We start from the raw sequence: 72,089 nt of genomic DNA, 5'->3' as shown, positions 1-72,089 counted from the left end.
TCACATGTATATTCAAAGCTATCTATCCGAGTTAGAGTCACTAAATTATTTTTATTTGGAGATACAGAGCTCCAAATTAAGATCCGTTAATTTTCCCTAAAACTAGATTCAGATATCTTCTTACCATAAAATTTTCATATTTTTTGTCTTAGCCAATAAGTACAGTTTATTTTTTAAAGTTTCCCCTATTTCACTGCTTGACAGTTCTGACCTCTCTTCACTAAAAATTAATTATCTCACTGTACAAAATTTGGATGGTACTTATGTTTACTTAAATTGAAAATAGACACATTCAGGGTTCTAAACATATAAATTATAGCCTGTAATGATTTTTTTAAAATTTTTAACAATTTTCCAAAGTCAGAACAGAGGATTCCAAACTCATTCTGACCCTGTCTCACTAAACTTAAAATATCTCAAAATTTATAAGTCTTTTTCTTGCTCTGTTTCTTTTATGTAAAAATAGACTCATTAATATTTCATTTCATATCTTATTCACTCTCTAATTCAATTTCCAAAATTTTTGGTGATTTTTCAAAGTCACACAATTGCTACTATCCAAAACTATTTTGTTGCTAATTCTACTTTTTCATAATTTCACTTTCTCACTTTTAATCACTATTCAATTCAAAATTGACCTTTCCCTTTTCAATTCAATATTCAATTCAATTCCACACATATATTCATTATTCAATTACACTTAATTGTTACATGATCTCATGTGTTTTCACTTAGTAAATTTCCCGATGAACACTTCGGAATAATAATAATTACACGGTGGAATCAACACTTAGCAACCACCTTTATATTCAAGGTTATCCGGTGGAATCAGCACTTAGCAACCACCTTACTTACATGGATATCCGGTGGAATTAGCACTTAGCAACCATCTTTAGATTCGAGGATATCTGGTGGAATCAGCACTTAGCAACCACCTACTTACATGGATATCTGGTGGAATCAGCACTTAGCAACAACCTTTATTTATATGGATATCCAGTCTAATCCGAGTGTTCAACCAGGAACCTTTACTTCACAACGTTTTACCAACTTATCCAAATTCAACCACAACTCGTAATCTACATCAAATAATTATTCTATATTCAATCATAATTCATAAAAGTATTAAAATATAAATAAATAAATAAATAAAAACAATGTATTATTCACATACAAACTTACTTTGGTGCAACAATATAAAAATTTAGCAATTCAGTCTTTAATCTTTTCTTTTCTCCGATCAAGCTCGATTCCACTTCTTTCTTGATCTATAATAATGCATTTGACTTATTTAATACTCAAATTTATCAAAACAGTCCTTGACTCAAACTTTGGCAAAATTACAATTTTGCCCCTAAATTTTTGCATATTTATACTTTTGCCCCAAAGCTTGTAAATTAAACTCCATCCCTTATTCTTATGTATTATGACATGCTGAACATTTTTCCCTCATATGGCAACATCAAATTCCCACTCTAACACTTACTTATGAACATTAGGTATTTTTACCGATTATGTTGTTTTACTCGTTTTCACTTAAAATCGCTTAGAAAAAGTTGTTTAACATAATTTCAAGCTTCATATTCTACCATAGAACATTAAAATAAACACATTTCACATATGGGTATTTTTTCAAATATAAACCCTAGGTTGAATTATTGTTAGAATAAGCTAAACCAAGTTACCAGGACTCTAAAAACGTAAAGAACATTAAAAACGAGGCTTGGAATCATTTACTATGGAGCTTGGAAGCTTGAAAACCCTAACTATAGCTTTTCCATTTTGAAATTCGACCAAGGCTTGAAGATGGACAAATTTTTTGCTATTTTGGTCTTTTTAATTCTTTTAATTACTAAATGACCAAAATGCCCCCAACTTAAAAATATCCTATTTCACTTATCTCATGTCCATTTTTTGTCCAAAAAGTTAACCAATGATCTAATTTCCATTTAAGGACCTCTAATTTAAAATTTCATAACAATTGGACACTTTTAACATGTAGAACTCAACTTTTGCACTTTTTACAATTTAATTCTTTTTACCAAATTGAGTGCCCAAACGTCAAAATTTTCGAACGAAATTTTCACAAAATCATTCCATGAAATCGTAGATCATAAAAATATAATAAAAATAATTTTTTTCCTCATCGAATTTGTGGTCCCGAAACCACTGTTCCGACTAGGCCCAAAATCAGGCTGTTACACATATTGAGTTTGGCATAAATTAAAATTTTCTGACTATTTGTATTATGTAAAAGAAGAAGAAGAAAACTTTCAATCGTTAAATATATATTAATATATACAATATTTTAGATTGATATGATAAAGCTATCGGATTGATTCAAAAATTTACATGCATGATAAGTACAAATATATTGATAAATTTAATAGTTGGATTGTTAAAATATTAATCATATAAAAATTATTGGCTGATATAAAGCCATTTAAATTTTATAGCAGTGTAATTGGATCTCTCTCCTTAGTAAAATAATAAGTTTTTATTTTGTAGTGATAACATGTGAATTAAATAAAAAATATTGTGAGTAATTTTTATTATTAGGATGTGAGCTCTGTTTTGTATGCTCATGATATGGTTTCCTTTGTCTTGCATCAACTGATTTATTATCTCTTGTATTTATTTATTGCTTCTTCTTTTTGTTCTTGTTTGTAATAATTTTATTAATATGCTGTTAATTTAGTAAGAAGACGATAAAAGAAACTTGGTAGCAGAAGACAAGGTTAAATTAATTTATAAAACCAACACATGAATCAGATGGAATATATAAAATAGATTAAAGCCAAAGAAGGTAAGGACAGAATGGTGTTTGCAACGTTGATCATTCTAATTATGAAGTGGAGAAGTTCTTATTTATGGTGTTGACAACGTGGATCATTGATTTCATTTCGGTTTAGTAATACTACCGGAGAAATCAAGCTGGTATTTAAAATGTTTTGCACAATAAATTATTTTCATGTCTCTGGGTTTTCCGAGTATAAAGTTTGTGTTTTGTTAATAAAAATGAAGCAACAATTCTACTAGCTTTCATCTACATTTCGCCCCCAGAAATTATAGTAAAGGAAAGCAGAAACAATGAGAGGAACATTGATGTTGACTTGGATTCTGATCATCTGCCTCTCCCAAGTAGCAGCGCAGAGCCAAAGGCAATACTACTCGGAGACCCGACCACATATTCCCAGGCCAATTAAGGTCACCAATCTTCACTTCTTTATGCACGAAAATTTGGGCGGTACAAACGCATCAGCAGTCATCGTAGCCCAATCTAACATCACAAGCAACGACAATAATTCATCGGTGCCATTTGGCACCCTATTTGCCGTTGATGATCCCCTCAGGATAGGTCCTGAGCCAGACTCCGAGGTGATTGGAAATGCTCAGGGACTTTCACTTCTGGCCGGAACAAATCCAAGAACCTCGACGACATACTTTGATTTTGGATTTACTACCGGTAAGTATAACGGCAGCTCTATAAGCATGTTTTCAAGGACAGATCTTGAGCTTGCGGTGGTTGGAGGAAGAGGACGATTAAGGATGGCAACAGGGTTTGCACTACTTAATCCTTACCTCATAAATGCCACCACTGTCATTATTGAATTTGATGTGACTCTATTTCATCACTAAGATGTTATTTACAGACTCAATTCTCTTGGGTTGTGAAAGAGTCATTCGGTTCTGCTCACCTTATTGATTAGAAAAAGACTTAATACTTGATCATTGTACTTTATCATCATATTTGAAATAAAGATTAAATCCTTGGATAAAAAAATGACACATCTCTATTCCGTATTTATATTCATCTCTAATACAGGTTGGTTTATGCAAAAATGGGGGAAGTTTGTTGACAACCAAACAAAAATCATACGGTCTGAAAGTCAAATATTACAATGAAGTTACAAGTTTTCTAAGACAACAAAAAATATCACTTCCAACAAGGGACAAAACATGCAATTCAAAAAGCTGTTCGAATATGAGGAGAAACTTCATATATAGAACAATTAAGTTCCCAACAGAAAATTTTAAAGAAAAGTAAAACATTATCACATGATTTTTAAAAGTAAATTTAAAAATAAAGTAAATTGAAAAAGAAAGAGTGAATGATAAAGGTTTTTGTAAAAACTTTGAAAATCTCAAAATTAAAACTTTACAGTATTCATTTTTCTTTAAAATTTTCATTTTACATTATACCACATGAGATATGGTGTCTAATTTAAAGGTTAAATTAATTATTTTAGTTATAGAATGGCATTATTGATATAGCCTCAATAGTTTAATAATTATTAGAAAAAACACGTCAGTGACCAAATAAAAATATAAATAATTATATATAGAAATAAAAGAAATTAATATAAGCAAATATTTATATAAACAAATATTTATATTTATGTAAAACACCAGATTTAAATAAAACAAATTAAATAAATATATTTATATTTATTTAAAACGTTATATTTGAAAACAATTAAATAAACAAGATTCTGGAAAACCAAAAATCGAATAAGGGAATTGAGTTTTACTAGATGTTGAAGCCAGTTTTCACAGTTTTCTTAACACAGATTCGGTCGCTCCTATGGTACTTGGAGAAATGTTGGTCGTCTGTCTCCCAGGATACAACAACAAAATGATCGCGGTAGTAGTACCTTTGCATTGATCAACAAACAAACTTTGTCTTTTTCTATCACCAAAACGTTTGAAAATTTGGAAAGGAAAAAGAAAAGAATTTTTTAGAGTGAAAAATTTATTATGTCTCTCTGTGTGAAGTATTTTACAGTATTCTTTAGGCTTTTATAGGCATTCAATATGGAGTAATTTAAAAAATTTCCATGAATAAAAATACAAATCTTTCCATTAAAGGAGCCTTTAAATCAATTTGAAAATCAATCTGATTGAAATAAAACCAAATCGAGATTTTTTTTCTTTTAATACAGATTCTGTATAATATTTGCTGAGGAAAATAAAATACGTATTTGGGCTAAAATATATATTTTCACGTCGCCCATGTTGTGCAAGTGTAAACCCCAACCTAACCCAAATGGATTTCAATTCACACCCTCCCTTCATGCGAGGCAAAATTTCAAGTTTAGTCATTCGAAAATACTTAAGTAGGTTCTCATATATATACATATCTCACACTTGGTATTTAACCAATGTGGGATCTAAGCTTTTCTTTTCCTCAACAAATATTCACAAGAAACTTACTTTAAGCATCAATTTTTCATTCATCACTCAACCATTTTGAGCATATGATATACCGTTGTAAAGGTTTCATGGAGTAGAATATAAAACCATAATTTTATGATTCAACTCTCCACCTTTACCAATCGAGAATATGGCTCAAAGTTTCCAAAAATTACATTTTTCCAACAATAATGTAATTAGAATGTTTTAAAGTTTGGAGTCCAATTATGAATGAAAGTAATAGTTTGGATGTGTGATGTAATTAACTCTTTTAAAACTATAAATATTTTGTTGGGACAAATATTTTTTTGAGAAAATTTAAGTTGTTTGAAATTTCTTGAGATAAAAAAATAATCATGAAAGACTATTATTAGGTTTGTAAAAATATGTGATTTTATTTTAATAATATAAAATATAAAGAGTTTATTTTAATTTTAATAAAATAATAAGTTTTTATTTAAAATTTTATTTTGTAATGGAAACATGTGAATTAAATAAAAAATTCTGAGTAATATTGGAAAACGTATATTCTATGTTATAATTGAAGATAAAATTTGAAATTATGTATATTGTTATTTCAATTTTTTTATTAAATTGGATGTTATGGGTTAAATAAACATTAAAATAGTTGAAAAATTGACAACAACAACAAAAAGAAGTTGGAAATACTTAGGGCTTACGCTGTTAGCCAGAATAAATCCAAGAACCTCGATGACGTACTATTATTTTGGGCTTACAAGTGGTAAGTATAACCGCAGCACTATAAGCATGTTTTCAAGAACACATCCTGAGCTTGCGGTGGTTGGAGGAAGAGGACAATTCAGGACGGCAACAGGGTTTGCACTACTTAATCCTTCTCATATAAATGCTACAACTGTCATTATTGAATTTAATGTGATTGTAAATCATCACTAAAATGTTATATCATAAACTCAATTCTTTAGGGTTGTGAAAGAGTCATTCGATTCTACTCACCTTGATTAGAATAAGAGTATGAGAATATATATATTGGGATAAATCCAATTAAGTAACGAATAAGTAAAATAACAAAAAAATTGAAAAGATTGAATACAAATATATTTTTGTGAAAAAACTCTTCTGAATAGGATAAAAAACTACGGGTAAAAATAATTTCACTAGAATGGGAAAAAACGAGTAGTACAAAAGATGGATATAAAACTAAATTCCAAAACCCGAAATAAGAACCCTCAAAATGTAAACACAAAACTCTCTGAAAACTTGTAAAAACTAATACCTAAATGTGTAATGGGCTACCTTTCTAGGGTGAAAAAGAGCCTATTTATAGGCTAATTTTGTAGGTCTAATAATATTAAAATAACCAACATTAATCAGAGCTTAAGTGGAAAACTAATATTAAAATAACCTACACTAATTAATGTTTAAGCGGGAAACTAAAGATAGAGTTTAATTGGGAGAAGAAAAGCAAAAAAAAAGAGGTATAACTCCACAAATCTCCACCTTGACTCGTATTTCCACAATGCCTTCTTTGACAAAGCCCGCCACGGGCTTATCTCAAACTATGCAAGATATTAACTGAGTCGAAGTTATGCTTAGAAGTTGGAAAACTTCTAGCCTTCGACTTGTGCATTGCCAAATCAAAATTGACCCGAGTTTGATTTCCACGAACGTAGTGCCCTATCTTTTCAAAACATGCACCAAAAAAAGAACCTCTTAAACGAAACGGTTATATATTTTTCCCTCCCATGACCAAGCTGTCCCTGCTTCAAACGAGTCGACTTTGACTCCTTAACAGACGATGGACATCTTATTTCACAGGTCATCGTTGATCCTTCCAGAATATGTAGACTGTCATTCTTTTTACCTTTCATCAAAATGAGAGCCCCATGAGATGCTTTAATGACGCTTGACTCGATGTTAATTTTACAACCATTCGAGTCCGAATTTCCAAAGGAGATGAGATTTTTCTTTTAGTCAAGCATATGCCTGACATCTGACAGTGTCCTGATTGTCTTGTCGTACATCCTGATCTGAACAGTACCAACACCGGTTACTTTACTAGGTGAGTCATTCCCCATGCACACAACTCTACCTTCAACTCAATTGTATGTGGGGAACTAATCTATGTTGGGACACATGTGGAAAGAACACCCCAAATCCAAGATCCACTCGGGTGTAAGCTCGGAGCTTTCACTTGTTGACATCAACAAGAAATCATCACCCTTGACATTGGCTAAATTAGCACCAACAAAATCTTCCTTATTGCTCTCAACAACCCTTTTATTTCGCAATTTGTAACAACCTACCTTGAAGTGGCCTAACTTCTTACAATAGCAACATCACTTGTCTTGCTTCCTTGATGTTATCAAAACTGAGGTTTGCCTACTTGACTTGTTATCCAAACCAAACTCATTGTCGAGTTTGTCTTTGCTCAACAGATTATCATTTACATCCTCAGATGAGAGATTATCTCTATCGTAAATGTAACACCTCTTACCCGTATTCATCATCGAAACAAAGTAAGAAGTGTTATCAAACGATCTGGAATATTTTTTTTTTACAAAAATTTTGACATAATTTCTTTTCATAAACATTCAATTCCTCCTGCAAATTCTCGAAACACAATTTCAAACAACTTCAATATTTCAACCAAATACTATTATATGTTCAGACACAATTTATCCATCCACAACATTCTAATTACTTTGTTAATAGTTTAAGGAAACAATTTATCAATTAATATACACCAACATTTTAAACCAAACAATATTTTATACATATATATAAATTTATACCACATTACATTAAGTCATCTATACATGCCATTTTTCAAAGTATTGGTTGCAAAATACCCAAAAGATGATGATGATAATATGGATGATGTTCTGACCCCGTCCAATTCCCGAGCTGATTAATATCACTATAAAACAGGAGAAAAATAAAGAAGAGTAACCTTATAGCTTAGTAAGTATGTATGTAATTGATAAATAAATTTCTAGCATGATACCATATATGTTAGAGTTTTGTGACCCAAATTCTAAGAGATTGCTTGCAAGTCAAGTTAAACAAAAATATTTTTTCTTTCTAGAAGATTTAGTATTTATTAGTATAATATATTTAGCATTTATTAGTATAGTTTATTTGACTTACTAATTTAGCCTATAAATAGGCACTTTTACAATCTTAGAAAAATATACCCATTAGATTAGAACTCATAACACATTCAGAGAATTTTGTGTTTACGTTTTGAGGGTTCTTTGTTTTTCAGGTTTTCGGGGTTTAGTTTTATCTCCATCTTTTGAACTCTCTATTCTTTTGCCATTATAGTAAAATTATCTTTGCCCATGCTTTTTTATCCTCTTTGGAGGGGTTTTTCCACGTTAAATTTGTGTGTTCATCTTCCCAATTTCTTCTGTTATTTTTACTTGTTCGTTACTTAATCGGGATGATCCTAACAAGTGGTATCAGAGCTAGTTCAATTTTCATAGAGTAGCCCATTCAGAGATGGAAGCAACAAGATTTGAAATTGAGAAGTTCGATGGTGAGACAAATTTCAATCTGTGGCAAGTTCGGATGACGGCAATTCTAGTTCAAAACGGCTTGAAAAAGGTTGTTACAGGAAAAAAGCCTGAAAATCTAAATCAAACAGAATGGGAAGAGCTTGATGAAAAGGCCTTGTCTGCAATCCAGTTGTGCCTCGCGAATATAGTATTGCAGGAGGTATTGGTGGAGAAGACCTTATTCACCTTGTGGAAAAGGTTAGAAACTCTTTATGCGACTAAGTCTCTGGCTAACCGTTTAGTGTTGAAACAACGTCTATTTACGTTTCGCATGAACGAAGGTGAGCTTCTTAGAGATCACATCTGTCAATTTATTACTCTTTAAATGATTTAAAGAACGTTGAGGTTCATATTGACGATGAAGATCAAGCTATGCTATTATTGTGCTCTTTACCCTCTTCATACAAGTCTTTCAGGGAGACCTTGATTTATGGCAGAGACAAAATCTCGTTCGAAGATGTGAAGGGTCATTTGTTGAGTAGAGACAAACTCGACAATGAGTTTGGTTTGAATAGCAAAGCAAATAGACAAGCTTCCGTTTTGGTAGCATCAAAGAAACGAGACAAAAGGTGTCGCTAGATAGACAAGCTTCCTTTTTGGTAGCATCAAAGAAACGAGACAAAAGGTGTCACTATTGTAAAAAGTTAGGTCACGTCAAAGCAGATTGTTATAAACTGTGAAATAAAAGAGCTGCTGAGAGTAACGAGGAAGATGTAGTTGGTGCTAATTTGGTGATGATTTCTTGTTAGTGTCAACGAGCGATAACTCCAAGCTCACGTCCGAGTGGATCCTAGATTCGGGATGTTCTTTCCACATGTGTCCCAATAGAGAATGGTTCTCTACATACAATTCGGTTGAAGGTGGAGTTGTGCGCATGGGAAACGATTCATCTAGTAAGGTAATTGGTATTGGTACTGTTAAAATTAGGATATACGATGGGATGATTAGGACACTCTCAGATGTCAGGTATGTACCTGATTTACGAAAGAATCTCATCTCCTTGAGTATTTTAGACTTGAAAGGATGTAGAATCAACATCGGGTCGAGCGACATTAAAGTATCTCGTGGAGCTCTCATTTTGTTAAAAGGTAAAAGAACTGGCAGTCTTTATATTCTGGAAGGTTCTACAGTGACCAGTGAAATCAGACGTCCCTTGTCCGTTACGAATTCAAAATCAACTCGTTTGGAGTAGAGGTAACTTGGTCATAGGAGGGAAAAAGGTATGACTGTTTCGTTGAAGAAAGGTTCTCTTTTGGATGCAAGTTTTGAAAAGTTAGGGCACTGTATTCGTGAAAATCAGACCCGTGTTAGTATTGATTTGGCAGTGCATAAGTCGAAGGCTAGAAGTTTTCCAGCTTCTAAGCATAGATTCGACTCAGTTAATTCCCTACATAGTTCAAGATAGGCCCATGGCAAGTTTTGGCAAAGATGGCGTTGAAAGAATTCGTGTCAAGGTGGAGATTGTTAGAGTTGTGTGACCCAAATTCTAATAGATTGCTTGCAAGTCAAGTTAAACAAAAATATTTTTTCTTTCTAGAAGATTTAGTATTTATTAGTATAATATATTTAGCATTTATTAGTATAGTTTATTTGACTTACTAATTTAGCCTATAAATAGGCTCTTTTACAATCTTAGAAAAATATACCCATTAGATTAGAGCTCATAACACATTCAGAGAATTTTGTGTTTACGTTTTGAGGGTTCTTTGTTTTTTGGATTTTCGGGGTTTAGTTTTATCTCCATCTTTTGTACTCTTCATTCTTTTGCCATTATAGTAAAATTATCTTTGCCCGTGCTTTTTTATCCTCTTTGGAAGGGTTTTTCCACGCTAAATTTGTGTGTTTATCTTCTCAATTTTTTCTACTATTTTTACTTGTTCGTTACTTAATCGGGACGATCCTAACAATATATAATATAATTTTTATCACACATAAATCTATTATCTATTCAATTTCCAGCAAACTATTTCTCTGCATCACAGCCACTAAATTATTTTTATCCGGAGCTACAGAACTCCAAATTAAGATCCATAAATTTTCCCTAAAACTAGACTCATATACCTTCTTACCATAAAAGTTTCAGAATTTTTGGTTTAGCAAATTAGTAAATTTTATTCTCTAAATATTCCCCTGTTTCACTGCTTGACACTTCTGACCTCTCTTCACTAAAAGTCAGTTATCTCTTAGTACAGAGTTCAAATGATGTTCCACTTATCTTTTGAAAATAGATTCAATAAGAAATTTAAGAATGTAAATTTCAAAACATAACTATTTTTGTACAATTTTTAGTGATTTTCCAAAATCAGAACAGAGGATTTCAAAATCATTCAGACCTTGTCTCACTAAAATTCCAATATCTTAAAATATATAACTCCTTTGGCCATTCTTTCTATTTTATGTAAAAATAGACTGATCAATTTTTAATTTCATGTCTTATTCAACCACTAACTCAATTTCTATAATTTTTGGTGATTTTTCAAACTAACATCACTGTCACTGTCTAAATCTATTCTATTCCAACATCCCTCATTCACATAGCACTATAACCATTTATTTTATAACAAAATACAAGACTTCATCACTTCAGTCACTCTTTCGCAACTTACCACGTTCCAATCACATACTCATATCTCATTGAACATGTCGGTATAACAGCAAATATTTGGGGTTTTTCACAGAGTACTACCCATGTTACTTTTATCATTCGATACACGTAGTAACCTTCACATAGTACTACACACATGATCAAGTTTTATGGTTCACGTAGTAGCCTTCACATAGTACTACACACGTGACCAAAGCTTTTCAGTACACATAGTAGCCTTCACTTAGTACTACACATGTGACCATCATTTATCGATTCACGTAGTAGCCTTCACACAGTACTACACACGTGACCAAAGCTTCTCGGTACACATTGTAGCCTTCACTTAGTACTACACATGTGACCATCATTTATCAATACACATAGTAGCCTTCACACAGTACTACACACGTGTTCATCGATAGCTTATTCAAATCTTTACCATTCCGACAGTTCCACAAAGATTCTTACTTTCCAATACTTTACAATTTCTCCATAGCACATTATAATATCAATCTTTCCACTCAACTCCATAACCAATTTAATAATTCGATTTAAATCACTTCAACAATTACTTGCAGTTGGTATATCCATAAACCAAGCTAATTTTAAACAAATCAACTATCAATTTCAAATTTTTAACTTTAACATAACTATTTCATATCCAACCCTTTCGCATATATTGTCATGAAATATAAAAAAATAATTATAATAATGTATTAATTACATACAACTTACCTCGATACAAAATGTAAAGATTTTGGAATTTAATCCTCAATCTTCTCTTTTCCCCGATTAAGGTTGACTTCTCGTCTTTCTTGACCTATAACAGCAAATTGAGCTTGTTTAAGATTCACATTTATTAAAACAAGCTTCGACTCAACTTTTGTCAAATTTATGATTTTGTCCCTAAACTTTTGCATAATTACATTTTTGTCCCCAAGCTCGAAAATTAAATTTCACTCCTTATTCTTATGTTTTACAACATGCTGAACACTTTTTTCTTCTATGGAAAGATCAAATTCTCACTCTAACATGTACTTATGAACATTAAATATTTTTACCGATTATGTCGATTTACCCGTTTTCACTTAAAATCGCTTAGAAAAAGTTGTTTAACATAATTCCTAGCTTCATATTCTACCATAAAACAACAAAATAAACACATTTCACCTATGGGTATTTTTCCAAATGTGAACCCTAACATGAATTAATGGTAGAAATAGCTAAACCGAACTACGAGGATCTCAAAAATGCGAAGAACATTAAAAACGGGGCTAAGATGCACTTACTATGAGCTTGAGAAAGTGAAGAAACCCTAGCTATGGTGTATTCCAAAATTTGGCAGCAACTAATGAAGATGAGCACCATTTTTCCATCTTTTTCCCATTTTAATTCTTTTTTATTACCAAATGACTAAAATTCCCTTACTTAAAAAAATCTATTTCACTAATCCTATGCCCATTTTTGTCCATCAATTAACTAATGGTCTAATTACCACATAAGGACCTCCAATTTAAAATTTCATAACAATTGGACACCTCTAACATGTAGAACTCAACTTTTGCGCTTTTTACAATTTAGTCCTTTTGACTAAATTGAGTGCCCAAACGTCGAAATTTTTGAACGGATTTTTTTACAAAATTTTTCCGTGAAATTGTACACCATAAAAATATAATGATAATAATATTTTCCCTCGTCAAATTTATGGTCTCGAAACCAATGTTCTGACTAGGCCTAGAATCGGACTGTTACAGTAATTCAAGGTCTCCTTGAAAAACTTGTATAAAAGGGGTAAAAAGCATAATAATAGGATAGTCTGACTTTCATCATCAATCTGAACCTCAACATTCTTTAAATAATTCAAAAGAGTAACAAATTGACTAATGTGATCTCTAATGTGGTCACCTTCGTTCATGCGGAATGTGTACAACCGCTATTTCAGCACTAATTGGTTAGCCAAAGACTTAGTCACGTTGAAGGTTTCTAACATTTTTCATAAGGTGAATGTCATTTTCTCCATCAAAACCTCTTGCAACACAGTATTTGTTAGACATAATTGAACCGTGGATGAGCATTTTTATCTAACCTATCTCATTATGATTTATCCATGTCTGCAGGCTTCTTCTTTGTAAGGACCTTCTCAAGACCGCCTTGAATCAGAATTGCTATCATCCAAACTTGTCATAGATTGAAATTTGTATGTCATCAAACTTATTAATGTCAAACCTTGTTGTTGTCATATCTGAATGGGTTGATTGCAAAAATTAAACTAGCTCTGATACCAATTTATTAGGGATAAGCCCGGTTAAACAATGAATAAGTAAAATAATGAAGAAAATGAAAAGATCGAACACGAATATTTTACGTGGAAAAACCCCCTCGAAGAGGATAAAAAACTACGAGTAAAGATAATTTCACTAAAATAGCAAAAGACGAAGAGTACAAAAGATGAAGATAAAACTAAACCTCGAAACCCGAAATAAAAATCCTCAAAACGTAAACACAAAATTCTTTGAAAGCTTGTAAAAGCTAATACCTAAATGTGTAATGGGTTATCTTTCTAAGGTGGAAAAGGGGCATATTTATAGGTTAAATTTGTAGGTCAAATAATATTAAAATAATCAACACTAATCAGAGTTTAAGTGGGATACTAAAAACAAAGTTTAACTGGGAGAACAAAAACCGAAAAATACGAGGCATATCTCCATAGCATATATATGTTGATCTAATTAAACATTGAAATTCTCATACTTGATCATTTGTACTTTATTATCATTTTTGAAATAAAGAGTAAATCATTAGCTAGAAAAATGATACATCTCTCTTCTGTATTTATCCTCATCTCTAATAGAGGTTGGTTTATGCAAAAATTTGGAAAGTTTGTTGACAACAAAACAAATATTCAAAGTCAAATATTACAATGAAACTACAAGTTTTATCAGGGTAAAAGTGAGAACAAAATGGAATAGAACATGGTGCCAAAGCATGCAATTCAAGGAATTGTTCGAACATGAGGTGAAACTTCAGATACAAAAAAATTAAGTTCCCAAAAGAAAATTTTAAAGAAAAATAAAACATTGACACATTTTTAAAAGCAAAACTAAAAATAAAGTAAAACTGAAAAACAGAGTGAACAATATAACTTCTGTAAAAGCTTTGAAAACCTCAAAATCAAGATTTTTGCAACATCTATTTTCACAACATTCATTTTTCTTTAAAATTTTCATTTTAAATTATACCACATGAGATATGGCATCTAATTTAATGGTTAAATCATCGTTAGTTTAAGGATGTAATTAGAATATTTTAAAGTTCGAGGGACTAATTTTGACTAGAAATAATAGCTTAGGGATGTCTAGGGCAATTAACTCTCTTAAAAGTATAATTTTTCTGTTTGGACAAATATTTTTGAAAGAAAATTTAAATTGTTGAAATTTCTTGAGAGAAAAAATAATGATGAAAGATTATTAGTAGGTTTGTAAAAATATCTCATGTTATTTTAATAGTATAAAATATAAAGAGTTTATTTTTAATTTAATAAAATAATATTTTAGTTTAATTTTTTATTTTATAATGAAACTATGTGAATTAAATAAAAATATTTTGAGTAATTTTGAAAAACTTATATTCTATGTTATAATTGAATATAAAATTTGAAATTCATATATATTATTATTTAAACGTTGTCTTATATGTTAAAAAAAGCTTTTAAGAAAATACGAAAAATTCAATTAAGCTTTTGTATTAAGTCCGCACTCAATTAAGTCACAGTTGTTAATTAAAATAAGCAATTAAGCTCTTCTGTTAACAGTTGTCATCATTGACCATGTTGATAATCAAAATAAATTTATAAACCAATTACATGGTGATATGTGGTAGCTTCTGATTTAATCTAATATTTTTGCATAAAATAATTAAAATAAATTAGAAATTAGAAATTAGAAAAAAAATTATAAAAACAATTAAATATTAAAAAAATACTAAATTTGATATAAAGTGATAAAAAATTGTAAAACTTATAAAAATCTAATAAATTATAAAAAAATATATATAAAATTAATAAACATATTTAAAATTTTATAAAAGAATATTAAAAATATCAAAATTGAAATAAACTTTTAAATATTATAAAAACCTAAACTGGACTGGATTAGTCAGTCGGGCCACTTAGACTGTAATCAATAAGGGTACAATCCAGAGAAAGTCATTAGACTGGTTAACCTAGGAACCGAGTGGTTGAACCGATATGTTTAAATTTTTTTAATATTTTTAACTTTTGATTTTCTAAAGTTTTATTTAATTGAAGTGGACAGACCAGTTGAATTGGCAAACTGGTGGCTTGGTCAGTTCGACCACCAACCCAATTTCGAAAAATTTGGTTAGAATAATTCCTTTTGATATATGTTAATACTTAGATAATGAAATTTTAGTTTGATTAAAAAAGAAAAAAATTTGGTTCAATCATCTGGTCCCTAGGTCAATCGGTCTAGTGGCTTTTTTCGGACTAGTACCCTTGCCAACTTTAGTCTAATCAGTCTGATAACTAACCCAACCTAGCTCAAGTTTTTATGATTTTTTAATATTTTTATAAATTTATATCAATTTTAATATTTTTAACAATTTTTTATAATTTTTTTATGATTTTTTATACTTTTTTATAACATTTTAAGTGTTTTAAATATGTTTTATTGATTTTATAATTTATTAGAATTTTTTATATTTTATATTTTATAATATTTATAATATTTTATTTTTTCATAGTTTTTATAAGTTTATATCAATTTTAGTATTTTTTTAATATTGAATATATTTTAGAAATTTTTCTTGGTTTTTTGCTTATTTTTAAAATTTTTTATGATTTTTAATATTTTTATGAAAAAATATTATATTAAATCATAGGTTACCACGTGTCACTATTTGATTGATTCGACAATTCATTTTAATAGTTAACATGATCAATAATAGAAACCATTAACAGTGGTGCTTAATTAATTATTTTAGTTAACGATATAGGTTTAATTGAGTGCAAATTTACTATAAGGGCTTAATTAATTTTTTCGTATTTTCTTAAGGACTTTTTGACAATAAACTTTATATTTTTAATTAAGTTGATGTCTCTGGTTAATCCTACATCAAAATAGTTGGAAAACTGACAAAAGTATCAAGTTAAAGTGTTGCTATAAATAGTTGAAGATAGGATGAAAAAAGTAATTCAATAATTCTTAAATATTTTGTAACAAAACAAGATTTGCAAATAGTTAAAAAAATGATAAATCGTCTAGTTGGTCACTCAAGTTTTAAAGTGTTTTCATTTTGGTCATCTAAAATATTCTTGCAATTTCACCATCCAATTTTTAGGGCACTTTCATTTTAATCACTTAAGCATTAAATCCTTAATAACAATAACTGTACACACCAAATCATGTTTACACTTTCATTTTGGTCACCCTACTTCTAAGCCGCTTTCATTTTGGTCACTAAAAAATCTCTTCTTATTTTTTAAAGTCTTGACTTGGATAAAAAAAAAGGATTAAAGTGAAAAAAGAGGTAGAAACTAGAATAATTCATTAAATATTTGTCAAATTGTATTTGTTTATCCAATTTTCGAAAATTCTAAATTATATTTTTTCAATCCTTAATTTTTAAATTTTAAAACATCAAAATTAATTAAATAAATTGTTGAAATTTTTTTATCCCTAATAATATCAAGTGATTTATTACTATAATATAAAATTTAATTTAATTTAATTAATTAATTGAAAGAATTAGACATCCTCCCAATATTTGGACCAAATTTAAATTCTAAAATCAACATTATTTATGAAACATTACCTGAATACTATTCCAAACTCGAACAAAATTTTGCTCTAATAAATAAATTACAAAAATACTTTTCGACCCTCCGTAAGCGTATAACACCCTCAACCCATATCCCTCGTCAAAACCGGGTTGCGAAGCATTACCGGAGTTTACAAATCAAACAGACAGAAATTTTAAACATTTCATATCATCAAAAGAAGTCATCAAAGCATCATTTTAATCCAAATTATAAACATACCAAATCCAAATCAATTTGCCTAGTTCATGAGAACTTAAACATAGAATTAAATTCACATGCACCTATCTAGATTTAGTTCAATTTATCATTGCCATAATATGACTTCAAAAACAAACACATATTTATATGTATAAAACAAACCAAAATTAAACTTATAACCTCATTTACAATCAAACCACAAAATATCTATTATTTAGACACCCTAGGTACATGCCGACACAAAGGATAAACATCACCACATTTGAGTTCGGGATCGTCGATCAAAAGTTAAGTACCTAACCTGCGCACGGGAAACAAAACCATACGCTCAGTATAAACTCAGTGATATTTCTATAATCCGAATATTTAAAGATAAGAAATTACAAATATACAATTGAAATATAAACACATATTAATATTTAATTATTACAACAACCAAATAATATTTCATTTGTTTAAAAAATATCTCAATTATCATAATTTTTATATAAATTGCTTTTCACAATTTATTTCATATTTCATTATACAATTGCAATATCCATTCCATAGTCATTTCATGAGTATATAACTCATATATTCCATATATTTGCAACATATTTCACATTCTATTTTCAATTCACTATTTCACTTCCATTTCTCATACCATACCATTTCAATATCAATTATAAAACTTTATTATTCATTTACCCCTATTAACACGACTCGAACTCAGACAGATACACAAATCCAACCAAAACACACTAGTTTGGCACCCAGTGCCTTATCGGATAATTCGAAGTAATAATTAGACATCCAGTGTCTCATCAGTTAAACCGAAGTAAATTGGCACCTAGTGCCTCATCGAATTAATCTGAAGTAGTAAATTGACACCTAGTGTCTCATCGACTCGAAGTCGAAGAAATCCCTGAACTCTTCCAATCCTATGGCATGCCATCTATATCCGGCACAGCCCGATACGATTAATAGGGTTTCAATTCACTTTTCAAATACAACCAATATTCATTTCAATTCAAATACTAAATCAATAAATATAAATTTAATAAATTCATCACATACTAAATCAATCCATTCCAATTGCAAAACACAATAGTTCTCACCTCAACACTTACCATATACATTAAATTGAATTATAACAATTAACAACTAAATTCGGATTATAGAAATACAAACCAGAAATTTCGAGCTATTCCTCGTCGACTTTATCTTTTCCCTTTTTAGTTGAGGATTCTAGTACAACGTTAGCTACGGAACTAAAACAATTAAAATTCATCAATACAAAACAATTCAATTTCATATTGCATATTTTAATTTTTACTCAACATTTGTCTAAATTCCAATGTAGTCCCTAAACCGAGACTAATTTTATTTCTTCACAATCAATTCTATATTTTCATTCAATTTCCACTTTAAACTAGATTTAACTCTCTAATTTCACTTAAATCCCTAAATTTCACAATTTTCACAATTTAGTCTACAATTAAATCTTTTTTCACTTCTAACTTAAAACCCTATCAATTTAATCTCTAATACTAAAATTAGTCAACATTAACAAAATTTAAAAACTCAATAATTTCTAAAATTTTAACATGGGTTGGGTAGTATTTAATACCGAGATTCTAAAAACATAAATATTACAAGAAAAAAGGACTAAATTGACTAACTAATTGAACTTTAAACAATTGAAACCCCTAAAGTCATGGCTTTCTCCTTCCTTTCTTTCCTTTTTCTTTTCTTTTCTTTCTTTCTTTTTCTTTTTGTTTCGTTTCTTTCTTTTTATTTATAATATACATTATTATATTATTATTTTGTTTTATTATAATATAATATATATATAAATATATATATATATATTAACTTTAAAGTTTTATAATGATTTCAAAAAAAAAATCTAGCTTATGCCACCTCATAAAGAAATAATGGCATAATTGCTTCTTTAGTCCTTTTAGTTTTTCTTTAATCTATAATTCAACTTTCACCCTATATGCAATTTAGTCCTTATATCTAATTACTTTTAATTTAAGCAAATTCACTTAATCGAAACCTAAATAACTACACAACTAGCTTCGTAAATATTTATTAAAAATATTTACGAGTAATATTTATGGGAACGGAGTCCCGGGAATGCACTTTTTTTAATTTGGTCCTTTTTAATTAATTAACCATCAAAACGTTAAAATTTCTGAATGAAACTTTAGTACCACCTTAATGGCACTCCGTAAATATTTATAAAAATATTTACGACTTAGTTTATAAAAATAAAGTGCTGATACCTTATTTTCTAAAACCACTTGAACTTAATAAATCACTTATATAACATAAATTATCAAATCAAAAACCTTTTTAAAAATCACATTTGACTTGTAAATATTAAATAATAATATTTACAAACTTACTCGTCGGGTTTAGTGGCCCCGAAACCACTGTTTCCGACACAACTGAAAAACGGGTTATTACAAAGCGGGTGGAAAATACTTGTAATAACTAAATTTCTATGTTTTAATAATTTATTTTACATACCTTGAAAAAATTAATGTAAATTTTGACTTGAAAATTTATTTATTTATATTTACTTTTATTTTAAATAATGTATATAGATGGTTGAATCTGCACGTTGATTTAATATCTGTATCAATCTAAGTTTTAAATGTATCTAAAAAAAATCATATGCTCATCCATAGTCAATCCACTTGAATTATTTTTATTTTTATTTTTATTTTAAATAGAGCCAACTCCGAGATACTATACTCAATCGACGCCCCAAATTTTCAGTTGTTGAATGTAGTAGAAGTTTTGACCAAGTACTATTCTCAAAAATCTTCTGATGTGTGATTAATGTAGATGAGAATTTGGCAAGTTAGACACGGAAATCTAAAATCGGTAGGTCGGATAATCATTTATCGAGTTCTAATATTAATTTGAGAAAATTTTTAAAAATTAAAACTCGGTCCTGTTACTAAAATTTCGGTTCAGAATGCAATTATATATAGAAAAGATTATAGCACCTTTATAACGTCTATCTAAAAGATAATCTTATATATTTAAAATTTATAGGTGTAGATGCTACAATTAATTCTTAATTTAAGGTCTAAGATTCTAAGCTAAAATAAATTTAACATGAAGTAATTGAAAATTCTGAAACATAAGAAAATTAATAATTGATGAGATTAAATCTAGTGATTTTAAAATCTAAAGTTTTAGCTAAAATTTAATCTTAAAATTGATGTCTAAATTCTAAATCTCAATTTCCAAATTAAAATCTAATCAAAGCTATAAAAAAACCCTAAATTCAAAATTCTAAGACTTAAGATAAATTGTAACACCCCAAATCCGGCTTAGACGTTATGGCCAAAGAACGGTTTAGAAAACAGAGTCGTTTCGATAAAGCTTTCTGTAGTTTTTTGAAAAAACATCCAAGTTTTATAATTATCACTGATAGCGTTATTTAACTAAATCATTTACAAAAACATAACTTACAGCAAAAGTCTTAGAAATCGTTATATTTTGAAGGTCTAGTTCGTGTTTTTAGAAAAAAACTTTATTTTAGTAAAACTATATTTTTTTGGTCAACCATCGCAGATAAAGAATCAGAACGAAAATCCAAATCCATAATAAAAACCAAATAGTCCGAAGAGTCCATTAATTACAAAAATCCGAGAAATAATCCTTAATTAAATAAAATCTTTATTTAAAGTTTGTTCATAGTATAGTGGTCACCGCGAGACTCTGCTGTACCAATCCGCCTAAGCCTGTGGATTACCTGAACATAACAGACAAATAGAAGTGAGTTTTCGTAAACTCAGTGTGTAACCCAACAGAAATAGACATGCTATACATACAGATATCACATACACAGTCAGATTCAGATTCAGATTTGGACATAAGTCATTTACAGGTACTGATAACACAATCTGATATGCAGAACAGATATATAGAATCCTACCCCCATCCTCTACACACCAACTCTGACCATCCCATCACACAATGTGGGGTTAAAAAAACCCACCCATTTCTACACACCATATCGTGTCATTATGACACATATCAGATAATATGTAGCCAAGCTGCCAAAATATAGGCAATAGTCACCATACAGAACACTTCCTCCACATATACAATTCTCACCCCAATCATATATATATAGAAATATCATGCTTACATGTTCATATACATATATCAAATATATATTTAACAGAATAATCAGACATGCATATCAATATTATACTCAGAGAAGATTATCAGCCTATTAGATCACATGATTTTAAGGTTTGGTTAGCCTTTACCGACCATACAGTAGGCCCACAGTCGATCCGAATAAACCGTGCGACCCTAGGAAAAATTTTAGAAATATGGACCCACATGCCAATGTGGGTTGCCCATGTGGGCCCACATGCCCAAGTTGGCCTTGCATGTGTGGCCCATACGGCCTGGCCCAAGACCCACACGCCCGTGTGGGCCTACACACCCAACTTGGCCTAGCCCGTGTGACCCACATGGCCACACTCACGCCATCACACAGCTGTGTCTTGCACACAACCATGCCTTTGTTGAACACACGACCACCTACACGGCCGGGCACACGCCTGTGTGGCGTTGACAGAATGCACTTTTGACTTTCACCGAAACCCAATTTTCTGTGTTTTGGGTACATACCTAGTACGTTATCGAAGCAACTACAATTTCGAGACCACCAAAACCCCAACACCTCGAACGAGTTCGACTAAGATTCCGCAAGCGTAGAGCCTCGTTCTTCACAATTCACTATTGCCAAAACTGAAAATAAAGTTCCAACTGGAAATTTGGAAAATTGAAAACTACAGAAACACTAGAATCCCACTTACCAAACAACCAAAGGAAAATGGAAAAGCAAGATACAGAGATTTGATGACAGATCGAAACATAATAGAAGGAAGTAGAAAATAGAAAAGAAGAATAAAAGAGCAAAGAACGGCAAAACAAAATTGACTTCAATTTTTCCTGGAAAGAGAGAGGAATTTTGAAAAAGAACTAAAAATAAAATAAAATAAAAACCACTTTGATTGCTATCCCACTACATCCGCTAACTCACAACCACTTCAGAATTTTAGCTTTACCAAAATTCTATCAGAAAACTGAGCATGGCCACCCACACGGCCGAGCACACGCCCATGTGGGGTCGACAAAATACATTTTCGACTTTTGCCGAAACCCAATTTTTTTCATTTTCAGTACACACCTGGTACATTATCGAAGCAACTGTAATCCCGAGACTACCAGAACCCCAACACCCCAAACAATTCCAACTAAGATTCCACAAGCAGAGAGCCCTGTTCTTCACGATTCACTGTTGCCAAAACAGAAAATAAAGTTCCAACTGGCAATTTGGAAAATCGAAAACTACAGAAACACTAGGACCCCACTTACCAAACAACAGAAGGAAAACAAAAAAGCAAGATACAGAGATTTGACGACAGATCGAAACAGAATAGAAGGAAGTAGCAAAAAGAAAAGAAGAATGAAAGAGCAGAGAAAGGCAAAACAAAATTGCGTCAGTTTTTCCTGGAAAGATAGAGGAATTTTGAAAAAGAACTAAAAATAAAATAAAATAAAATAAATAAAAACCACTTTGATTGGATACCAAAGACAGAACATAACCCTACCAAGGATAAGACTAGAATTAGAAAAATAACAATTTTTTTCTATAATTAGGACTTGAACCCAAGACCTCATACACACACCCAAAATATTTAATCACTGAAACAGTTACACATTTCTATCAAAATTTACAGAAACAGGAATAAATAAATCAGGGCATTACATAAATCTAATGATATATATAACTCAAAAGAAGCAATACAAATAAATATGGAAACATTGAGTTCTAAATTAATTCATAAAATTCTAAAATCTTTCTTTTTTTTAGTTAAATTAATTATTCTGATATTGCATTTAATTGTATTAAAAAAATTATTTACATTCACATTTGAATTTATGGTAACCAATATTATATTAATTATTTTAGTTTTTAAATTTTAAAATCATTCCATACTTAATAAATCACTATAATATTGTCACTATGATAAGGTATTTAGGAGGATTGGCCGATGTTGTTTTTCGTTTTGTGTTGGTTATTATGGAAATGTCACAACAATTTTATCTTTAATGATTGTCATAGCTGCATCAAAGATATTGTTGTTACAAGTTTTACTTGGGCTAGAAGTGTTGAGAACTCAAGCTCAATTGAGCTTATTCCACATTAAAAGGTCACCCCTGCACTTTGGATGCCATCGGAGATAAGATGGATTAAACTCCACAAATTGTGCTTCTTCAGCTCTTGCTAATAATGCTTCGATTTGAGGAGTCTTCAGAAATTCTAGCGCGAATTGACTGTGTGGGTTTGTTATGAAGATCGGCAAGGATACAATTTTTAAGGTCGAATCAAGAGCTCTTTTAGAAGGACTCATCATAGCATGGGAAACTGGATGTAGATAGCTGGAGTTGGAATGTGATAATGCTTTGTTAGTTGAAAAACTCCTTGTTGGAGGTGCTGCAAATAGTAGGATACCGGAGTTGCGTCTGATCCATCAACTCTTAAGCCACAGCTGGGAAGTGCGAATTCAACATATTCCTAGAGAACACAACAAAGTTGCTGATCATATAGTTAAAATTGTTAACTTAAATTACAACAGCTTGTAGTTGTTTGAAGAACCTCTGGTCTCAGTTCAAGAATTACTTAATGATAATCTTGCTACTATGTCCAATGTCGCCTGTTAGTATTTTTTTACCTTATAATCGCTAGTTTGCTGTAATTTTTTCTACGGAAAAAAACATATTGAATTATTGTTGGATAAATGGCAGCAGGAAAAAGAAAAAGAACAAGACAGAGAACAAAGTAGGAAGTAACAAAAACAATTTACTTACTCACAAACGTGCAACAAGGAAGCAATCTGAGTTTCACAACTGATATGCTTAATTTTTCAATAAGAAAAACAATACATTTATAGCCAACTACATCAGTTATTACTACCTACTACCACTAAGTAGCTTAGTAACTTTAAAAACATTGCTTGTACACAAACAAACCACCTAAACTAGTCATTCAACACCTAAACATATTAAGTTGTCATCAGCTTGTTCATTTCCAAGTAGTTTAATCAACAAAGAAACTAAAAAGAAAAACTTGCATAGAAGCTGATTATGTCAACCAGCACCTAAAAGCATCAAAACAATACCAACTTAGTTCATTTTCAACTAAGTAGCTTAACAAAGAAACTAGAGAAAACCTTGCTGTTACAGTAAGTACACGTGCTGCAGCATGTCATCAAGCTGCATGCACTTCAACCAAAACATCTAACAGCAGCATGGTTGGCCAATTACAACACTCCTCCTTGGACTCCATGCTGCAAATACATATCATTCATCAAGTTTTTGAACTTGGCAGCCCTTAGATGCTTTGTTTCAAGCTGACCAATTCATTTTCAACATTGGCTTCATTCACAAACAAATCTGACTTACACACTTGACTATCCCAGTCTTTTGTGCCAAAGATTTGTTCACCAAATGGAGTCTTCTCCTCCTTCACAGCCTTGGTTGACAACACATCTTGCCTTGTTTCTTTGCTTCTTCTTGCACAAACAGTTCGCGAGTATAGTTTGCTTGCCTTCATTCTGCCATTTTGGCTTGCAACTCGACAGGCTCACACTTTGCTTACTGTCTTCAACAGGCTTGCAACTATACAACACGCACTAAGCTTCCACATATTGCTGAGCTCACACCTTTGACAGACTCACAACTTTGCATATTGTCTTCAACAGGTGTCTTCAACAGGCTCGCACTTTGCTAAGCTTACAGCTTTGACATCTTGCTAAGCTTGCACATTTGGAAAGCTCACACCTTTCCTTGAAACTCCTCCTTCATCTTATTCAAGCTTGTTTGGGGGTCTCATAAGTTTGAATCGATGTTGAGCAGGGGAAGCAAAATCAATGGTCTCTTAAGACTTAGGCTCTGATACCATTTGTTGGAACATTGGCAGCAGCAAAAAGAAAAAGAACAAGACAGAGAACAAAAGAGGAAGAAACAAAAACAATTTACTTGCTCACAAACGTGCAACAAGGAAGCAATCTGAGTTTCACAACAGATATGCTTAATTTTTCAATAAGAAAATCAATACATTTATAGCCAACTACATCAGTTATTACTACCTAATACCACTAAGTAGCCTAGTAACTTTAAAAACATTGCTTGTACACAAACAAGCCACCTAAACTAGTCATTCAACACCTAAACATATCAAGCTGTCATCAGCTTGTTCATTTCCAAGTAGTTTAATCAACAAAGAAACTAAAAAGAAAAACTTGCTGTTACAGCAAGTATACGTGCTGCAGCATGTCATCAAGCTACATGCACTTCAACCAAAACATGTAACAGCAGCATGGTTGGCCAATTTCAACACTCCTCCTTGGACTCCATGCTACAAATACATATCATTCATCAAGTTTTTGAACTTGGCAGCCCTTAGATGCTTTGTTTCAAGCTGACCAATTCATTTTCAACCTTGGCTTCATTCACAAACAAATCTGACTTACACACTTGACTATCCCAGTCTTTTGTGCCAAAGATTTGTTCACCAAATGGAGTCTTCTCCTCCTTTACAGCCTTGGTTGACAACACATCTTGCCTTGTCTCTCTGCTTCTTCTTGCACAAACAGTTCGCGAGTATAGTTTGCTTGCCTTCATTCTGCCATTTTGGCTTGCAACTCGACAGGCTCACACTTTGCTTACTGTCTTCAACAGGCTTGCAACTATACAACACGCACTAAGCTTCCACATGTTGCTGAGCTCACACCTTTGACAGACTCACAACTTTGCATATTGTCTTCAACAGGTGTCTTCAACAGGCTCGCACTTTGCTAAGCTTACAGCTTTGACATCTTGCTAAGCTTGCACATTTGGAAAGCTCACACCTTTCCTTGAAACTCCTCCTTCAGCTTATTCAAGCTTGTTTGGGGGTCTCATAAGTTTGAGCCGATGTTGAGCAAGGGAAGAAAAATCAATGGTCCCTTAAGACTTAGGCTCTGATACCATTTGTTGGATAAATGGCAGCAGCAAAAAGAAAAAGAACAAGATAGAGAACAAAGGAGGAAGAAACAAAAATAATTTACTTGCTCACAAACAAGCAGCAAGGAAGCAATCTGAGTTTCACAACTGATATGCTTAATTTTTCAATAAGAAAATCAATACATTTATAGCCAACTACATCAGTTATTACTACCTAATACCACTAAGTAGCCTAGTAACTTTAAAAACATTGCTTGTGCACAAACAAGCCACCTAAACTAGTCATTCAACACCTAAACATATCAAGCTGTCATCAGCTTGTTCATTTCCAAGTAGTTTAATCAACAAAGAAACTAAAAAGAAAAACTTGCTGTTACAGCAAGTATACGTGCTGCAGCATGTCATCAAGCTACATGCACTTCAACCAAAACATGTAACAGCAGCATGGTTGGCCAATTTCAACAATTATGCAGTATGTTGTAAAGTTTTTTTTATTTACACAATATCATTTTCACTTGAATAGTTTTTTTATCAACTTTTAAAGAAATATAGTGTTATTCTGCAAACAGTTTTATTGAATACCGCTACAATATATTACTTTAAAAGTATTAACTTAAATTATAGTTAATTGCACTAAACCAGGTTTCTAAGAATGAATAAATAAGGTGGAGGAGAAGATTAATTGAAATCAGGATAAGATGAGACACAGCGGAAAGGATGCTTCACCCTTTTTTCAAAACCTCCCTGAGAAGATGCATTGGAAGGGCTTATTTACAATGTTTAGTTACCATAGGAAGGTTATTGATGCCTTCATTCCATCGAAGTGTGGTAGTGATGGGAGGAGGTTTGGGTTTGTACGTTTTGCTTATCTACAAGATGCAACAAGGGAGTTGAATAGATTAAATAGGTTCAGAAAGTTGGAAAGCAGACTTAGGGTGTTGAAAGCCAAAGAAGGGGATATTGGCGGAAGAAAGGTGCACCGAGAAGTCAGAGAAGGGACACGGAAGTATGGGAAATATGGAGAGGACTGAAGTTCACAAGGAATGTGATAGGATTGACGGGGATAGGGGGAAGTACGGATGTATGGACACAAATTACGAAATGGTAATAGAAAGGGTGATTGACGAGAACATGTGGAACATCTTGCAAAGTTACATTGTGTAGAGGGTAAGGAATACTAGAAGATAGAGGAACTCGCTAAGATGATCAATGAGGATGAGCTTCATGACTTTACATTAATGAGATTCTCTGGAGTGAACATGCTTTTGATTTGTGAGATCGAAGAGAAGGCTAAGAAGATGTTAAAGGAACAAAGCAAAATCTTGGAGCAATAATTTTTTGAGCTAGAAGGATGGTCTAAACATTCGACGGTGGGCAGCCGCTGGACTTGGAAATCTTGTTATGTATACCGATCCATGTGTGGTGTCCGAAGACATTCCAGAATATTGCTAGTAATTGGAGGGTCGGCTTTGATGACGATACGAGAGAACCACGATCATTTGTCGACGCTAACATCTAGCATACGACAGCTAAAGCCTTCCACTAGCGATCTCCCTTTATCAAAACAAATCTTTTCATTGCAAATCACCTGCCCTTCAAAAAGCTATTTTTATCCTACAAAACCAATAATTCCCTCGCTGCACCTTCTGTTTCTTGCCCAATGCATTCAAAGTTATCATCTGGCTAGAGTCTGTCAATACTACTTTTGGTTTTTCGTAAAAACACCACATCTGTTCTTCTTATCTCGTTCACCATTATCAATTTCTGCTTCTTCCCCCTCCCAAGGCCGAAGATGTTCCATGAAAACAATCATACTGAATTAACCATATATAACCGTAAATATAGAATAAAAATTCATTCGATCCCATTTCTTATTTGTATTACCATTTACCAACGAATTAAAAAGCTAATTACTCGAGTGCCGGTAAATTTAAGGGTAAACTATAAAAATAGTTACTTTTGTTTGCCTTAAATTATATTTTAGTCTCTTATGTTTGAAATGTTACGTTTTACTCACTTACGTTATCGTTTTGTTACGAAGTAGTCACTCTACCGTTAAACTCTATTACCTCCCTAATGGTAGTCCTACGTGGCAATCCAAATGACTTTTAAATGTCAACTTGGATGTCCAGTTGCTGGGATGAAAATAGTTTTTTAATTAAATAAATTTAATTTGGACTATCATGTAAGACATCCAAGTTGGCATTTAAAACTCATTTGAACTGCCACGTAGGACCTCCGTTAGGGAAGTAACGGAGCTTAACGGTAGAGGGGTAAAGTGACCACTTCGTAACAAAACGATAACATAAATGACTAAAATGTAACATTTCAAATATAAATAACTAAAATATAATCTAAAACAAACAAATGTGACTATTTTTATAATTTACCTTAAATTTAAAGCACACAGACAATAAATAAATAAAAAATAAAATGTGATGATAATAATAAAGCTCGGCGTTTCTTCTTGTTCTTTATTTAATCTATTTATAATTTAATAAAAAAAATCTCGATTGGAAAAAGCGTGTATGATTATACCAATCGGTCGATATAATACATGAATGAAAAAAAGAACTTAATTGCTAACTAATAATAAATCTCAACAAAGTTATATATATTATTAGTTTGCGAGTTAATTTTATATATTAATTAAAATATAGTTTAATTGTTATTTAATAATAGAGATTTTAAAAGAATTGATAACATATAAAATGAAAGTAAGAATATATAAATATATATATATGTGTGTGTTAAAATATGAAATTAAAATGTTATTATTTAAAATAGTTTTATGTAATAATTGTGGAGATTTATATATATATTTTTAGAATTTTTAAAATTAAAATTTTACATTTTTAGTTATCTTAGATTTAAATTCAAATTAAATAATATGTATTTTATGATATAATGATAATGATATTTTTTTAAAAATATAATGGTAAAAAATGTAAATATTCACATAAATATTATTTATATTAATGATAATTAAATAATATTATATTTATGATGATATTATTTGCTTTATGATAATTTTATTTATTTTCATTTTCTTACCTAAAAAGTTTAGGTAAAATTTTTAAAATTTATCTAATCCTTTCAAATTTTACTTAAATTTTAAATTTTATTTATTTAAAATTATTAAAATAATAATTACCCATGTGTAAGTAAGCTGTCCACATCAGCTTTAGGTCGTAGACCTTATAATATATATATGATTAACAATTAACTTTCATCAAATCAACTCTAAAACTTGAATCAAATTATATACATCGGAATTTAACAAATTAAATGTAAAATTAAACAAATTCACAATTAATATTAATTTTATTCTATTAACAAAAACATGAAAAATTCAAGCCTAATAATATTAGCAATTAACTTTCATCAATTGAACCCTAAAACTCAAATTAGACATTAAAAAGTTAATATCGTTACCTTTAGGTACTAAACTATATAACTTTCATCAAATATAGGTACCACATTCATAAAAAGTGTCAAACTTAGGTACCAAATGATTTGTTAAGTCAAAAAGTACTAAAAAAGCTAACTACCAATTTGTCGCAGTCAAAAAGAAAAAAAATACAACCATAACTCAAAATGTAGGATTTTGAAGTTAAGGTTAGCATTTCACTAAAGCTTCAAAGGCTGGGTAGTAAAAAGAAGTAAAAATAGGAAACATGTAGTATATTAGTGAAAATCATGGTACTGTTATCGATTTGATTTATAACACCAATTCAATCAACAACATTATGAATATATAAAAACAATGTGGATCAAACAATTTGTGTAATAACACTAAAATAATAAATGCCATAATAAAACATTGGTTGAAGTTGTAACACCCTGAGAATTGGGGTTAGAAGTATTGAAGTCTGTTGGTTAGTCAGAGGTTTGGTTGGACCTTTAAGTTAGTTTTCGCGTTTTAAAAATAGAATGAGTTAGTTTTCGCGTTTTAAAAATAGAATGAGCTTGCTACTTTGGTGGTAAGGAGTTTGTTAGTTTACCCTTAAGTCTTGTGTTTGAGTTCTCATGTGAGACTTGGGAAAATTCTTTTTGTTTCAATTTTTGAAAACCTGACAGGACCTTCAACACACCAACTCCCTTACCACTCAAACCAGCAGACTCATTCTGATATGGATTAACAGACAATTATACATAATCCCACTCAACAAAGCTAAAGCTTGGATCTAAAATAGCAAAATTATCAAATGTGGGACTTGAACCCAAGACCTCAAACACACACCCATAACACTTAATCATTGAAGTAGATACACATTTGTGTCAGATATTTACAGAAATAGAAATAAATCATTCAGGGCATTACACCTTCCCACACGACCTAACCACACGATCATATGGTTTTATTTTCACAGTTTTTCCACATTTTTGCAAAGTATCTTGTTTTAGTCCTTAAGTGATCCCTAACTCGTTTAAACCTTTGTATGAGTGTTTGGGACACTATATTTTGTTTGTGAAAGGATTGTGTAGGGGCGTTTTATCACTTGAATGTGTTATGTATATGTATCATTACGATTTAATTGTGACATTCCTACAGATTGTTAATGTGATTTTGCTACGAAAATGTTTGATTTATGAGATGGTTTGAATGTGAATCAGTAATTGCGTACGTTATTAATTTTGCTAAATTTTTGTGATTATTTGTATCTTGTGAAGTACTGGAAACTGAATATGAGCATGTCTGAATCTGATTCTGCAAAATTGAACTAACTGCAAATGTGATTATTGAATATGGAAACTGAATATGGTTGTGTTTGATTCTGTATATCCGTATTGATTATGTTATCTGCATTTGCATATGTGGTTGGGATATAGATATGAAGTGATGGAAGTTTGATTTAGTAGTCTAACTGCATTATTATAATCTAGTGATAAAATCGCAATAGTGATTATTAGCTTAACTACTTCACATTTAAGTGGCTTATGACCACTTCAAGGTGTGATTTGGTTGGATGGGTCCACCATAATCCAAAAACTGGTGTGTAGATGATAATACTCTAAAATGACATACTTTTATGTGTTAATTACATATATATACGATCCTACTAATTTGGGATGTTTATGGTTTTTTTTTATCTTGTAGGGACTAAATTGAAGGCAAAAGGAAATTTGTGGTCAAAAGCGTGAATTTAAAGACAAAAATGATCAACATGAGAAATAGGAAAGAAGTGGTGCCGAAAATACAATGTGTGGAAGACTTGGGGCAAATTTTCAAAGAAGAGATTTATGGACATAAAACTTTGTTTAAATTTGAATTTTATTTTTAGGATTATTATATTGTTTAGATTTAATTTCAAATTATATCTCTTAAAACATTATTATCTAGAGTTTAAATAGGACCCAACTAGGGTTTTTCATGTACTATAAATAGGGAATGGAGTGACATGAATATTCACTCATCACTTTTGTAAAAAAACTCCTTCCCTTTAAAGCTCTTAGCCTTTTGTTTCTTTTCCTTTCCAATAAAATTCCTTTTGATTGAACTTGTGTTTTTTTTTCCCAAAAAGCATGAGTAACTAAACTCCTCTACCCAAAGGTTATCAAGATTCCTAAAAAAGAATTCATGAGGCTTAGAACCTGCATTTAACCTTTCTCAATGAGTATTCATCATTTCTCCACATTACAGGACTGACACTTCCGTCCATGTCTTTTCAAAAGTAATCTTTTTATCTTGTGCAAAGGCGGCTGCTTTGTATGTTTTGGAAAGGTTGCACAGTTAGTTCGCTAACTTACTACGTCAGAAGTTGTCGAGCCCAAGAGACAAAATGGTGTGGCATTCGCCATTGAGAAATGATGATATAGTGTAAGACAATCCCACAAAAGTGACGGTTGGCTAGAGTCAGGTTCCTCTAGATCGTAAGACTATAACCTAAGTGGAGCTAGTAGTCGTAGGCGTCATCTTCCACTATAACTGGCTTATTTAGTCATGAGAAGGATCACCTAAAAGCCTATGATTGAACCAAAAGAGGATCGAGATAATTAGAGGTTGGAATCCCTCAATCGAAAAATCCTTTCTTTTCAACTCTGTTTCTTTTTACAATTGCAATTTCAATTTATTTAATTTCAACTCGTCCATATTTCTAATTCTATTTATTTTATTTTCCTAGGTCAAACGTTTTTCTTCAACACAACTTTGCCCAGGATTTCGAGAAGCAAGAAACTATAGCGATCTAGTCCCTGAGGATTTGACCCTACTCCCCTTATATTATTTCGTTTCATTATTTAAGGATAGGATATATTTGGTGCTTTCAACGACACACCAATAGAGGAAAGAAGGGTTTTAGTAAAACCTTTTGGTGTGTTTGGGTACTGATATTTGTGCACTAATTCGCTTATTCGATGTGTATGGATATCATGAATTATTTGAGATTTTTATGTGTTAATATGTTCGTTTGACACCACTTATTTACATTTATTTTAGAATCACACTGAGCGTTTGTAGCTCACTCCCTTAGTTTTTTCTTTTCAGGTAAACCACGTGGTTAGGTCTTGGACTCATTGAATCGGAGAATCTCAGAGTGTGTTGTTTTGGTTTGATTTTAAATAAGTTTTCAAAAAAGTGAATTTGATCTGGTTCAATTAGTTTGTAAATAAATTTATAAAGTGTATTACGGTATGGGATTTCCAATTTCAAATTAGCTTTAATGTTTCCATGCATAAACATTCGGCATAGAGTCTGTTGTTTACTTTGGAAATTAGACGATTTTATGTGTTTGGTTTGAAACTTCAATTCCAACTTTACTAAATCCCTTTTGGTTTCAAAGCTGGTACTTAATAATTTAAATTGGATTTCAGATAAAGTAAGCGTCAATCGAGTTAATGTTGCAAAAAAATCTTAGTAAGGTTTTCTAAAAATTTCTTTGAAATACTAGTAAGAGAAGTTTTCGAAATATTTTAAGATATCTGAAAGATATTTTGTTTCAAGTCATCTCGGTGGCTAATGTGACCTCCAGAATCTGGTCAAAACTTCTAGGTCGGGTTTTAGGGTGTTACAGAAGTGGTAAAAAAGATTTTATAGATGTTGGGTCATAGGTTCAATCTCAACATTTACAACTTTTTTTTTATTTTTTTGAAATAAGAAAAGGAAAAAGGTGTACTCATAATAATACAACTTAAATAAAATATGTAAGGTTATTTTAATAATTTGATTGATTGAGTTGGTGTCGAGTTGATTCATAACACCAATTCAGTCACTCATTTAAATAATATTTTAGAATGTAACATCTCTAACTCATCTTCGTCACCAGATTAGGGCTATGGAACATTACCAATCAATCGAAAAGCATTTATCATCATAACATTTAAATAAATTAATCTCATTCAAAACATATCAAACATATGCATTTTCTCCCTAAATCGAGCCTCGAGGCTCTAAAAATAGCTTAGAAGCAATCTGGGACTAATTTGAAACAAAACAAAAGTTTTAAGAAAAGTTGCAAAAATTGGAAAACATGGGTCACACGGCCCAAGCCGTGTAACATTCGAACAAAGGGACACACAGCCGTGTCCCAGCTCGTGTCCTCACCCGTGTAACTCACTGAGTAAGGTTACATAGCCGTGTAACTCTCTCAGTTGCGACATATGGCTGTCTGCCAGGCCGTGTGCTAGGCCGTGTAACTCATTGAGTTGAAACATTAAGAAATTTTCAAATGACAAACAGCCATGTCACCAGACCGTGTGTGTCACACAGCCATGTGACAGCCCGTGTCCTAGACCGTAAATCCCAAAAATTAACCTAAAATCAAGCCATTTACGTGCCAAATCATACTCAATTAACCATTTCTTTTTAGCCTGCATTCAAGGGATTTAAACATCATTCAAACACATAAACATGTCATTTCAAACATCCTAATCTATCTAACCAATATGTCATTCAAAGGCACCACATTTATATCAAAACATCATTTACCAAAACAATTCAACATTTCCATATTTTAAGCATAAAAACCTAGTCTTCTAACTACCAAATAGCATTACATATGACCATTTGCATATCACCACAACAAACCAACAATATTTTTATACACAAGCACTTAAAAGTGACAAAAATGTCATAACTTGGTGAGGTGTTAAGGTTCACCAAACAAAACATAAACTTCAAAGCATATACATACCAAATCACCATTAACACATTCATAAGCTAACATTACAAAAGATCCTATACATGCCATTATTAACCTTGGCAAAAATACTTAAAAACTATTGAAATGGTTGCTGGATAGTGTGGTAGTTCTTCGACAAGCTTCCAACCGATTGGAGCTTCTGAATATCTATAAAACAAAGGAAAGTAATTACATAAGCAACGAGTGCTTAGTAAGCTCGTATAAACTTAAACATAACTTACCACTTCATTAACACAATTCATAGATTAAGCATAAAATCATTACCAATGCCATAAGTTTAGTATAAGCCTATACAACATCATCAAACTCACAAATTAGTAAGCTCATTCATGATACAAATGAATTCAACCACAAGATAAATAGATTTCCATATATAAACACATCATTTAACTCATCAATGTTTTCATAAGATTATGATTTTTTTCCATTTGCATACTTACAATTTAATTTCCTTTTATTACTCATTGAACCATCTAAAATTACATCGGCTACTCGAGAATGCTCACAAATAGTGTACCTTTACATATAAACCGTAACATTTCCTTTACATATATAACCATGACATTTCCTTTACAATAACGAATCCGATTGTGGTTTATCTTGATCTAAATAGATAATTTCAATCAATTAAGTACTTCTAGTATTCAATTTAATTCATAGATCATATTTATGCAAAATTATGAAATTACCTCGAACATTTTAAGTTTTCATAATTTAGTCCTTAAATTCATAACTTGAATATTACTCATTTCAACCTAAATCCAATTTAACCAATGTTACAAAGGACCTTGAAACAACTTATTATTACCAACATTTCACAAGAATACTCATAGATTTACACTTTTAACAATTTAATCCCTAATTGTCATTTTCACCAAAAATCACTTAACAAAACATGTTTATTTTAACAACCAAGATTAATAATCTATCAAATAACTTCAAAACACATTCAAAAACATCCATTTCAAGTCCCTCAACCTTTAAAATTTTTGCAAATTAACCCCCGGGCTAGCTAGATTAAGCGAAAACGAACTCAAAAACATAAAAATCATTAAAAACAGGATCGAAATCACATACCATGCAAAAACCTATGCTAGCCGAACCTTCAAACCCTAAAATGGCTATTTCTTTCTTCAATTTTCGGTGGAGATTAAGTGAGGAAGATGAAACAAATTTGTTTTATTTAGTTTAGGTTTTAATTATTTAATTACCAATTTAACCTTTAAAAACTATAAAAATTTCATTAAAATCTATCCATGTACATCCACTAACATATAACATGGTATAATTACCGTATAAGTCCATTATATTTCCTTTCCATAGCCATTTCGCCCTTTTAACAAATAGAATTCAACTTTTGCACCTTTTATGATTTAGTCCTTTTTACCTAATAAACCATTTAAACCTCAAAATTTCTTAACAAAAATTTAATACGATCGTAATACAATCCTGTGGATATTAAATAAATATTAAAATAATAATTCACTCGTTGAAATTATGGTCCCGAAACTACTATTTCTGACACCACTGGAAACGGGTTGTTACAGGTAATGTTTAAAATAATTTAAGCTGAGTCAGAATATTTTCCTCCAAATTTTTATTTAAATCTCCTTTATAACTTCTTTTTATTTATATTTTAAACTTTTTTCTTATTTTTTTAACCTCAAATTATGTAACATTTAGAAACACCTTGGTCTGATGTGTTCAGGTTTGTTACAGTAATGACAAATAATTCTAAAGCAAACAGGTACCTTCTTCTTGATTGTCACCTTCTTGTTAGTCTTGACCACAACTTCCTTGGTTGAGCATTCACTAACTTGATTTTGACTAACTATTTTCACAAACACAGTTGGACTCTCTATGACACCTTTACCTTTGTTGACAATACCTAGTCACCTAGTCCACCACTTCTAGGTTCTCTGTTGTTAAAGGATAGAATTTCGTCTAACTTACTACTCCCAGCATTGAACTTCTCCAAGACTAATTTAGTATCAGCCAACTCCTTGGTATTGATAAGATTTTCAAGCTCCTCGATCAACAAAGACTTCATAGCTTCAATTTGATTGATTGGCATCCTATTTTTGTCCTTTAGTTGAGCATTCTCTTGGAACAACTAAGTGTTAGACTTACATACTTGTTCAAATTTACTCAACATAATATTATAAGTGTTTAGGATCTCTCTATTTAAACCTTCATTAGAGTCATTATCTGTGTCACCCTCAGAACCAAACAACACACTTGAAGTAAAAGCAATGAAATTGTTCACTTGATCCTCATTAAAATTTGAATTGCTAGAAATGCCTTCATCACTCCATGATGCACATAGCACCCTTTTTTTTCTTCTTAAGAGTGTTAGTATACTCTACCTGGATATGTCCATATCCAAGACATTCATGACATTGGATGCTTTTCTTATTGTCTTTCTCATTCTACTCCTTGACAAAAACACATTTGCTCTTGTTCTTAGGGGTGTTCTTTGATGTCTCAAACTTCTTGAACCTCCCAACTTTCTTCTTAAATGCCTTGTTGAAGTTCTGAGGAGATATAGCAATTTGTTCTTGCAACTCTTCTATAGCAGAGACATTTGGAGTTAACATTTCATCAACAACTTGGATCGCAATGCTCCTTTCTCCCTTAAACTTAACCTTCTTGGAGTCATCCATGTTTAGCTCAAAATTTTGAAGGGATCCTATTAACTCATCAATTTTTAAGATCTCTAGATCTTTAACCTCTATAATGGCAGCCACTTTGATAGAAAATCTTTCAAGCAATGATATTAAGACCTTCCTTACAAATTTAGAGTTAGAACACTCCTCACCAAGAGCAAATGTCTAATTGGATAGGTCACATAACTTGGCATAAAACTCATCAATTGTCTTAAAATCTTGCATTCTCAAGGTCTCGAATTTTGTGGTCAACATCTATTTTTTAGATTTTCTAACAATATTAGCTCCCTTATGAGAAGTTTGGAGGATTTCCCAAGCTTCTTTTTCCATAATGCACTTTGAAATCCATTTGAACTCTTCCATGTCAATGCCACAAAATATGACATACAAGGCCCTAAAGTTAGCATTTGCAACTCTTTCTTATTTAGTAGTCCATTGAACCTTAGGCTTAAGATCCTTTCCAGCATCAGTATTAATTGTAGGAGCCTGCCAGCCAATGAGAACAGATCTTCATGCCTTTTCATCGACAAACTTAATGTAAGCTTTCATTCTAACCTTCCAGTAGGTATAATTGTCATTCTCAAGCATAAGGAGACGAGTAATCGATAAACCTTCCATTATTAGCAAAATGCAACACCAGGATTCACCATTAAATACGTCAAGTGTCTACTCCAATACCAATTCTTGCTACCTTATATTGCTTATTTGCTTAACACAACAAGTGCAATGGAAGTACTAGACTGCAGTGATCTCTACAACATGACATTGCGAAACTATACAAACAAAATAATAAATAACACCAATGATTTTTTATGCAATTCAGTTTTCTTATGTCTATGATGTTGGAAAAATTCGGTTTGAAATCAATTTTCTTGCATAGTGAAAATTAAAATTTTGAAAACCGAGTCGGTTTGTGATATTTATAGCAATAAACCCTAAATCGAATATGCACATGTGTTTTTAGATAAACAGATCCTTGTCATTCTCGGCTTTAAACCAAATGACCTTCTCTGCTATTCTTGTACTACAAACTGCTTCGAGTGTGGGCTCGAACAATTTGAATCAAAACACAGAACTAGAAATAGTTTTCTTTGTTTAAGTGTGAAAATAAATTCTCTTCTCAAATAGAAATCGGCTGAAATTGTTATTTCAAAAAATATATTTAATAGTTGAGAATAAATTTTCTCTACTTTTAGGCAGAATAACAATATCTTAAAGTTGTGTAAATAGCCATACCGGTGTCATCTATTTACAGGAATAGGAGGTAAAACCCTTTTGAATTATAGAAATTTATTTTAATTAGAAAAATGAACTCCTAATCTATCTAGGAGTATAGGTGGCAGCAACCCTACTTAATAATACTAGGGTTTGTCGTCCCCCTCATTAACATGAGGGGCGTTTCGGCCTCTCTCATATTTGGTCCGATTACAAGTACTTCTTGGGCTCTTAACCCAACACTTTATAATTTGATCCAATCCGATATTTATTTTTCTATTTCCCAAAATAAACATCTTAATATTTTTCCAATTCAGTAATCATCTCAACCCAATTTTAATTCCGTTAAAATCATAATGGTTTTATCGTAAAAGAATCTATGAGAAAATATGTTTAATATTTCTACATTCAACAGTTCACTATGACCAAATGATTTGTTTCCATTTTCGAACTTCATTTAATTCGAAAAACATAAATTTATTTCTAGGTCATTTTTATTTTTCATTTTGGAGAAAACCACATTCATTTTCAAATGATTTCATTTCTCCATTTTCATTTTGGAGAAAACCATAATCATTCTAAATGTTTTCCATTTCTCCATTTCTCCATTTTCATCATTTCTATTTATTTATGTCTATTTTTTGGTGTCAATGATCTAGCGAAGGGACTGATTGGACATATGCGATTGAAGCTCAAGTGATTTATAATTAGGTTCCACCTTTTTGCCTATTAATTATAAACTCATTTAGTCACAAAGCCATTCCACAATAGTATTGTGACTGGGCTCTCCCCAATAACATACCATTACGAAAGTAACTCGATCAGTGTTCGTCCAATGATTATAAGTGTGTTACCCTCATAGGATATACTTAATCTCTTTGGGACAACATTCGTTCTCCCAATATGATCTTGTTTTATCTTATGTAACCATTACATCTACTTTCATGAAAAGTCAATTACTATTAAATAATAATCAAGTCATTCATCACAAAGACGAACGACCCATGGTCATGTTTACTTTTCATCAACCATGTAATGCTAATGAGAGGATTTCATTTACTCATGTCTCGAGCTATGAATTCCACTATTGTGAATGGCGTTACATACTGTAGAAGTTGTATACCCAACACACCAGTTTCTGGTTTTTTATCTATTTGAGCTCAGGCTTTTCTTACATCAAAGTATACAACTCATGCATACATAGTCCATCATCCACTCAGGATTTAGGTATGTCACACTATGAACATCACAGGTAAATAAATCTATAAACAGATTTAGGATCTATTTTTCTTGGATCTTGTCCGATGTACTATCAATCTAGCCAGCCAAATCTGTCTCTATCTTTTAGGAGTCATCCACTCCGATGCCCAATATAAAGCATCTCCCCAATTGGATTTGATAGATAGCATATTAATTTTTCAATTGGTTTGCTCATTTTCGATTAGACTAAGGATATGTTTAGGTTCATCTACTCATATAAGTTGTCTTTTGGTATTATAATTTGACCACGTAATACCACTTAGTAATAGTTTAAACATTAGACAATCATTGAGCAACATTTTCATCTATTTTACTTTGTGTGCAAAAATCACATAAGGATAATTATACAAAATATATTAATGTAATTAATGAATTTTTTATTAACCAATCTATTTGAAAAAATTACAAGTTTACAAACGAATATACTACACTAGGGACACTAGATCCTACATATGAAGCCTATCTCAGTGAGTAATTTTACTATCTTTTATCACGAATACAACAAGTGGTTCACATAATATCACTCTCCAAGTATAGAGATCTCACATTTTTACCTAAAGACTAGAACACTCACTTTAAAATTTTTCCCTTGAGAACTTGTGCAGTAAACACTTAACAATGTTTACAATAATAGTTTGCTCTCTCTCACAAAGCAATTCCTCAATGAAGTAATTAGAATTCACTCAATCAAGCTTCAAGCATATATTAATGTTGTCTTGCTAACATAGAATCTAAGTCAATACAAAGTAACTCTTAAAAATAACTATTAAAATCTCAATAATCATAGTATAATCAATCGAAGATCTGATTTCCAAAACAACTGCATAGTCTTCATCGATTCTCCATGTTCTAAAGATTGATTTGATTCACTCGAATTATAACGCCCTGAATAATTTAAACCTGTTTTTGTGAAATCTAACATAAATGTGTATCTGCTTCAATGGCTAAGTGTTCTGGGTCTGTGTATGGGGTATTGGGTTCAAGTCTCACATTTGGAAAATTTTGGTTATTTTTTATCCTAGCCTTGTCCTTGGTGGGTTGGGTTATATTTTATCTTTAGTAAACTCATATTAGAATAAGGCTGTTGGTTCGAGTGGTAAGGAGTTAGCATGCTAGAGGTCTTGTGTTCGATTCCTTGTGGGAGCGTGGATGATATTTTTGTTTCGGTTGGCTGAGAGAGTTTGGATGGGATTGAATGTCTGAGTGAGTCGGTAGTTGAGATTGAGTTGTTAGTAGAGATTTGGGGATTTATCTGATTTTGTTTTATTTTTGGTATTTTCAAAAAATAATTTTCTCTCTCTCCTTCCAATTCTTTCTGACCTTTTTTTTTCTCTGTGTCCCTTCCCTATCAAAATTTTCTTCTTTCTTTTGACTTATTCTGTCAAATCTTTGTTCCAAATCACTGTGATATGAACCCTTGGTCTCTTCGTGTGTTTAGGTAAGCAAAATGGGTGAGTTCTTGCTCGTTTCAATGTCAACGATTTGTGATAATCCTTGTTAATGTTACTTGTCATAATTTGATTTTTGGGTTTTAGCAGCAGTGAATCATGAAGAACGGGACTCTCCTCTCGCGGAATCGTAGTCGGAATCGTTCATGGTAGTGGGCAAGTGATGAACACTTGAATTAAACCATTGTCGGTTTCATTGGTTCTGCTTAATAAAGAATTAAAACTGATTTTGGGAGTTTGTTATGTTGATTTTAGGTTCTGGTTGCCTCGGGAGTATTTTCGCATCAAAATCGAACTAGGTGTGTACCCCTAACGTGAGAAAATGAGATTTGGTGAAAGGTAAAATTAAGGTCTGTCGATGCCACACGGTGTGTGACCTACTGTATGGTTGGCCGTGTGCGAGACACGGCCGTGTGACTGATGAAGATGTGGCCGTGTGCAAGACACGGCCGTGTAACGACGTGACTGTGGCTGTGTGGGCCACACGGGTTAGGCCAGATTGGGCGTGTGGGCCTCACGGGCGTGTAGGCCACATGGGCGTGTGGGCCACATGAGCGTGTGGGTTTTGGGCCAGGCCGTGTGGGCCAACGGACAAGGCCGATATGGGCGTGTGGGCCATATGGACATGTGAGCCCAGAATTCTAAAAATTTCCCTAGGGTCGCACAAGTTGTCCCGATCGACTGTGGGCTTACCATAGGGTCAGTAAAGGCTAATCAAACCCTTTTACATGTGATTTGATAATCTGTTAGTCTGATCTGAGTAGAAAACTTATATGTATGTCTGACTATATTGTTTGAGTATATATGTTATCTGTATACGAACATGTTAAGCATGTTAATTTTGTTAATTCTGTATTCTGTATCTGTGTTTGGGTGGGATTTGTATATGTGGAGGAAGTGATCTGTACGGTGACTTTTCACCCATATTCTGGCAGCTTGACTACATATTATCTGTTATGTGTCACATCGACACTATATGGTGTGTAGGTATAGGTGGGTGTTTTTAACCCCACATGGTGTAATGGGATGGTCAGAGATGGTGTATAGAGGATGGGGGTAGGATTTTGTATATCTGTTCTGTTTATCTGATTCTGATATCTGTATCTGTTATGGACTTTGGTCTGAATCTGTATCTGACTGTATATGAAATATTGTGTATGTTGCATCACTACTTCTGTTGGGTTACACACTTAGTTTTTACGAACTCACATTTGTTTGTTTGTTATGTTCAGGTAAGCTATAGACATAGGCGGGTCGGTGCGACGGAGGCTCAACGGTGACCACTTGATGGAAAACTGTTTTTTATTATTTAATGGTTTTACTGAAATTTCTGGCTTTAATGAGAGTTTTGTAATTTTTGGACTCTCCGGACTTTTTGGGACAATTTGGTTTAAATTTTTGGTTTGGCTGCGAAATGATTTGGTTAACCTTAAAGGATAAAATGTAAAGGTTTCAGTAATAAATAAATAAATAAATAAATAAATAAATACGTTTTATAACTTGGACGTTTTATCGAAGTGTCATTTGATTTAAAACCCTTATTCGTAACACTCTTGGATTCGGCCATAACGTCTAGGCCAGGCTTGAGGTGTTACACGAATCCAATCCAATCTTCAGATTATCGAAGATTGACTTCCATAGATAGACTAAAGTAACTTCAATAAAACAACACATAACCAGGTCCAAAGATTTTTTTTTCATTTAATTGGAAAACCAAATAAAGCAAGTATTAAAACTACTTTAGTGGCAGTTTGCAGTTGGCACTAGGGGTGAGCAAAACTCGATTCGATTAAAAAATTGAAAAAAAATAAATTTCGGGTTAATCGAATTTAGTTATTTGAATTATCGGAGTCAACTTGATTCAAGTTTTGAGTTTGAGTCGAGTTGAATTTCATAATTCAAATAACTTGAAGAATTCAAATAACAAATTGGTGTAAATTCCCTTTTGGTCCCTGTCAACTTTGAAAATAAGCAAATTGGTCTCTCTCAACAATAATTATAAAAAAAGTTTCAAAATAATTTGCAAAAATTCAAAATAGTTTTTAAAATTCAAAATATTTATAAAAATTTAAAAATTTATATTTTTTAAAAATTTAAAAAAATTCTAAAAAAATATATAAAACAAATTTAAAAATTTTCTAAAATAATAATATTGGGAGCTAATTAATGATTCAAATTTATTACTCAAGTATCTTTTTTTTTTTTTTTGCTTTGAAATAAATTTCAAATATATATAGTTTCAAATTTATGTGCTCTAATATGGAATTAGTTATACTGTAACAATATTTTTATTTGACATGTTTAAATTTTTTTTAATTTAACTCGAAACAATTCACTCAATTCGATTCAATTCGAATTTCATTTCACTCGACTCGATTCAACAAAAAATTAAATTGAGTTAGGATAATAAAATAAGACTCGTGAATTCGATTAACTTGAAATTTTTTCATTCGATTCGATAAAACACTCACCTCTAGTTAACACTACTAATAGTTTTTAATAATTTAATAATTTCTTGTAACTCTTTATTATTTTTAAATAATTTTCTATGTTTTTATAAAATTTAAAATAATTATATGAAATAAATTTTTTATATTATTTAAATACCGCATTATCAAAAGATACGCATAACACATTACTATTGAGTTATAATCTAGATCTATATCTATATATTGGATGTAATGTAGGTGTACCTGCACATAGTCTATATACTTTTACCAAAAAGAAGTTGAAGTGTGATTCTAGAATTTGGTGGCTGTCCATTCGTCCGTCATTTACAAAAGTGACCGACTTTACCAAGTAAAATCCAAATAGTTACGTACGGCTTATCACATTACTTTCTTTCAGTTTGTCGAACAACATCATCTTCGAGAAACTCAAAATTAAAATGTGAACTTTTGCAAATCCCGAAGCGTTTTCGAATGTCAGTCACTATCTCCTGAATCTTTCCCACACGTCAAACGATCCAAAAGTCGTAGAAATTAAGAAATAGTCCCACAAATAAAAATAATAATTTGATCCAAACAGCTTTTAATACTAATCTCTTTTTTCAAAATTTAACTTTTTCAAACTTAAACTTGAAGAGCAGATTTTCTTTCATATTCCTTTCTCTTTTCTTCTCCAAACCCATTGTTTTAAAACATAAAATCCTTCTTAAATTGGAATTGGAAAAGAAAATTACGAAATCGATATACGTTGATCTGATAAAATCAAATCGATGAACATTTCAAATAGATTGAACATGTGTGGACTATAGATTGGATCCAAATCCCAACAACGAAAAATTACAGTTTTAATCCTATAAGGGCAGATCTGCATGTAATTTCAATTCAAATGTAAAAGGAAACTAAAGCTGATATATATATATATATTCATGTACATGATGATAGGCACCTTTTTTTAGAGGAAGAAGCATGAAAACCAGCTTTGAAAAACGCATCAACTTCTTCACTGTTAACGATCTCGAAGAAGTTGAAATTTTGAAACAACTTTCTTTTGCATGAAACAGAAGCTGTTCTCTTAGGTTTTGTAGGTGCCGCTGGGCATGACAAAACTGGAGGGATCTTGTTTTCGTCTGAGGTTGGTGTTGCACAGAACTCCACGCTGTTGTTTCCCTTCTTGTTTAGTTGTTCAACTCCGGTGCCATTTTCATCGGAAGATTGAATAATTTTGAGTTTGGGTAATTTTATTTTCAATGAATCTTGGAACAATTCAAGATCTGTAGACATTGTGGAAGGAAAAAGATGGATCTTTTGCTGCTTTGATTTTAAAAATAAAATAATAGATTGAAAACTAAGAGAGAACAAAAGAAAGACGTAAAAGGGAGGATAAGTGAAAAGGTTGGGGTGTCGCCTTCTTTTAATATTCTTCTCAGCTTCTCAATAAAATATTTTAAATTTTTTCAAAATTTTATTGATTTTAAAAATATGTAAATATTAATATTAAAATATATTTTTATTATTTATTGTTTTTTGAATAGTGAAGGGGATGTTGAGGATGACTCCAACATGATTTAAATAGACTTGGGTAAGAAATTAAACTTTTTTATATTTATGTAATTTTTAAGGTTTTAACTATCATATATTCATTAAAAAGAAGATTATATACATCTTTGAGTGATTTATATATTTATGCTGTTTTTTTTTTCTGGCCATGTTTTAGTTTTTTTTCCCTATTGATAATTACATTGATATTAGGTGAGAGATTCGTTTATGCTAGTGTAAATATTACGTAGTTTTATATCTTTCTGTCATATTTATACGGTTAATATTTTAACAATTTGATTATTAAATTTATCAATATATTTATATTTATCATGCATGTAAAATTTTAAATCAATATAATATTTCCATCATGTTAATCTAAAATATTGTCTATATTAATATATGTTTAACGATTGAAAGTTTTTTTTTACTTAAAATGAACATTCATGAATTTTTAACTTATGTCAAATTTGATATGCACGGTCTACATGAATGGAGCATAAAATATAATGATTGTATTGTTAAAACATTAATCATATAACAACTTACGAAAGAGTATAAAACCACTTAAGTTTTTATACCCGTGTATGTGGATCTCTCTCTAATACTAATATGATCAAATTATAATAAATTATACCTTAATCTCAACTCGAGAAAAAAGTAAAAATTATTTTAAAAAAAATAACTCGATTGTCAACTCAAAAATCTATATTTATTCTATAAATAAAGTGTTTTTATAAGTTTACATAAATTAACCCCAAATTCATATAACAAGAGTAATATATAAATACGGTTATATAAATAATTACAAATTTTAAATAAATAAATAAAACTACCTCTCTTAATACTTAAACTTGAACCATTTAAAATTTAAAATCTCATTTTCCCAACATAACCAAAATCTCATAAATAAAATTATTTACAGTTTTACTATTTTACCAATAATTATTTTTTAAAACTATTGATTAAATATTTTTATTTTTTATTTCTTTCACCCGCATAATGACGTACCATAGTACTAGTATTTATGTTTTTGTTTAATATTCTTACTATAAAAAGTCTTTTGAGTGACCGAGGCATATTTTTGTATTGCGAATAAACTCATTTAAATTTTTCTATATTTTTGTTTTTTTTTAAATTATTATATTTTTATCTGATACACATTTCTTTTACGACCATATTTTTTTTCTTTTTTATTAATTTTTAAATATAAACTACTTGATGTATTTTTTATATTTATATTATAATGTAATATGCTTAACTTTTCATATAATAAAAATTACATCATACATGAAAAAATGAAAAAAAACAATATATTATAAATTTGAAAAAAAGAATTGGATATAAAAGGTTTTCTTTTTTAAGCCAAAATTTAATTTTTTTTAATCTAAATAATTATATCCAAATCTATCTAAATATCAAACTTAGATTGTAAAACGTTAATGAGTGGCTAAATAGGTTTAGAGAAAATACTCTCATATGTATTCCTTTTCTTTCTTTCTATTTTCATTTTCAAATTAAATGATAAGAATTCAATTATTGGCTTTTATTTATAGATGTATTAATCTGCTTAAGCTAAACTACAAAAATCAATTTACATTTTAATTTGTTACAAAACACTCATTATGTTTGACATTAGAATGGGACGGAAATTACACGTGGTCCATTAAACATTGATGTGACTTTCGTCACTTGATTTAAACCAAACCTCACAACCTCTCATTCAATCTAGGCCTCCCCACCAAACCTAAGCCACACAATTAATCAAACCCCCAAAAAACTCTGCAATACCAAAGTCAACAAAGCCAAATATATATATCGAGAGAGAGAGAGAATGTGTGTGTGTGTGTGGGTCATGCATAAACAACAAAGCTTCAAGCCTAAAAAATCTCCAAACAAATTAAATCACGGATGAAAATCAAAAAGAAAAAGAGAGAAAACAAAAAGGAAAAATAAAAGGAAGTACAACCCATTTCGAGTTTGACCAATTCAAGGGGTTTGGGTTCTTTGTTCGTCAATCCTAACGGTCAAAAGTTGGTTGACTGCGAGAGGATGCACATATCACAAATCAAAGATGATTTGATGGTCAACAAGGGAGATCAGAGCTGAAATAGTTTAAAGCTTTGGTGTCGATATGGGGATTTTTGAGATATTTTCGAAAGCACCAAATCAAGAAAATGATAGAGGAGAAAGGGAACTTCAATTTGGTGGCCTCTGATTGGAGCTTCGGTGCAAGTTCGATAGCCATGGCTAGGGTTGTGGAGGGAGGAGAAGAGAGACAAGAGAAAAGAAAGAGAAAAAGTAGAGAGAGAAGAGAGAGGAAAAAAAAGGAATAAGAAAGAAAATAAAGTAAAAAAAAAATTAAAAAACATGTTTCAATTATGTGACAGTGACCTGTTTAATGGGAGGGTTTGTGATTTCCGTCGCACTCCCAGTAACAGATTAAAATATTACAAAGGGATAATAATTATTTTATAATAAATTAAAATTTAGTAATAAAAATGTAAATTTAATTAAACATAAGTAATTATTTTTATAGTTTACTCTTACACTAATAGTATAAAGAATCATCAAATTTTTATTTTTGAAATTTACAAATGCAATTATAAGCAATACATATTCAGATAAATTATAATTAAAATCAAGCACTATAAAGCGTAATCAAACTAATATATGAACTAAATCATAATAGTTTTGGAGATAACCCACATAATGAAACTCAAATAAACCTAGTCATTTAAAAATAATAATTTGATTAAAATTTGAAGGTTGAGGGTTAAAGTGATCCTAGAAAAGAATTAGGGTCAAAATGACAAAAGATATAAACATTAGGGACTAAATTTATCATTATACCTAAACTTTTTTAAGCCACAAGTGGTATCTAAACTATATCTTGTTTTCCAAAATGGTACCAAAACTATACTTTGTTACCCAAATTACCTCCACTCGTTAAAAGAATCTCTTAGCCAATTATTTTGTGACACATGATAATTTTTAACTTAAAAATCCCCAAAAAATTAAATATTATTTCCTTAAGCTATTTTTTAAATAACTTATAAACATCCAAACTCAAAAACTCCAGTAATGGAAAATTCAAAACCTATCGAAAAACTCATCCAAACTCAGATTCCAACGAACTTCTTTTCCATTTTTAAACCTTGATTTCATTTTCATTTTCACCCCAATTCAAAACCCATTATTATTATTCTTAAAAATAATTTTCTTTGTTTTTTCTATATACTTTGCATAAAAATATAGTGTATATAGTGTAAAATTAATCGTCTTTAACTTCTTTTTTGACAGGGTAAATTTGGGTAAAAATATAGTTCATATATTACTTCGAATAACGAAACATAATTTAAATATACAATCTGGATTAAGAGTTATTAAGATGAACAAAAGCCTCCATTTTCACCTACCAATTTAAATTCTTTTGGTTTTCCTGCTGCCATTTTCTAAGGTTGATATCAAACTCCATAACAACATGGTACGTTTCCTTCACATTCTTGATTAACCCACCTTGCTCATTAAAAGCTTTACTCTTCATATTAAATGTTATTTAAATCCAATATTCAATAAAAATGGAAAAACAAACTCATAATTATTTTCTCAACTATTAATTCCATTTAATTTTCACTACTTTCCCATCCACAACAAAAGTATAAAACTTCAAGAATATTTGGTTTAATAATAAATGCATGTCTTTTTACTAGATTTCTTCATGGTCAAGCTCCACCAAATTTATGTTGGGCTATTATATAGTATTAATACAATTTATATTTACTCAAGTAGTTTAATTTGAGAAATGGGACGGTTAATCCAAATTCGTTTTATGTTAAAACAATGATTTATGTTATTTTATAATAAATAATTTAATATATATTTTTAACATTTACGTTATAATATTATAAATTATTATAAATTTACATTTTATACGATATAAATCATTATATATTATAATATCAAAAATAGTTTAGATCAAATCGGGTACAAGCCTTGAAAGGTTACGACGGACCCATTTTTCAAATGTCTAAATATATTTAGATTGTAATTGAAAGTAGTTGGAAATTTTTAATATTCAAAATTTAAGCTGAATCTGAAGTTGAGTGATCTTTTTTCAGGTTGTAAAGTAGGAATTAAGGAGTAGAAAATGTTGCAAATCTATTTGGCATCGGATTCCAAGTTAGAGCCTTGAATTCTCTTGTCTAATCCTTCAATATTTTAATGATTTATTGGATTTGGTTTCACCAATTACCATTTCATCTTCACAAAAGACAAATACATGAATGTTTCCACGTGACAATTTTAATTGCATGGTTTTCGCAACTTTAAGTTTAACCCCACTCTACTTTTCATCTCTTTTCAAAAATGTAAAAAATTGGATTTGTTACGTATTTATTATCACCCAACTTAAAATTCAGATAAAATTCAAATCGCCTATTCTTAAACTAGTTGGGCCTTATCAGTGCATGCAGGTCTTGTAGTGAGGATTCACCAGGAGGGCTTTCAAAGGAAGTTCACGGTTCTAGCTCGCATATATCAAGGAGTTCACATGTGGGGGCTATGAAGTCCAGCAGGGGAAGTTCGTGGTAGCAGCTCGCATATACCAAGAAGTTCGCATGTAAGGGCTATGAAGTCCATCAAACAGGTCAGAGCAGTACACGTGTCCAGCATGCATAGAGCGTATTAAGAACATCAATTCCATGAACAATAACCATGTGTATAAATATTTACTTGTCCGCCGTTTCAATAAGACACAACAAAAAAACAAGGACTCATTCCTTAAACTTGATTTACTACCAACTCTATTTTCATATATTTAAAACAAAACCAATTTAGTTTAGTTTATTTACGTCGGTGACTGATCTTGACATTTAACTTTGGGGTGCCAATTGATAATATGTATAAAATGTACCTTATTAGAATAATTGATATATATATACATATACATAACATAGTAAGAAAAAGAAACAATATTAGAAAGTTATATATATATTTCAATTTTATGCATAATACGTCAAATAAAATTATCAAAAACTTTAATAACAATATATAAATCTATCAATTTAAATAATATTTTCATGAAAATAAGAAAAAACCCATTAAACTAATAAAGATGAAATTACGAGTTTATAAGTTAAGAGTATTTTTGTAATACTTTATTCTAATTTAGTTTTTGACTTTCCTTTCTTTTTTGTAATAGATTTTTTGAACTTTTCAATATTTAATTGGTGTTTTCATCCAAAAAAATAAGGGAAGAAACCCTAGCCGTATGCCACGTCAGCGCCCCTCTCCACATGCGATCTGACACTCACCTCCACTATCACCTGCAAAGAAAAAAAACACGCAAAATAGAAGAGAACAACAAAGAAGAAGACAAATGACCAGTAGCAAACAAAAACAAAAAATAAAAACGGATCTTGTAATTTCAGCTATAAAAGTCGCAACTAAAACTTTATAATTTTTTTACAAACAAACGATATTAATTAGAAAAAAAATAAAACGAAAAAGGTTGCCTTTTTATTTTTTTCTTTTCGCATTATTTTTGTTATCATTTTAAAAGAAATAAACAAAGAGTAGAAAAGAGCCAAAAGCTCACCTTTTCTTGCGTTTGTGCCGCCACGGGTGGCCGAGGTCGCCATCTCCGAGGAAAGGTGGTACATTTTCGAGATCGGGAGTCAAAAAGCCAAAAGATGGCTTTCTTTTTTTGAATTTTTCGACCACCATGGACGGCACCGCTGCCGCCGGCGACCAGCGGCCACCACGATGGCCCGATGGTCGGACCCCCGACCAGAAATTGGAGGGGAGGAAGGGAGTTGAGAGAGTGTTTTTTTTTTTGAGGGAGAAAAGAGAAAATGAGTTTTTTTTAAAAAAAATTGACTTAAATGAAGATACAAAACGACGCCGTTTTGAGCTAGGCTCCCAAACGCCCAAATCGGCGCCGTTTAAGGCCAACCCGTGCGCGACCTGACCCGCTCCTGGGGAATCCACGTGTTTTCATCTGTTGGGCTATTTACGCCTTTGGTCCTTCCGCATTTTTTGGGATGTTTTAATTTAGTCCTATTTTCTTTTCTTTTTTTTTTAAAATTTGACCACTTTTATTATTATTTTATTTTATTTAAAAAAATGTTTTATTTAATATTTTATTTGTTTATTTATTTATTTTTAATCAAACTTTTATTAGTTTTCTTTTATTTATTTACTTACTTATTATTTCTTTTTTTAATTGGCTTTTTTTAATTTCTGTCCTTATTATTGTTATTTTTGTTCCATTATTTATTTATTACTTTTTATATACTTTCAAATATTTATATTATTCATTATTAATATTATTAATGTTATTGTTATTATCATTATTATTGTTATCATTTTCATCATTATTATTATTGTTTATGCATATTAATATTATGATTCATTAATATCAATGCTATATATGTTATATTTTATTATGTCATTGTTACTCTAAATGTATGTTGCATTATCATTATTCGCCAAGTATGATCCTTTTTACGTTTTAAACGATTTTTTTTTAACATAATCAAATAAACTACACTTATATCATTTTTAATATTGCATTAATTTTCACCCTAATTCACAAAAGAAAACTTCTAAAAATAGGCAATATTTTGCATTTTGGATATTCGAGAAATCGTACCTTAACTTACGGGGTTTTGATTTTCTCGTTAAACCTAAATAGCCAAATATCCTTTTGAAATTAAAATACATGAAATTTAAATAAAAAATTTCTAAAGGCAAGCTTGTTCTCGAGGGTTCAAAATGTCGTACCCTAACTTACGGGATGTGACATTTGTTATCTCGAGACGAGAGGGTCTTTAACATTCGTTTCAATTTATTCAAGCGTTCTTTTAAAAAAATTAACATTAATAAAAAGAGGAACCGTATTGTAAATTCTTTCAAGTTTTGAAATTTTTGACATTAAGACACTAATTAATTAATTAGGTACACAAGGGTGCTAATCCTTCTTCGCACATAACCGACCCCCAAACCCGTTTTCTTGAATTTCGTATACCAAAATCGTTGTTTTAGTAAATCAAAATATTTTATTAAAATGACCAAATTACAAGGTGATCCAATCACATTTCATAAAAAAGGATTGGTGGCGACTCCTATTTTCGTTTTTAAAAGTCGACCTTATCAAAAAAATAGTTTCGACAGCTTGGCGACTCCGTTGGGGATATTGAATAAGAGAGTCAAGCCGCAAATTGATTATTTTTTGTTTTTTGTCAAAAATGGAAAATCTAATTTAAATTTATGATCCTTCTGTTGTATTTCATCCATCGTTTTTATGGTATTTGTCGTAACATGTTCGCTTTATTGGTTTGAGCCTTTTTTTATATATCTCCGCATATTGCATCGCATAAATCGGTCGATTTTACCCTCTTAAGTGGAAGTGAGAAACTATTCCTTCGTGAGGCTTTCACCTCCGTATAAGATAGTGGATCGCTTTCTGGATACATTCGTACCTATGTTTTCATAAGATTTTCATCTTCGTGTAGCCATAGGGAAATGTATTTCCCTAAACTGAACTCGGTCCATATGAGCCTATAATGGGTGAGTATCGAGAAATCTACCAGTTCAGGTACCTTTGTTTTAGAACCAAATCGCATATAATGAGCCCTAGGAGCCTACCTTAGGTAGAACCATGCCCAACCCTAGTGGTTACCCAAATAGGTGCTTTGTGTTTAATACTGACTTGCTTTGTTCTGCTTTGGCTGTGATTGCATGACATTTTCATCATAAAAAAGGGTGTTGATTCACGTTCAGTATCTAAATAGAGAGCCTATCATGGAAAAAGGGGTTTCTTGATAAAGTGAAGGATAATACGACTTTTCGAATTTGGTCTGAGAAAATGCAGCAAGAGAAAGGTGATAGTCTTACGGAGAGATATGTGTCAGAGTTGTGCGACTTCACTCGTGTTAGCGTGACTTAGAATAATCTCCAATAACTGAAACTGATATGGGATCAATGGGATGACGAGATCAAGCAGCTCTTTTATTGTAACTATGGTGATCTACCCTATCTACTCGATATGAAAGTGGACAATCACTTATTCTGAGCTCTCGTTCAGTATTGGAATCCCGCCTACGGTTGTTTCACTTTTGGGAAGGTTGATTTGGTACCTACTGTGGAAGAATACAAGACCTTACTTCGTTGCCTGAAGATTCAAGCCGACAAAGCTTACTCTAGAGCCGCCAACGTCTCGACGTACTTAAAGAAGTTAATGAGCATCACGGGGATGAGTGAGCAGTGGGTTGCAACTTGAATCAAGCAAAAAGAAGAATATAAGTGCATTCCTTGGAAAAACTTGAGGGATTTGATCCTAGCACATCCAGATATGAAGAAGAGGGTTGATGTTTTCGCTTTAAGCATTTATGGTTTGGTCATCTTCCCCAAAGCAATAAGACACATTGATGAAGCGGTTTCAGATTTGTTTGATCGGCTTGACAAAAGGGTCATACCCGTCCCAACAATTTTGGCCGAAACTTTTAGATCCTTGAATGCATGCCGAAGAGCGGGCAAAGCAAGGTTTATCGGGTGTGCACAACTTTTGTTAGCTAGGTTCCATAGCTACTTTTGGAAGGTAGAAAATGTCTTCAATCGAGTTTTCTCTGAGAACTACTCTCCATTGAAGGAATTAGTGGCTACACCGATGCGAGACGACATTTCAGAAGAGAAATGAATTGCGATTCTCCAGAATCTACAGGTCGAAGATGTAGAATGGAGGGCTCCATGGATGACCCCCGATGAGATATGGAGAGCCGTTAGATTTTCTCCACTTCGTGTTAAGGTAGTATAGATTAAGGCAGTTCATACCGGTGACATAAGGTTTGGCTCAGTGCGAGTTTACGTACAAGGGTGATAATTACAAGAAGAAAGTTCGAGAAATATCGAATGCTTGGAACCAAACCCGTAGAATGAAAAGATGCACCGCAGGTCTGATGACGACCCCTGAGTATGATTTGTGGTAGGGTAAAAGAGTCAACGATAACATCCCTGTGCTAAGTCAAGAAAATGCTCGGCCAATAGAAGAGCACTTACAAGTAATCTCGTCTGAGTTAGAGATCATTAAGCAGGACTTTGAGAATAGGAGTTTAGAATTGGGAAGGAAGATTAAGTAGTTAGAGGAGGAAAAGATGCGACTAGGATTAGACGTCGACATTCAAAATCTAGAGGCCAAGAAATTGTGGAAGGGAAAGAACAAGGCCGAAGAAGATTTGGATAGTCTAAAGACTGATTATAAAAGCTGTGTTTGTCGATAAGAACTGTCGGTTTAGGCAAAACATCAGAACAATGGCAGTAAGAGATCAAAGAGGTAAAGGTGAGAGCCGACCAATGGGAAAGGAAATTCCAAGATACTCGAGCTCGAGAGGATGCTTTGGGAAAGAATTTGTTAGAAAGCCGAAATGAGAAAGTGAGATTAAGAGCTCGGGTAGCAGAATTAGAAAAGTCACTTCACCAGTATCGTAGTCACAACTTCGCAATCAAGTTGAGAGCAAACCTAAGTAAGATCGAATAATTGAAAGGAAAGATAGTGGAGCTCGAGGCCGCTTTGCAAAATTGTGAACTTCGAGTTGAGTTTCTTGAAAAGAATAATGAACAATGGAAAGAGCAGTTCCAGTGTTCTCAAGGTCAGGTTAGAGATAGAGACTAAATCATGGGTGAGGCTGTGGCTCAAATACGGGAAGTGGCCGATCATCTACAAACCCTAGCAGTTCAAGCCGACATACTAAGCTTAAAGTATGAATTAGAATTAGATCGAGGTCGAGAGTTAGTTTGGCTTCTTAGAAAAGTTAAGGCTTTGAGAATTAGGGCAAAGCCGTATATATAATTCATTTTATGTAAATAAATTTGTTTTCTAGTAAAGTTGTTCTAATGAAATTGAATCAGAATCAATGCATCTTTTTGCATTCATTTCATTCATCTGCATTACATTTCATCATATGCATTAAGTTTCATAAAAAGACCCTAATTAAGTAAAATTATGACAATTACTATAGAAACCAATGAGAGTTTACCAATTAAATATTGCTACAGTACCCACCGCAAAACCAATGCAATGGATCAAAAATTGGAAAGATTAGAACAAATGCAATGAGATATACAAGATCAGTTGCAAGTATAGATGCAAAAACAATTAGCCAAAATTCAACAAGACATAAATGATCAAATGCAAGAATCCTAAAGAAGAATGCTAAGCCAATTAACGCAGTTGCTGGTTTGAGGACTTGAAAAAGGGAAACGTACCGCGATTAACTCAGGTGATGATAATGAAGACCCTACCTATCCCCCAAGTTTTACCTCGATAAATGTCCAGACTCAACCAGAGGCGTACCCACGAAAGGTACCCGTTACTATCAGACCTCAACAATATCGGGCCAGTACCTCGGTACCAACGAACTACCCAACAGGCTCAGGCTTTAATCCAGGGGATAGTCCAACTAATATCGTTATCCCTGATATGGATGATATAGCAGAAATAGAGAAGGTAGGGATAGATCTGCCAAAACAACTCGAGAACCGTTACAGATTGCTAGAAGAGAAATTTAAGGCAATGGTGAATACAGACTACCATTACGGGGTTGACGCTAAAGATTTGAGTTTGGTCCCAGATTTGGTGCTCCCACCAAAGCTCAATACTCCAGAGTTTGAAAAGTATAATGGGACTAGCTGCCCTAAAGCTCACATTACGATGTTCTGTTGAAAGATGACAAGATACGTTAATAATGATCAGTTATTAATTCACTGCTTTCAAGACAGTCTGATCGGGTCCGCGGCCAAATGGTATAACCAACTGAGCTATGCCAAAATTAATTCATAGAAGGATTTCGCACAGGCTTTTATAAAATAGTATAGTCATGTGGCGGACATGACACCCAATAGAATCACACTGTAAAATATGGAAAAGGAGCCAAATGAAAGCTTCGGGCATTATGGCCAAAGATGGAGAGAGGTAGCGACGCAAGTCCAACCACCTCTTCTGGAGAAGGAAACAACCATGCTTTTCATTAACACTTTGAAGGCTCTATTCATTAACCATATGTTGGGAAGTACTACTAAGAGCTTCTCAGATGTGGTAATGTCTGGAGAGATGATAAAAAATGCAATAAGATCGGGAAAATAGACGCAGGGGAAAGCACCAAAAGATCAGCCCCGAGGAAGAAGAAAAATGAAGTGAATAATGCGAGTCTGTATAACAAGGGTTAATCAAAGCCGATCACTGTAAGCCAGCCAAGGACGATAGCTACTAGCCATCAGGGCCTCCCAAGGTAAGAATCCAATCCAAGGCCGAACGCAGAAAGACTTTAGTTCACGTCTATCCCGATGACATATAGGGAGTTGTATCAAAATTTGTTCGATGCACATGTGGTATCCCCTTTCTACTTAAAATTTATGCAACCTCCATTCCCCAAATGGTATGACGTGAATGCTCAATGCGAGTACCACGCAGAAATTACCAAACACTCAATCGAGAACTGCACCACTTTTAAAAGTTAATTGAAAGATTCATCAAGATGGGTATTGTGAAGTTTGATAATCCATCGGGACCTAATGTGGTAGGAAATCTATTACCCATTCATTCTGATAAAGAGGTAAATGCGATAATCAAGAGTAGAGGAAAGAGAATTAAGATGGGTGTAGCGAAAGTGAAAACCCCCACTAAGATGGGTTTGGAAGAAAATGGTAGAAGGAGGATTAATCACACAGGATTTAGGGGAGAGACTCGGAGAAGCAAGGGACTACTGTAAGTTCCATGATGAAGAGGGTCATGAGATCCAAGAGTGCATTGAATTTCAGGGCCCTAATACAAGGTCTGATAAATAACAAGAAGCTAGAATTCTTTGAATATACCAAAGGCCGAGAAAGAAAATATGTGTGTACCTCAGAAGAAAGATCGACATAGAAGGTCTATAGAGTCAATCACCCGGTGGTAATTATCTCACGACCAAGAATCAATAAAGTCAGAGCACAAATTACACCAAGGGTCATAATCTAGAAACCCATAGTTTTTTCCTATAATGACAGTAAAAGGGTTTCTTAGGATTACGACTACAACGTGACGATCCCGAGAGAGGAAAACTCGGTCAGCACTTTAGAAGAAGGTCAGGATGTGGGTTTCTACACACGCAGTGGAAGGTGCTATAATTCCCCAAATACAAAAGCTGAACCTATTAAAGAAAAATCCTTAGTGGTTGAACAAAAGAAAGAGAAGTCGGCCAGACTTAAATCACCTGTTAATGAGCCGATAGCTGACAAAAAGGCTAAGAAATTTTTGAAATTCCTAAAGCACAGCGAGTATAGCATTGTAGAACAACTGTACAAGCAGCCAGCTTGTATATCGGTACTGGCTTTACTCTTAAGCTCAAAGACACATCATAGCACATTGATGAAAGTGTTGAAGGAAACTTATGTCGCGGATGATATCTCTATTAACAAGCTGGGTCGTCTGGTCAATAACATAAGCGCTAATAATTTCATCTTTTTTAATGATGATGAAATACCGCCAGGAGGCAGGGGATCTACAAAAGCTCTACACATTACCACTTGCTATAAAGGATATACATTGCCAGAATGGATCGGCCCTGAATGTCTTACCCCTATCCACACTGAATAGGTTGCCTGTGGATAGCTCTCATATGAAAACATGCCAAAAAATAGTGAGAGCATTCAACAGTACTGAAAGGAAGGTAATGAGAAGGATCGAGATACCTCTTTTGATTGGTCTAAACACGTATGAAGTAGACTTTTTGGTGATAGACATCAAGCCTTCTTATAATTGCTTGTTGGGAAGGCCTTGGATTTACTCAATGGGGGCAGTTCCGTTGTCACTGCACCAAAAGTTAAAGTTGGTAGCTGAGGGTAGACTGGTAACGATAAACACAAAAGAAGACATTATTACATCTGTTACCAGTGACGTGCCATACATAGGGACGAACGATGAAGTGATAGAATGTTTTTTTCGATCGCTAGAATTTGTGAATGCCACCTTCATCATCGAGGGAAACAAAATCTTGATGCCCAAAATATCCAAAACTACAAGGATAGTCTTACAACTGATCGTCGGAAAAGGAGCCTTGCCAGAAAGAGGACTCGGAAGATACCTTCAAGGAAGGGTTGAGGCACCGATGCTGAAAGATAAACGAGACCACTTTGGCTTAGGATTTAAACCAAAATCGAAACAAAAAAAGGAGCTAGAAAAGAAGTAAGAAAGGAGGAGAGCGCATTTAAGCGGGGGAGAGAGCAAATGGGAACCAATGACTTTTCCCCATATATCTATAACATTCGTATCAGGAGGAACTATTTACCCTAAACAGAATATGTCAAGGAGGGAAACTACGGAAGAAATGTTGGGAAACTTAAACATCAGCGCCATATTCGAAGAAGGAATTGGAGAAAAGCATTTTTTGGAAATTTTCCCTTATGTACCTAGAAGTTTTCTGAGCAATTGGACTGCGTAAGAGATTCCTTTAATTTTTAGAGCTAATTTAGAGTAATGTTCAAAACACTCTTATTGCTCTAAGCTTAGGAGCAATAAGAATCCTTTTGTGAAATAGGCTTATGTCGAACATCTTTATTTCAATAAAATACATATTTGCGTATCATCTTGAGCAAATATTCTTTTATTCTTTCCATTTCATTCATAATCATACTATACATATAATTATTCATAGATTCTTTTGTTCTTTGGATCTTCATTCATTCTCTATAATAGGTCTTCAGATATTAATGATATGAGCGACACTGCTACTGACTCAGAGTCTCCTTTTGAGCAAGGTATGAAGGATTCTCAGGATTACGAAGATAATCGAGATTGTCACCTATCTCCTGATTTGTTGAGGATGGTGGAACAATATGAGAAGCAAATCCTACCTTACAAAGAGTCAGTGGAAATTGTGAGTCTAGGAGAGGAAAAAAAGGTGAAGATTGAAGCTTGCACTGCTGTAGAAACAAAGCGAGACCTCATTGAGTTACTCCAAGAATTCAAGGATGTCTTCGCATGGTCATATCAAGACATGCCCAGATTAAGTACTGATATCGTGGTACACTGATTTCCAATAAAAGAAGAGTGTAAGGCAGTTCAACAGAAGCTCCGAAGGATGAGGCCCGACGTTTTTTTAAATATAAAAGAAGTCAATAAGCAATTCGATGCTGGGTTCTTACAAATATTTAAATACTCGAAATGGGTAGCCAATATCGTCCCTATCCTTAAAAAAGATGGAAAAGTGCGAATGTGCATGGACTATAGGGATTTGAACAAAGCCAGCCCAAAAGACAACTTCCCGTTGCCTCACATTGATACCTTAGTGGAATACACGGCAGGTTACTCATTTTTCTCCTTCATAGATAGCTTCTCGAGATACAACCAGATAAAGATGCATCTTGAAGACATGAAAAAGACCACATTCATAACCATGTGGGGAACATTTTATTATAAGGTGATGTCATTTGGACTAAAAAATACGGGGGCAATGTATCAGAGAGCTATGGTAACCCTGTTCCATGATATGATGCATAAAGAAATCGAAGTTTATGTCGACGATATGATTGAAAAATCTAGAACAGAAAAGGAGCATGTGCAAGTCCTGAGAAAACTATTCTTAAGGTTAAAAAAGTTCCAGCTAAAGCTCAATCCAGCAAAATGCACCTTCGGGGATAGGTCAGGAAAGCTACAAGGATTCGTAGTCAGTGAAAAGGGGATTGCAAATTTGACCCCAACAAAGTCAAGGCTATACAAGAATTGCCTTCACCACACACTCAAAAAGAAGTTTTTGAGGTTTCCTAAGAAGACTAACTTACATTGCCTGGTTCATTTCACAGCTAACTGAGAAATGTGACCCTATATTTTGTCTCCTTAAGAAACACAATCCAGGTGTATGGGATGAGAATTGTCAAAAAACTTTTGAAAAGGTCAAGCATTACCTGTCCAATGCCCCAGTACTGATGACACCTAGCCTAGATAAGCCGTTGATACTGTATTTGACAGTCTTTGAAAATTTCATGGGATGCGTGCTCGGCCAACATGATGAGTCAGGGAGAAAAGAAAGAGCGATATATTACCTCAATAAGAAGTTTACTGAATGCGAGACAAGATATTCATCGATTGAAAAGTTGTGTTGTGCCTTAATCTAGACGACTCGGAGATTGAGACAATATATGTTGTACCACACAACTTGGCTCATCTCGAAACTAGACCCTCTAAAGTACATGATGGAGTCAACTGCTTTGAATGGAAGGATGGCCCGATGGCAAATTCTACTTTCCAAATTTGATATAGTCTATGTGAATCAGAAAGCTGTAAAAGGGAGTGCAATAGCTGATTTTTTGGCCAGCAGAGCTCTAGAAGATTATGAACCCTTGCACTTTAATTTCCCAAATGAGGATCTAATGTATGTAGTAACCACTGAAGTAGACTTTCAAAACAGTCATCCTTGGAAATTAAACTTCGACGGAGCCTCAAACATTGTGGGTAACAAAATTGGGGCAGTCCTGGTATCCCCAAAAGGAGATCATTATCCATTCACTAGTAAATTGGATTTTGATTGTACAAATAACATGCCGGAGTACGAAGCGTGCATCATGGGTATTCGTGCAGCCATTGAACGCAAAATCAAAGTGCTAGAGGTATATGGGGATTTTGCACTAGTGATTTATCAGCTCAAAGGTGAATGGGAGACAAGAGACCCCAAGTTGATCAATTATCGAAAGATGGTTCTAAAGTTAATTAAAAAGTTTGATGACATCACTTTTTGCTACCTCTTGGGAGAAGAAAATCAGATGGCTGACGCCCTAGCAACTTTAGCTTCCATGGTCAATGTCAACAAATAAGAGGATGTGAAACCTATCCAGATGAGTATTTATGAGGCTCCAACTCATTGTCACAACATCGAAGAAAAAGAAGAAAATGACGATCACCCTTGGTACCATGACATATTACGGTATGTGAAAAATCATGAATATCCTGACCAAGTAACTAAGAATAATAAAATAATGTTGAGAAGGGTAGCCAGTAATTACGTCTTAGATAGGGAGCTCTTATACAAAAGAAGAAAGGATCAAGTGCTACTAAGATGTGTAGACGCTGTCGAGGCTAAGAAAATCTTAGAGGAAGTCCATGAGGGTGTTTGTGGAACACATGATAATGGGTTTATGATGGCTAGGAAAATGATGAGATTCAGGTATTATTGATCCATAATGGAAGGGGATTGCATCAATTATGCCAAGAAGTGTTATAAATGCCAAATTTATGGGGACAAGATTCATGTGCCTCTTCATTTCTTCATGTTATGACTTCTCCATGTCGTTTCTTTATGTAGGCCATAAATGTCATTGGGCCGATCTTGCCAAAAGCTTCTAATGGGCATCAATTCATCTTTGTGGTCATCGATTACTTCACCAAGTGGGTAGAGGCTGCTTCATACGCCAATGTCACAAAGTCGGCAATCAGCAAGTTCTTAAAGAAGGAGAACATATATTGGTATAGCATGCCAGAAAAGATCATATCAGATAATGTATTGACTTTGAACAACAGCATGATAGTAGAGGTCTGCAGTCAGTTCAAAATTAAACACCATAACTCGTCACCATATCACCCAAAAATGAATGGTACAGTTAAAACAGCTAATAAGAATATCAAGAGGATTGTAGGAAAAATGACTGAGACTTATAGAAATTGGCATGAGAAGTTACCATTTGCCCTCTATGCTTATCGAACGTCTGTCAGGACCTTTACCGGGGTAACACCCTTCTCTTTGGTTTATGGAACAGAGGCGGTTCTGCTTATTGAGGTTTAGATTCCCTCTCTCTGAGTTTTATCAGAACTAAAGTTAGATGAAATAAAATGGATCCAGACTCAATATGATCAGCTGAACTTAATTGAAGAAAAGAGGCTGAAAGCTATCTGTCATGGTCAGATTTACCAAAAACGAATGATGCGAGCTTATGACAAGAAGGTTCACCATAGAGAATTTCATAAGGGAGACTGGTATTGAAAAGGATTTTGCCCATACAAAAGGATTTCAGAGGGAAATGGATGCCAACTTAGGAAGAACCTTATATGGTAAAGAAGGCTTTTTCTGGAGGAACGCTGATTTTGACCGAGATGGATGGCAAAAACCTGCCTAATCCTGTGAATTCGGATTCAGTCAAGAGGTACTTCACCTAAAAAAAAGAGAAGCCAAGGCGAAAACCCGCAAAGGGCGCTTTAAGACCGAAGGGGTTTTAAGTTGAAAACCCAAGAAAGGGCAATTCAAATTTTGATCGAAGATGAGACATGTGGTAGTCTTGTCTTCTCAGAATTAACAAGGAGGAGGAACATTACATCCTGGAGGCATCAACAAAATACTCTGGATCTTCTAGGCACATATTAGGCTCAAAATAGTCCTCGAGAAGTTTGTACAGAGAAGCTCACTCTGCAACATCTGAGGCACCTAGTTTTCATCTTACTGATGTTGTATTTTAGCAGTATTTGCTATCTTTGATTAATTTATTCATTTCGATCTCTACTCCCAATCAATTTTAATCTTTTCCATTGTTACAACCTTTTTCAAGCTTTTTTCATTGAAATAACGATTAATGGACAAATACTATTCAAGTAAAGGGATTTCTGCGTATTGCGCTAAAAGGTTCTAAATAGTATAAAGATTTGAAACAGGACCACTAGTCAGAACTAATCAAATTTAAGAGTTGGAAATATTTGGGAAAGAATAATCTAAATTGTGATTATTTCTTCAGGTTCTCTATCAAAGATACCGGCTGGACAAGAGGGCAGAGTAATACGTCAGTGATAGAACCTAGGTGAACAACGAGCAATATCAACCTAAGCATTAAAAGGGACCATTCTGAAAAAAAGGACATTATGTATTAATGCAAACATCATTCATACATATCTAGTTAGGATCATTTGATTCATTCTGATCATAACATCCTAATCACTCAGCATAAAGAGAGGTCCATTAAATGGATTCTACAAGTCATGTTCCCCAAAGAATGGTGCAACAGATCAGTGAAACCATAAATTCTATACCCCTGAAGTTACAGTGAGATAGATTTAAGTCATAGTAGTGAATCTTATCTCTCTGAAGTTGCAGTGGGGCAGATTGAAGCCACAAATCTCATCTCCTTGAAGTTGCAGTGGAGCAAATTGAAGATAGCAAATCTCATTTCCCTGAAGTTGCATTAGAACAGTTTAAAGCTACAAGTCACAAATCCTATACCTTTAGAGTTGTAGTAGGTCGGATTAAATCTACCATGGCGAATCTTATCTCCTTAAAGTTGTAGTGGAACTGATTAAAGCCACCAATCTCATCTCCCTGAAGTTTTAGTGGAGCAAATTGAAGATAGTGAATCTCATTTCCCTGAAGTTGCAGTGGAACAGATTAAAGTTACAAGTCACAAATCCTATACCTTTAGAGTTGTAATAGGTCGGATTAAATCTACCATGGCGAATCTTATCTCTTTAAAGTTGCAGTGGGGCAGATTGAAGCCACCAATCTTATCTCCCTGAAGTCGCAATGGAGCAGATTGGAGATGCAAATCTTAATTCCCTGAAGTTGCAGTGGAACAGATTAAAGCTGCGAGTTACAAATCTTATTTCCTTAAAGTTCCAGTGGAGCAGATTGTAGATGCGAGTCTAATCTCCTTGAAGTTACAGTGGAGTAGATTGAAACACTAATAGATTGAAACACTAATTCCTATACCTCTGAAGATGCAGTGGAATGAAATGAGGCTACTTGAAGAAGAGAAGCACCAAAGAAGTCAAGATTCAGCAAGACCAGGAAAAATTGGCCCTTTTTAAAGCCTTTGCACCATTCTTGTTACACGACAATGAGCAAAGAGGGGTAGCTGTAATAGGCCAATTTTGGCCCAAGCCTAGACTACAAAAATAAAACAAATTTAAACCAAAATTGCAAACCCAATTTCTACCCAAATAAATTAAAACCCTGGCAGCCCAAAATGACCCAAAACTAAGCTAATTTTCAGCCAAAAAAAATAAGGGTAGAAACCTTAGCCTTATGCCACGTCGGCGCCCCTCTTCGCATGCAATCTGACACCCACCTCTACTGTCACTTGCAAAGAAAAAAACACACAAAATAGAAGAGAATAACAAAGAAGAAGACAAATGAGCAGTAGCAAACAAAAACAAAAAAATAAAAACGGATCTTGTAATTTCGGCTATAAAAGCCACAACTAAGGCCTCCTTTGGTTTGGCTTTTAATGCCAGTGAGGTGCAGTTGGGGTAAATATCTGCAACCAACCTTACTGCTATGCTATTTGGTTCAGCATGCCAGTTCAGTGAATAGGCATTTTCACCACACTGATATGCTGAAAATCAGCTGAAAGTTTCAGCAGCAATTGAAATTCATTAAGCTGTTGGTATTTTTAACAGAAAAAAATACCCTTACTTTTATTTATTATTTTACCATTTTATCCTGGAAAGTTAAACTAATTTCTTTCCCAATCTTGAAAGTTAAAAATCATCCATTTAGATACTTCAAAATTTGGTCCAAGTATAATATTACTATTTGTGAAAATAATATTTATCATTGTTATAAAAAAATATTTAACTATAAAAAATTAAAAATAATTATCATTTTGTCTATTAAATAATTTAAATTAATTATATAATTTATTATAATATTTATAATAAAATATTGGAAGATACATTTTAATATTTTATTAAATGAATTTATAAATTCACATATTTTAATAATTTTATAAAAGTAAAATAATTTAAAAACTTTTATTATATATCAATTCTAATATGATGTCCTTAATAGTTATTTCTTATTCTCACCTCACCGCTACAGCTGCGTTTGAATCCAAACACACACTCCACCATTGTTTCTAATCTCACCGCTACAGTATCCAATCTCACTGCTACAGCAACTAATCTCACCGCCACCACTGTTTTTAACCTCACCGGAGCTAAATACATCACCCATCCAAACTAAGGCTTAGGGCTAGTTTGGATGGGCGGTGTGTTTACCTTCGGTGAGATTAAAAACAGCGGTGGCGGTGAGATTAGTTACTGTAGCGGTGAGATTAGAAACAATGGTGGAGTGTGTGTTTCGATTCAAACGCAGCTGTAGCGGTGAGGTGAGAATAAAAAATGACTATTAAGGACATCAGATTAGAATTGATATATAATAGAAGTTTTTTAAATTATTTTACTTTTTTAAAATTATTAAAATATGTGAATTTATAAATTTATTTAATAAAATATTAAAATGTATCTTCCAGTATTTTAATGATTTTTATAATTAATTTAAATTATTTATTAGATAAAATGATAATTATTTTTATTTTTTATAGTTAAATATTTTTTTATAACAATGATAAATATTATTTTCACAAATAGTAACATTATACTTGGATCAAATTTGGGAAAGAAATTAGTTTAACTTTCAAGGATAAAATGGTAAAATAATAAATAAAAGTAATGGTATTTTTGTCTCTTAAAAATACCAATGACACCCAAGGGTTCCAATTGCTGCTGAAACCTCCAGCAGAAATTTAGTTGTCTAGTGCGGTGGAATTGAATTCTCACTGGACTGATTTGCTTTTCCAAACACCATAGCAGTGAGGTTGGCACCCTTAACTGCACCTCACTGATGTACTGAAGCAAACCAAAGGAAGCCTTAGTTTGGATGAGCGGTGTGTTTAGCTCCGGTGAGGTTAAAAACAGCGGTGGCGGTGAGATTAGTTACTGTAGCGGTGAGATTAGAAACAATGGTGGAGTGTGTGTTTGGATTCAAACGCAACTATAGCGGTGATGTGAGAATAAGAAATGACTATTATGGACATCATATTAGAATTGATATATAATAGAAGTTTTTTAAATTATTTTACTTTTTTAAAATTATTAAAATATGTGAATTTATAAATTCATTTAATAAAATATTAAAATGTATCTTCTAATATTTTAATGAATTATATAATTAATTTAAATTATTTATTAGATAAAATGATAATAATTTTTAATTTTTTATAATTAAATATTTTTTATAACAATGATAAATATTATTTTCACAAATATTAACATTAATAATTTTTCTATTAAGCACATTTCCCTTTAAATTTTCTATTAATATACATATTAATATACATATATGATTTATTTTTACATATATTAAGCACCTTTCTTTTTAAATTTTCACACTTCCAAACACCTTCTTTCTCTCTTTCTTTCTGCTCTATCTGTTGTTTCTCTGTAAGTTTTTATTTTTTTGGGTGTTTGTTAAAATCTGTATACCAATTTACCTTAGAAATTAGAGAGGGAAAGTGATGGTGTATCAATGGCTAAGTTAAAGGACTACGTGATGAGAGAAGAGGAAGCCAATAAAATGGAAGCCTCTGAACCCAAGTAGGAATGCAGCAGCAGCAACAGCCACAGCAAAAGTTGCAGCAACAGAAACACCACCATCAGTTACAGAGAAAATTCCAAACAGCAGAAACCCAGATCATTAGAATCATAACAAATAAAGCTTGAAGAAGGAGATGAATGACTTACCTGGAGCGTTGTGAAGTGAACTGGTTGCACAAATTGAAGAAGGAGAAGTACGGTAGGAGGAGGAAAGATATGGAGAGTTAAAGTAAGGGTATTTTTGGAGAGTTAAAGTACCAACAGCTCACTGCACCTCCATTGCTGCTGAAATCACCAGCTGATTTTTAGCTGAGCAGTATGGTGGAGATGCAATCTCACTGCACTGACTTGCTGAACCAAACAGCATAGTAGTGAGATTGGTACCATTTTTCCCCCTAACTGCACCTCACTGGCTGTAAAAGCCAAACCAAAGGAAGCCTAAGCCTAAAACTTTGTAATTTTTTACGAACAGGCGATATTAATAAAAAAAAGAACGAAAAAGGTTTCATTTTTATTTTTTTCTTCTCGCATTATTTTTGTTATCATTTTAAAAGAAATAAACAAAGAGTAGAAAAGAGCCAAAAGCTCACCTTTTCTTGCGTTTGCGCCGCCATGGGTGGCCGAGGTCGCCATCTCCGAGGAAATGTGGTATGTTTTCGAGATCGAGAGTCAGAAAGCCAAAAGATGGCTTTCCTTTTTTGAATTTTTCGACCACCGTGGACGGCGCCGCCACCACCGTTGACCAGCGACCACCACGGTAGCCCGATGGCCGGACCCCTGACTGGAAATCGGAGGGGAGGAAGAGAGTTGAGAGAGTTTTTTTTTGGTTTTTTTAGGGAGAAAAGAGAAAATGAGTTTTTTTAAAAAAATTGACTTAAATAAAGATACAAAACGGCTCCGTTTTCAGCTAGGCTCCCAAAAGCCCAAAACGGCGTCGTTTAAGGCCAACCCGCGCGCGACCTGACCCGCTCCTGTGGAATCCGCGTGTTTTCATCTGTTGGGCTATTTACGCCCTTGGTCCTTCCGCATTTTTTGGGTTGTTTTAATTTAGTCTTATTTTCTTTTTTTTCTTTTTTTTAATTTGACCACTTTTTTATTTTTATTTTATTTTATTTTAAAAAACTGTTTTATTTAATATTTTATTTGTTTATTTATTTATTTTTAATCAAACTTTTTTTAGTTTTCTTTTATTTACTTACTTATTATTTCTTTTTTTAATTTGATTTTTTTTTAATTTCTGTCCTTATTATTATTTTTGTTCCATTATTTATTTATTACTTTTTTTATACTTTCAAACATTTATATTATTCATTATTAATATTATTAATGTTATTGTTATTTCATTATTATTGTTACCATTTTCATCATCATTATTATTGTTTATACATATTAATATTATGATTCATTAATATCAATGCTATATATGTTATATTTTATTATGTCATTGTTACTCCAAATGTATGTTGCATTATCATTATTCTCCAAGTATGACCCTTTTAACGTTTTAAACGATTTTTTTGGAACATAATCAAATAAACTAAACTTATATCATTTTTAATATTGCGTTAATTTTCACCCTAATTCACAAAAAGAAATTTTTTAAAAATAGGCAATATTTCGCATTTTGAATGTTCGAGAAATCATACCCTAACTTACGGGGTTTCGATTTTCTCGTTAAACCTAAATAGCCAGATATTCTTTTAAAATTAAAATCCATGAAATTTAAATAAAAAAAATTCTAAAGGCAAGCTTGTTCTCGAGGGTTCAAAATGTTGTGCCCTAACTTACGGGATGTGACATTTGTTATCTCGAGACGAGAGGGTCTTTGACATTTGTTTCAATTTATTCAAGCGTTTTTTTTAAATTAGCATTAATAAAAAGAGGAATCGTATTATAAATTCTTTCAAGTTTTGAAATTTTCGATATTAAGACATTAATTAATTAATTATGTACCAATTTTGGGCGTTACAAGGGTGCTAATCCTTCCTCGCACGTAACCGACTCCCAAACTCGTTTTCTTGAATTTCGTAGACCAAAATCATTGATTTAGTAAATCGAAATATTTTATTAAAATGACCAAATTACGAGGTGATCCGATCACACCTCATAAAAAAAAGGATTGGTGGCGACTCCCATTTTCGTTTTTAAAAGTCGACATTATCAAAAAATAGTTTCAACAATAACGATTTTAAAATTCAAACTTTATTCAAATGCCAAAAAAAGAAAAAAGCTAGCTAAGTTAACATGCTTGTTAGTTAATATTCATAATACATAAATTAATTTGAAAATTTTATGAATAATGATTGTTATGTAAAATCAAATTCTAATAATTAGCAAGTGTTGGATGTAGTAGTAAAGATATATTGTACTTTTAATGAGAGAATATATATTCGAATATTGAACATGATATTGTTGAGAGGGAAAGCCACGAACCTTAAACATAGACCATAAAATAGACATCAAAATACCAAAACATGTAATAATAATATAAGTTTAACCCATGTATTATAGGGCATAAAGTTAAGTTACAGATAATAACTAAATATATATTTGTTAAGGGAAATTTATTATATTTGTTATAAAAAATGAAAGAATATATATTATATTACGTGAAATCCATAATATGGGTGGAAAAAATTATGTAACAAATATATTCATTAAAAATTTATGTAAAAATTAAATGATACTTTAGTTGAAATGGTAAAGTTGAGAGGTTGAAAACCATGTTGTCTTAGGTTAAAAATTTAATCATGTGTATTTTTCTAGATTTTATATGAAAATATAAAAAAAACACTTTTATAATATTTTTCTTTTTTCTTTTACTTTGTAAAAAGAAGGAGTTTTTAGTAATTTCACAACTGGATTGAAACTTGGTTAATGAGTAATACTGACGTAAATAATAACTAGAAACTCTATCACACGCATACGTATGTGGAAACCACATATTTAGAACACAAATTTGTGTTTCAAAATAACATACAATATATAATGGAATGTATAGTTTGAAACTAATTAATAATAACATGTGAAATATGTATGATATTAAAATAAAAAATTAGATTAGATTATAAGTAAAACAAAATTTGAACATATAAATACATCGGATTAAGAATACTAAATGAATACAATTATTTATCATGATTATGTCATCAATTGTAAATTGGTGTCAAGTTAATTTGTGACACAATCTCAATCAAAAACTTTATTAATATATATAGTTGATGGAGATAATAAAATTTGCATAAAACTTCAATTGAAAAATAAATTTAAGATTGGTGAATTCAAAATACACACACATTTTGTTGGTTAAGCACTATACGACCTTAGTAATAATTAAGTCTGGGTATGAACAATATTTTTATTTATCTCTATACGACAATCTCTCATGTATGGATAAAATATTTAATTTCTTTATTTATTTTTATTGAGACAATTGGAGTGGGGAAGACCCACAAAAACAAGTGGTTCTTTCCTTCGCTTAGATGGGGTGTTTGCCAGCTGTATTGTGGAGGTTATATTTGGATTTTTTCACTTAATAAATTAAGAATGGCCAATTCTCCATATTTGTTGATTCGTCTGTTTCAAAGTAAAAAGGAATAAAAATGAAGGGGCAGATGGAATATTAATGCAACTCAATTATTTGCATGGAAAAAACAATGTGGTCCCTATTTTTTGTTCGTAAAATTTAAGTTATTTTATTTTATTTTTCTTAATTTTTACACCATTAATATTTTAATAATCCTATCGTCATATTTTATACTTCATTCATATAAATCATGAATGTCAAGTTTAGCATTAAAAGTATCTAACTATTCAAAAAACTTTTAACCGTTAAATATATACTAATATTGATAATATTTTAGATTTTTATAATAGAGATATCGAATCAACTCGAAAATTTATGTGCCTAATAAGTACAAATATCTTGATAAATTCAAATATAAAAAACTAGAGAATAGTGTAAAGCCATTTAAGTTTTACATCTGCATAAGTGGATATCTCCCTATATATATCATTTTTATTTAATAAAATAAATTTATATATTGGTAATATTTTCTCTCTTAATACTAAATTGAATTGAATTTGTTCTTTTTTCTGAAAAAATAAATAAATTGTTACTTATGTGAAATGATAAGTCACATCAATTGTAATTATTTATCCATTTAATTTGAGATTAAAAGTTTACTTCCTTGATTCAAAGAATTCAGAATATTCTACGTTAAGAGAAACCCTGGTCTTTGCGCTATTTTCCTAAAGATCAAAACCAAGTTGCTGATTGCTTGGTCAAAAAAGTCTTTATCCACAAGAGCTGATTTGTATTTTTTTGATTTCCTCCAGCTACAGTCCGAAATTTCTTAGAAATGAACATGTCTAGGGGCTCTTTTAACTTTTCAGATCCTTCGGCTGTAATTACTTAGTTTTTTTTTACTAAAAAATTTTACTTCCTTTCACATATATAATTATTTCATATTAAATTTTTAAAAAAAAATTAAAATAACTTTTGTGATACCAAATTCAAAAAAAATAATAATTTCTTTCTTTTACTCCTTTTTATTCTAATATATATATATATATATATATATTAGGTTCTAAGTGACATGAATGCTTAATTTATTGACTCGTGGCATATATATTATGATGACATTTGGTAATTGTGTTATTTACTTTCATTTTTTTCATTTAAAAATAGAATATAATTTTAAAACTATAATACATTATTTGAATAACACCAGTAATTTATAAATCTGAATATTTAAAATGCTTAAATTATACACTCTCTAAATTTTATAAAATTTCTAAAATTTTAATAATTAAAAATAATGTCATCAAATTTTAATTTTATAAAATTATTAAATATTTGAAACTTTTTAAATAATATTATTTATATATTTAAAATAATTAATTTTATAATCAATTAAAATTATGTAGGTGAAGATATAATAACAAAAATTTTTAAGTATAAAATTAAAACCAAAATTTAAATAATAATAATTAAAATAAAATATTTATTTTAAATAATATTACTATTTTAATTAAATAAAAAAATAATTTTATTATTATTTTAATTTTAATCAGTGATGAAAGTATTGAGAATAAAATATTTTGGGATATTTGTAGGTTTAATTCTTTATTTGTTTTCTTTTCCACTTTAATCCTACCTTTTAATTACAACGGTAAACTTTTGTAAATAATTTAGGGTTATATTTGATTTTAGTTTATTATGGTAATTTATATTTTTATTGCTGCTATGTTTTATTTTATTAAATTCATTTATAGTTTAATAATATTTTTTAATATTCATTATCCTTCTTGAAGTATTGAAGGTCAACAATTGAGTTACTTGTCAATTCTATTAGCTAAACAAATACAGTATTGCTAAATTAAATAGTTAACTAAATTAAAATGGTTAATTACTGTAGCTATACATGTTTCCAAACTATTTTCAAGTTTCTACAATAGTAAAAGAAAAAGCACATATATTTCCTGATAAGAAAAAAAAGAGAAAATACCCTAATTATAGTAGTTTAAGAAACACACTTGATTACGCAATTCCTAGCACCTACGAACGATCAAAGTACCCTCAAAAACCAACCCCATTCGACAC

At 31.9% G+C, this 72,089-nt stretch overlaps 2 protein-coding genes across 2 annotated transcripts; one reads left to right on the top strand and one right to left on the bottom strand.

Moving 5' to 3' along the window:
* Window positions 1-2,974: 2,974 nt before the first annotated feature.
* LOC107904173 (dirigent protein 4) lies at window positions 2,975-3,784 on the top strand. Its single transcript, XM_016830446.2, has one exon. It carries the CDS (start codon window positions 3,091-3,093, stop codon window positions 3,637-3,639), a length of 549 nt encoding a protein of 182 aa, XP_016685935.1. The 5' UTR covers window positions 2,975-3,090; the 3' UTR covers window positions 3,640-3,784.
* A 40,619-nt stretch (window positions 3,785-44,403) lies between these two features.
* LOC107902457 (cyclin-dependent protein kinase inhibitor SIM) lies at window positions 44,404-44,847 on the bottom strand. The gene is made up of 2 exons (XM_016828636.1): window positions 44,513-44,847; window positions 44,404-44,431 (listed from the first exon to the last, which is right to left on the bottom strand). The coding sequence occupies exons 1-2, from the start codon at window positions 44,845-44,847 to the stop codon at window positions 44,404-44,406; spliced, it is 363 nt and encodes a 120-aa protein (XP_016684125.1).
* Between the last annotated feature and the right edge of the window lie 27,242 nt (window positions 44,848-72,089).

This window comes from Gossypium hirsutum, chromosome D05 (genome assembly GCF_007990345.1).
Source record: "Gossypium hirsutum isolate 1008001.06 chromosome D05, Gossypium_hirsutum_v2.1, whole genome shotgun sequence".
Taxonomy (NCBI): Eukaryota; Viridiplantae; Streptophyta; class Magnoliopsida; order Malvales; family Malvaceae; genus Gossypium; species Gossypium hirsutum.
The sequence above is the reverse complement of the archived record's forward strand: the minus strand, read 5'-3'. Positions and strand labels throughout refer to the sequence as shown.

Coding starts and splice junctions, on each gene's coding strand:
- LOC107904173 (XM_016830446.2), top strand. CDS start 3,091: ATGAGAGGAACATTGATGTTGACTTGGATTCTGATCATCTGCCTCTCC.
- LOC107902457 (XM_016828636.1), bottom strand. CDS start 44,847: ATGTCTACAGATCTTGAATTGTTCCAAGATTCATTGAAAATAAAATTA. Junction 44,432..44,512: donor GCTTCTTCCTCTAAAAAAAG/GTGCCTATCATC, acceptor AATTACATGCAG/ATCTGCCCTTATAGGATTAA.